Raw genomic sequence first — 72,089 nt, 5'->3', positions numbered from 1 at the left:
AGACATTCACGAGTTTTTTTGGGTTTTTTTCAAGGGCTACATTATTCTAAGGAGACAAGTCCTATTACTCCTCACTCCCTTTTTCTTCAAGCAACAATCATATTTCTTGTATACACAATTCGTTTAAATGCAAAAAAAAAAAAAAAAAAGAATATGAAATTAAATATGTGTTTGGAAGATATTTTAACTCCTGACTTATTCCCATAATTAAGTCCTACTCTTTCGTTTCCCTTACAGGCAAGGAAAATTATTAAATAAATAGTAATGTCTTATTTTTGAACAAACTTGGTGCAAGTTTAATTTATGAAACACTTTTTTTATTTATTTTTTCAGCATATGGTGAATCGCAGGATTTTTTTGGGAGGGGTCTGGTCAAAATTTGTTTGCAAAAATATTCAAATATACATTTTTTTTGTAAAAAACACTCAAAAATTCAATTTCAATCATAAAATTTAAAAAAAATAATTAAATTTTTTGGAACAAAATTTTAATTATTACATTTTTAGGAGAAACATTTCAAAAATATTCAGGTGTTCACAAAAAATTAATTTAAAAAATCGATAGCTATTCTCAAATTAATAAAAAAAAAAATTTGAAAAACATTTCAAATATTAAAATTTTAGTAAACAAATCAAAAAATTCAGAGCAATTCAGAAATACAAATTTGATTTATTTATATAATTTTTTTTCAATTTGATAACTTTATTGTTTGGAATAAGTAAATACTTTTGGTTATCTCAATTGTATATTATTATACTAATTCCCACACTGTTATTTACTGGCGGAGTGAGTTGTCTAAAAAAAATTGCTAATTTTAAAACTGATATTACAGCTAAAGTACCATTAACTATGTTGAAAAATTGGTGCTTAAAGTTGAATCTTGTTTTTATTTTGCAATAGGTCCAAACATCACTTCCAAAAGCCGAGTAAAAAGCCCATATATGTACCAACTCTAACCCAATCCATAACCGCTTGATACCATACAACATAAAATGTGAGTTACTTAAAAATTAATCATACATATAGATATAAAAACCTGTAAGAAAATGTCAATTTAATAGTTGTCCACTACATTGGACGTCATAGGTACATGAAATGTATAGTAGTATAACAATTAACTCTTGCCTTAGAAAAATATTTTTTTTTATGGGGGAAAAAAAGGTACGGAGCAGGACATTTTTATTTCTTTGTTTTTTTTTCAATCCGGAAGTGAGACCTTTCTGACCTACCATCACTATTACATATATCTAAGGACAAAATGAAGGAGTATTGCTGGAGATGTTAATAATATAACATCTGGTTATATTCTAAATATATTTTTAAATTGATTATTCGTGGAAACTTATTTTTTCGTAGACGCACTTTAGTTTTATTTAATAAAGAATTGTTATTAAAAATAAAATTTATCAATGATACATTTCATGACATAATATTGGTCCAGGTAATTATGTACATAAAAACACAAACATATAATTAAAAAACATAAGCTGATTTATAATATTTATGAAAACTAAGCTGGATTATAAATATGTATATGTATATAATTTTTTTTTTTTTGGTAATAAACAATAAAAATTGAACTTTTTGAGGGAGGGGGCTTGGTTTCGAAAATAAATATCTATTTACAAAAAAATTCAAGAAATACATTTTTTCGGGAAAAAAATGAAGAAATTGAATTTCAAATATTAAAATTTTGCCAAAAAAAATTCAAAAATTCGTAGCTACTCAATAAAAATTGAACTTTTTAGGGAAGAAAGGTCAAAATCCACAGCTGTTCACAAAAAATGGAATTTAAAAAAAAAATCTATAGCTGTTAACAAAAAAAAGTTAAAAAATAAAAAAAAAAAAAATACATATATTAAATTTTTTCCCATTTAAAAATCTGAAAAATAATTACATCATCTGCGTACACCCTTGAAAACTATCGCAGACAGCTGTTAAAAAAAATTTTTAAATGGTATTTGAATACATATATTAAATTTTTTCGGAAAATAATATAAAAATCAACAGTTATTAATAAAAATAGTTTTTTTAGAAAACATTTCTGATATTACATATTTTGATCACTGATTAGATAATTTGGTGTGAATTACTTTAAAAAAAAAAAGAAACCCCTATTTTCGGGCTCGTCTCTGTCCAAAAACATTTTGATGTGAGTAATAAACATAAATTTCTTAATTTGAAGAAATTTGTAGCACTTGTTGTAACTGTTTTCAAGCAGTATATCGAAGATCAGTTGATTTTTTTTTGTTGGAGAATAATATAAAACATGATAAGTTTAATGTCACTCTTACACAGTCTGTATCATCCACTTCCTTGTTCTCTTCTTCCTCAGCAACAGCAGCCCGTCTTGAGGCCGTACCTTGTCCTCCAGATAAGTCAGGAGGTTGTGGAGATTCTGGTGTTTCAAACTTCTGTCCTGCTTCTATCTGAGCTTAATGAGATAAATCCTCAATTTTGGCCTATAATAACATCAAGTGTTGCTTCCTTCAATCTAAAATAATGTTCATTGAGTCAATTTGTCTTGAATTGATACAATTTGACTGAATTGAGAGAGTAAATCATTTTTTATTAAAAATATTACAATTTGTCTTGAAAAGTCTACCTATAAAAAGTAATTATGATTTAACTTAAGATACATCTAGAGAGTAAAAAAAGGATGTATGCAAGGTTAATAGAAATACAAGGTTAGACCATCATGTAATTGGGCTTACTAGAATTTCCAATTTGATGTATCGTACCGACTGCTAGGCAATACGCACAGGTTTTGAAGTCATAGAGAATAACAGCGGTACTCTAACAGTAACAGTTAAGGAGGGTTAATATCACTAAAAAAAGTCTGGTGGAAGTCAAAGCAATATGGTATAACTTTGTATTTCTATTAATCTTTGATGTATGTAATCCGTAAAGTCATTTTTACTCATTAAATAAAGAAATGGGAACTACAATTTTAAATAAGAAGTAACGAATGGGACTGAGATTCAGCTTCGCAATGAGCATGTGTAATTAAAGCACAGTCAGTGAGCGCTCAATATACTATAAAACTCACTGCAGCTGTATTTTTTCGCTGCCTTGTTCTTTTTGGAATTGATAATCTGAAGAATGAATTTTCTTTTCCTTAGCAGTTGTCATCATTATTTATTTCCTGAGTAGGGAACGTCCTTTCCTAAATAGATTCAATTATATTCTAAGCCTGATTTTGCTTATGAAAGACGGGACTAACCCCGAGGATTTGTTGCAGAGTTATAATTGTAAGTCCTTGTTGGACTCAGAGTAGAATTGGGGATCGACATTGGAGTAATTCTAGCAAATGTCCTTGTTTATATCCTTTTCTCCTTCCTCCCTTGTCACAGCTGATTGTAGCTAATCTAATGAAACGTCTTGAGGATTATTCTTTTTCTCTTCCAATACATTCTTCAAATTGTTTGGGTTATCATGATTATTTTCGGCTTCTTTTTTTAAACATCCCTATTCTACACCGGATTTTCATCACTCACTCACTTGCTCATAGCATCATGTTAATATTATTATTTCTCTTTTAAGAGAGAATATCTGAGTATTTGTTAGAGAATGATCCTCTATCTTTATTTTAGCAAATCAACGCCTAATTACTCTAGCAATGCCATGTACTACCGGTAATATATTATAAAATATGTATGTAAATTTTATAGTTGTAGATTTGGGGGGTATGGGGGGCCGAGAAAAAGGGGCTGTCGCATCCCTTTCTTGTTGCAACTGTTCCTGTTCTCTCTATCCCATCTATATTCATTCATACTGTGTGTTTTGACCTGTTTTCGTTTCCATTTTATATACATATATGATGATATTATTTTTATCTCCATATAACTATAACAAGTAAATACAAAAGTATAAATACTCAGGAGATAAGACCTAGTCCTACATGAATAAAACCCTTGAAAATTATTTATAGAATATCTATTTTTAACACTCCTACTTTGAGTTTGTGATCATCATAAATCAAATAGATAACATAGCTCTTGTTTTTTTATGTAGATGAATTCATTAATGATTATATAGCTAAGCCCTACATACTTAATGAGTAAGTCATATATGCACAGTGTACAATGTACTTAGACGATTCAAGGTCCCTTGAAGAATGTGAAAGGGAAATAAGCTGTTGATTGTTTGTTCTAATAAAATAAAACTATTAAATGTCTTGATTAAAAGGTTTGTACTATATTAATATAGAGGAGACTGTTGACAGTTGCAACATTTTTTATTGAAGTTCCAATTAACATAACCGGATTTGACACTGAAGGATATTAGTATTTGATCCTTTGCTGACTTTGTGAGTTTGCAAGCTGACAAAGAAAAGAATGGTCTACAAATAACAATCGTAGGTTTACTTTCACAAAAAAGAGGCATTATGTCTTTGAACAAAATAAATTGCGGCAAAGTTGTCCTTTCTCAATAGGAGAGGAAGACACCCAAAAAATAATGTTTCCAACCCGGGTCTTCACAATGGCGATGGTGTTCTTGGGTCTATACTCAGCATTTTTCTTCCCAAGCACGTTGAGTCTAGTTGATGCCAAAGAAACTTGTTTTTGGTCACATATGACCGCATCACCTTTTCCCATGGCTCCTTTGAATAATTTATAACATGTTTCTTATGCGATTTCCTGGATTTTTTTTTTCATATTATGTAACTCACTGTTAAAATAAACCAAAATTAAAATTACTGACTATTATTTTCTTTATCTTTGGGCAAACTTACAAAATTGTCAATGTGTATTTCCTCAACTGTATGTCTGCTGATTATTTAAATTTTTGTATTTAGTAGTTTTTCTACTAATTGCATTTGAACGCAGCCCATCACATGTTGCAACTGTCCTCTACACCCCAGGATGGTCGCAACTGTTTCAAAATGTCAAATATAAAAATAATATTTTTTAAGGTATTGAATTATTCCATTCCAATTTATGTATAGCAGATTAAGATATAATAAGATTTATACTTTATATAGATCAATGATCGGAGCTTATCAATCGGATGAAATTATTCTCATAATCCTGAATATAATCCTTGCTTTGACTTACAAACATTTTTTTTGTTGTTGTGAAGACTGAATATACAAATGAAATAATAATAAAGTAATGCTTATCTGTGTGTATGGATCTTCTATTGAATGATGGCATTTTCGATCTAAGAAATATCTATGAAATCAATATATACATCTTGTAGTCATTTATCATGTAGCATTGAGTGTGTATATATTGCACGCTGTTTATAGTTCTGCCTGACGTATATCATAAACATATTTGGATCTAAGAAATAACAATGTAGTCCTATTAATAAATATCGCAGGTGTGTGCATGTAGCATCGAGCGCGTATACAGGAAGAACTGTATATTTTGCTCCCTGATGTATATTATATAAATATTTTTATCCAGAATAAATAACAATGTAATCGTATTAATATAATATTGGAAGCTTGTCCATGCAGCATGGAGTATTTATACCAGGACCACTGTTTTTGTTTATTTTTGTTATATAACAATAAAAATACTCAATGTGAAATGTAATGAAGTTGAGCAAGGATGTAAAGGACAGCACCCCCCCCTATTCCTGATCACTCATTACATCATATCAACTCTTTTTTTTTCCCAAACTCTTATTATTATTCTTTCATTCTTGACGAAAGAACATATATGAGTTGATATATATTGAGTAGTTTACGTGGAAACGTGCCCATAAAAAACGTAAAGTGACACTGATGATTTGGTGGGGAGTTATAATCTATAATAAGAAAGCAAAGTTTAATTTTTATCCAAAACCTGATTACTCCGGGATATGTCGAGTACTACCGCCATTAAAATAATAAAGAAAAATCGACAATGGGAGGAAAATTCTGTAAATGTCAGAACTGACACCTTTGTATTGAGTATATATTAATTTTGATCAATTATATTAACCGATAGCCAAATTATCAATACCTGAATAGATTTGCCATTAAACGGCAAAAACAATTAAAAACTAACTGTATTATTTCAAAAAGCGTTTTTATCTAATATCACATAGAAAATATGAAAAAATTGTTGATTTTCTCAGAATAACTTCTTAATACGAATATTACAGAACTGTAAAGTAAATGTGGCGCTGTATCTTTTTTTATATACGACACAAAGGATTTGCAGAAACTCTCTCCTGTTTCTCTTACACAACTAATATTAAGAAAATAGTTGATAAAATCAATATATCATTCAAGAGACCTTGTATTACTGTATTTCTAAGATCTTCAGATCATTATGTGAGTGCATTAAAACCAATTTAGTGTAAATTATGACATTCATTAATTTTGTAACAATAGACTATTTATAGTATGTATTCACATAATTATCTACTTGCAATTTCTGACACTTGTCTCTACCTTGCCAGTAATGATTAAAGATTGTTAATTGCAAGAATACATAATGATGAATATAATCTTTGTTCATTTTGGAGTAACTTTTTTTTTTTCTAATTGCATGGAAGTAATATATATTATAATCGATCTTAAACATGTATTATGCATTTTTTTTTTCATTCAAAGATTGTAAGACAATTATAAATAACTTTGTGAGCAAATCGTTTTCTTTCATTAAAAAATATTTATGCAAAAAGTATATTAACGGAAAATTAATGTCAATTTTTTTGATAAAAATGACAACACTCTGAGGTTTATTACTTGTCGTATCATGAACTTTATGAACTCAATTGAAGCTAATAATTTGTTAACTGCTTCAAAATGAATTTCTATTATCAGTTGTAGACAACCCCCCTTGGATATAGTTATTAGTTGAATATTAATTTTGTTTTTTTTCTATGGAGCGTCAAATATTAATACTTCAGAATTTTTTATATGTGGTAAAAATATTATGAATTAGAAATTAGCTTTACTTTATTGAACCTTTCATAATTTAATAATAGACCAGCCCACATTAGTCTCGTAAGCAAACAATCAAGTAAACAACACTAATGGTGAGGAATTAAGGAACTAATTCCAATATTTTGTAATAATTAACGTTTTCTAAGCGACATCAACTTGGTAAGGAATATTTATGTATTTAAGGGAAGCCTTTTTTTGTGCCACATACCTTTTTTTCAAATATATTAACATCTAAAATACATATTTCCAGATGAATAAAGTATATTGATTATTTCTGTATATTTTTCTAAATCGGAGAAAATGTCTTCGAATTAAATATATCCGTCAAGATATAAAAACGACTATGTGAACTTATTACTTTAGTCTTATATTTTTATAAATATTGTAATAAAATAATTTATAATAAATAATGCTCGAAAACTGAGAAAAAACAAATTGAATAGAAGCTAAACGTGAACAAAAAGATTCTAAACAAATGCAGTTAGTGCACATATTGTTATATTATCAGAAAAAGTTTTTGTAAACGGATCTAAGAAAGCTCGCCTTTGCCAGATTTGTCTATGGAAATTTTGCCGTGGGATTACTCGCCCTGGGAAAATTTGCTATAGAAAAAGCTCACCAGGCAGAGGAATCGTTTTGCTTTATTTTAACAATTATACTTCTTAGAAATTTATAGCAAAATAGTATCTTTTAACTATTATTAAAAAAGTTTTAATCGTTCCAACACTAAAAACAAAACAATAAGAAGCGGTAAATATGCCGTGCAGCAAAATCTTTTAGAGGCAAAATTAGCAGAGGTGCAAATTTTCCGGAAGTAAAAATTTTCACATTAAAACTACGGGTTAGAAACGCCGTACTATATGCAGACAACATCGACCCATTATTCAACAGCTGAAAGACAAAAGTTGCAATTCATTTCAACTCAATTGCATTACAAGATTTATTTCATCGATTTGCATGACTTATCAAAAATAACCAACTATCAATAGTACGGAAATTTCCTTTTGATATTTCCTATAGTATGTAGACATACTTTGTTATTTGATTGAATAATTCTTTATTTTTTGTTTGTTCTTTTTATTTCAAAGCCATACAATACTTATGTACATATGTTACTCATATTAAGTACCTAGTTGTCTTAAAAATATTTTTTTCTTAAGGAATAAATTTACTTCCTGATTGGAGAGTAATTGATGTGATTACCCAAAATGATATAAGTGGTAATGTATTACTCTAAACAAAATATAGAATAACGTATTTTTTTATTTTAAAAAATCTATAAAGTTATTATTTCTATGTATATGTATTAATATAAAATCTGTAACCATTACGTTTCCTTTTCAGGATCAAGTGCTCTGATAGCCTTACTACCTAAAAGGTATTCATAAATATCATGCAGTAAGTCCTATAACCGACTCTATCTAACCTTCGTTATTTCAAACAATTATAAGGTAGAATTCGAATTATTGTTATAATTGACCAATTTATGCATAAAACATTTGGTAATAATCAATGTTAAAAAATTCTTCACCGTGGATTGAATTAATTATTTTCATGAATGACTTAAGTATAATATATACATTGTACACCAAAGAAGGAGTCAATTATAGGGATGCTGCTTGTACTATTGAATTTTATAAACATATATAAAAGAATTGTTTGACCTTAAAAAAATATTTTTAAGCTAATAAACTAAAATGTCAAATATTTTGTTTAAAGTGAAATTTAATGTTAGTACTGTTTATTAGTGTTAATTAATGAGTAAATCTAATTAGTAATTTACATATATGTACATAAAATACAGTTAGTGTGTGTCCTTTATAGGTGTCCACGCCCATAGGGAGTTAAAATTGCACTTTCAGTTGTTTTTTGTCAGAAGCAAAAAAATAGATTTGCAAGGAAATATTGGATTCGTATTTCAAATATAGTTATAGTAATTTGTCGGGAGATTCGTATGTATATAAATTTAACAGACAAAAATTAGTGATTAACTGAAATATCCATTTTCTGCATAATTTCTCAAATTTTTCTCTTTTTTTTTTTTTCATCAAACGTCCATTTTCAACTTTTAAGAAGATATGCCGTAATACTAAATGCTTAGTCACTAAAAATCAACAATATCATCACATCTAGATAATAGTATTATTTGCATGAAGGAAAATGTTGTATTTAATCTCTTATTTTAAGTGGATACCAAAAAAAAATTATGTACAATGTAAATAGACAAATATTACTTACCCAGTTCATGACTAAATATTAGAAAGAAAAAAAATCTAAAATGTAAATAGACAAATATTACTTACCTAGTTCATGACTAAATTTTAGAGGAAAAAAATCAAAATAAAGTTTATTTTTAAATTTTCCTTCTGATATGTACTGTCATAATAATCACTAAACAAAGTATCTTAAGTTTTATTAGATGAGTATAATATATTTCCAAATATATAATAATTACTCGATAATGACTGTTTGGTGAATAATTTATTTTTTGTGCGCGTTATAAGGAGTACATCCTTTATTTTTATTATTATTGTATAATTCCATATATGTATAAGGTAAAAATTATCCCCTTTACATACACTTAATAAAACTTTTTTTAGTTGTTACTTTAATTAAATAGTAAATTAGTTGATAAAATAAAAAAGTTAATATGTTTTAATTTTTCGTATAAAAACTTTCTTCTTTGACAACCTTTTCCACTTTTTTTCGTAAGAAAGAGTAACTGAATTTAACGTCAAATTTTTGTTTTTGTTTTTTTCTTGTGAAACTTGGAACCTACATAGTTAAGATCATTTTTTCACACCATTACTCATCATTAAAATTTTATTAAATTTTGTAAAAAAAAATAAAAATACGACAAATCAGGATTCAACCATAATTTTTTCAAAAACTTTTCACAAAAAAAAAAAAAAAATATAGATCACGGAATTTAATATCTAGAATATAATAAGTATGGAACTGTTTTCTAAAGTATTGTTACGAAAAACCTAAGAAAAACCCATGTGTTTGACTACCGTGAGGATATGATGGATGTTTCTCTCATGGGAAATCATTACTAAATTAAAAAAGGGATTCCACATAACTAGTTAGACTTACTAAAATTTTGTTCTTGTAGGAATTTATTTCATATCCAAATAATAAATAACATTTACATTTTTTTAGATAAATAATAATATTACAAATGATGTCAAGTTTTATGTATGAAATACGAAGCGAACAGTAGGAGACAATACCCTCCATTATCATGGGGTGTGCAACAGGGTGGGCCATGGCCAACCTACTTTTTAAGAATATACGATTATCCTATAGCTGGGGTGCCCATATTTTGATATAAAAAAAATGTACATTTACAATAATTAGTGTCAGTCAAAATGTTAGTGTAAACATGTTGCAATTAGTATAATTTACTTTAGATTTTCATTTTATGAAAAAAAAAAAAAAAAAAAAAAATTGATGTATTTTAAAAATAAACTTTTATAATATGTTAAATTCGAAAATTCCATAAAAAACTGGACATTTTATGAATTTACAAAAAAGTATCACAGACACTCTAAACAGAATGTAAAAGAGAACATGTCGAGACAAATGAGGACAGTTGGTCTAACCCATAATATGCGGACCGTCAACTCATAATCAAGTTATAGAGATTGATCTCAAAATTGAGTGTGGATTATATGGTTGGGCAGCAAAATGCCGAGTGTTAATTAATTTAAATTTCTCATTAATAAAGGAAGGTTTAGTTATTATTTTTTGACATTCTGGTTCAGTCATCCTTATGGAGTAACACACTATAATACAAATGAGTGAGCAAAAAGCCAAAATGAAGAACATTTCAGATCACCTAGATACTGAAGTTGAGGTGTCGAGGATTATGGACATTGTGAAATGCTCATGGAGTTTGATTTTGTAGCAAAGATGAATAATGATGGAGAAGATCTATCCAGGAAAGAAGGAAGTGGGAGGCTCAATTTAAAGATGGATCTTGTCCAGTTTGAAAAAGAAGATCAAGGAGGAACCCAACAAATCGATGAATTACCTCACCAAAAACTGCTATAACCATCAGTAAAGGGTTACTTGGGATTATTTTCATACACAATGATCCAACACCACCTTCTGACGGAGGTAATGAAGGCCAAGAGACTCGAGAGATTCTGGTCCAAGAGATGTGGCCTCTTCCTTGCTATATTTGAGCCCGCTGGACTTTGTTGTATGGGTCACTTTGGAGAGGGAAACAAATAGGACCTCACACCCATATGAGGACTGACTGAAGGCTTCCATAGGGGCTGCATTGGGAATACTTTCATAGGAGTTTATCTTAAACTCCTGCAATTCCTTCCAGCGACGTGTAAAGGCAGTGATTAATGCTGAAGGTGGCCATATTGAGTAGACAAGTTTAAAAAAAAATGTTGTTGTCTCGTGTAAATGTTTTACTTGTCAACCCTGTACATTATACTTTTTTTTTCACAAAATATCATTTATTTCTATCAGCGAATTATTTTTATATACCCTGAAGAGACAAGTTGCACTTAAAGTAGTCAAAATTGATGGTCACAATAAAATAATAATAAATTTATTGATTTAATTTCAAAGACCATATTCGGGCCAGTATAATTCTATAAACAAAATAAGGTTTCTAAACTATAAATAAAATTATTGGGTATCTAATCCCTCAAATTTGAATATTATGCCTTTTCTCCACTTTAATATATCTATGAAATATTGTGCTGTATGTATTTTGTATGAAGTAAAAAATTTAATTGGAACTTTTTTCTTTCCTTCATTTTTGTTCAAGATTGTTTTTATGACAACACACCACATATAGCAGTAAAAAAATCTTCTTTTTCTTTAAATCACAGGTGTATAACCTTCAAAAACAGTGCAAGGAGCCTGATTAAGAACAATTTTATATAATTTATTTGTCATATAAAAGTTATATTTTTTATAAAATGAAATGATCCATAATAGCTTTTATAATTCTTGAATTTGGTCATTCCTTGTTTATAATTTGACTTTTACTTTAAATCAAATTAAAATAGAATTAAAACAATTAATTAAACAACTCCCGGACACTCCGGAGTGACCGAGGACAGTTGGGTACATATATATATATAAATAATTTTCATGTTAAATAAACTATTAAACAATGAAATAATTTTCCAAGATTTTATTTTAAAAAAGAGTACAAGACCCCAAAATTTTCCCGAAAATTTTAAAGCAAAAAGAAGTAAAGCAAACCTTGGCTGATGCAGGGAATAATCTTTCTTTCCTTTCCTGTTTTTTGACAAACTATACGCTATTTTTTTTCTAATTTCATTGTAGTAAAATAATTATAAAAATGAAATAGATAATTGAGTTAAAGCAATCGCATAATGAATGTCTTAAAGAATTGAAATAACTTTATTTATTAAGTGCTACTCTGATGGCACAAAATGAATAGATCAAGTAAGATATTGTTTTAATTCCTGCAGACAATTATTATACGATTGTTTCAATTCAATTACTACTTTCATTTTATAAATATTATATTCTAAAAATTAAAAATAGCCCTTAGTTTGACCAACCAAGGGCAAACAAGGTAAAGGAAAAAAGTACTTTCCCCATGAATAAAGTATTTCTTGCATTTAATCAAGTGTCTATTATAGATATAGCTCTAAAAAATATGAAACCGAAAATTAACATGTTCACCCTGTTAATTTGCCAAATAGCAGCTTAGCTGTAATGTAGGTAAACATTTTAGTACCAGGGGGTCCATTGAAATTGGAACACTTAGTTATTCAATAAATGATGAAGGTTGAGTGATTTAAATAAATTCATATTTCGATATATTAAAGTAGTTACACAATTAGTTACAAAAAAACCAAAACATGAGCTCTTTAGCCTACGTACATACCAGTCAAAACAGTGGGGCGTCTCCAGGACCTCCATCTATGCCGTCAGCAAGTCCAAATAATGGAAAGGATGAAAGGTTCTGTCAAAAAGGCCAAAATTGATCCGGAGGAGTTAAAGTAAACAGCCTAGACCAATCCCCTCAAGTTCATGAGGCCCCATGTAATAGATTTCGGGGTTTAACTCCAGACACGGAGAGGCCACTTTTGACACCATTAATGAGAGAAAACAATTTCTTCCGTTAAAGACTCTTTTGAATGAGAATTTTGAACTCTTTTTGACACTTTAACCACTCCCCCCTTCCCCTTACAACCCTGATGACAAGCCACTCGACAACACCTTTTGAGTGCATTTCAAGCCTACAGTGTATGTCATCCCAACACCGAGACCCTCAAAGTCACTGTCAGCCAGCACTAGGACTCCATGACAAAGCACTACAACTGCAGTGGGTACCAGGCTTCCACCGTCACCAAGAACCCATCATTGCCGCTGAGCAAGGCTACATTAAATTAATGATTAACAGAGCTTAAGTTTATAGTATTAATTTTTGTTGAAACTCTATTGTTGATTACTAGTGCCGCTACGGTACCGGGTTGTACAGTAGTTCTGTTCGGTACTACCCTTATTGTCCCGTACATATTTATCCCTTGGTTCGGCATGTATATATCATCCATATTAAATATTTTGATATTATATATATATTTTTTTTAAACAAATAGATTGAAATAGTTAGGTATTATTCTATATTTATAAGGTACAATTTCTGTATTTGCTTATGCATAAAAAACAAACATATTTACTTACAAAATGATAAAATATATCTTAATTGACAAAAACCCAATGGTTTGGTGGAGGGATGATCTACATAAATTTCCCAATGTTTCAGAGTTAGCTTCATGGTACCTCGATACTACAGGTACATCTGAATCAAACAAAGTAATTTTTTGACTGCTGACGATAATGTGACTCCTAATCGGTTTTGTTTAAAAAAATAAAAATATTAATTCTTGAATAATAGTATTTTATAACCCGTAAATATATATATAAGTAAAGTAAAATATTTGTACGAAGAAGAAATTATTAAAGAATAAAATATCGAAAAACCATGAAAAACTACATTAAATCTATTAAAAAAATATTTTACTGTTATACCTTACCAAACTGCGTACCGTGAAGGGTGTACCAGGGTTTTTATCGAACCGTGGGGTTAGTGTACCGTCCCAGGCCTATTAATTACAAAATTATATATTGTTGATGTTTAAAATTGAAAGTGTTTACAGTTTAATGGACCACTTGGTATTATAATTACTCCATCTAGCCCAGAAATTGTCTTTAAAGTCAACATACATATTACTGGTACATTTCTCTTCCGGGAGCAATTGGTAATAGAGCCTTCATAGATTGAGTTATAGTGTATAATTTCACATCGAACGCATTATTCATTGAGCTACATTGCACAATATTTTCATATTTTTAGCAATTATAGTTATACGAAGGGATTTACAGCCTAATTGTGTTCTAGTGTGGAAGTTGTCGTAGCTGCTGGCAACCTGAACCGTGTTTTTGTTTCTTCTAAAGCAGCCACCACTATTATTTAATTCTTTAGGAGGGAACATCTAAACATAAAGTGTACACACTTTATAAAGAGTAGAATATAAGAGCCAACAACAGAGAAGTTCCTCCGTATGTTTTGTCTAGATACGGAGTGAGATTTCTGTTTTTTCCTTGCTTTTATAGCTCCTTGTAACTGTTCTAATCAAACGTCATGACATCTTAGCTTCCCTCCTTCAAAACATTCTTTAAATGGTTAAGGCTATCATGTTAATCTTCGGTTTATTTGTTAAGAGTATACAACTATAATATATATTTGAATTGATTTAATTAAATTTTCTCTACCATTTAATAACAATTATTCTCTAAAAAAATTGCCCTTAGTTGCTCAAGAAAAGGAATGGAAAAAAGAGTGTAATTGAAGTAACTAAAAAAAGAAAAAAAATAGGAATGTCCGCTTCTTGTTCTTCTTCTTTTATGGTTTCCTACATTCACACGCGCCATGTTTAAAAAATGTACATAATTTGTGGTATAAGAGAAAAACTTCCTCATTCTCCTATTCTCTATGTATGACGCTAAATTGCGTATTCCATTTGAGGGTCAATATTTTGTAGTTATATTTCGTCTTCCCTATAATATGTATGAATTATTATTATTATTTAATACACAAAGAACAGACCCGCATTTTCCGTAGGAGAGGGCAACAAGGAGCAACATACTAAGAATACGCACTTTTTGCGTAAAAACTGATACATGTTGCCTATTGATTGTGAGTATATAAATTTATGTTTTTAAGGATACAAGCATCAGTTTTTGAATAAACCATTCTGAGAAAAGAACAAAATGATCAAGGTAAATACAATAATCTTTCAAAAAATTGAAGATAAGCAATTAAATTTTTATATTTGTTTCCAGTTTGGACTTTTATTGTTCGTAGCCACCGCTGTATCCGGAGATATTATTCGTCCAAATTTTTCAAGCAACAGTCAATCATCATTCAATCAGGGCTTCAATAGTCAGCCTTCTAGGCAAGGTCGTCAAGGCAACAGCCTTGTATCAGGAGCTGTTGATTTCAGTGGATGTCAAAATGACCCTGAAACAGGCCTCTGTTGTGTAGAAAAACAAGAAACCATTCAAAGTATTCAAAAGGATCCCATCCTCGAATGTACTCACAAGAACGTGGAAAAGTGTCACTACACTTATGTGACACAATTCACACCTTCTCAAGAAGAGGTTTGCGAAGAAAACTTTGAGAAAATCTGTCAAGTCACATTCAAGCAACAAGCCACTGATGAGACCATCAAGAAGTGTTATAGGCCTTTGGAAAAGGTCTGCAACGGTCAAGGACCCGAAGAATGTCGTACCGTCTATGAGTCTTCCTGTACCACAAAATATATCGAGAAGCAACCCGGTAAATTCGTCGGAGACACTAAGTGCGAAAAGCTTCCAATTGAGATCTGCGGAGCTGGATGTGTCACTGAGGAAGGACCCGAAGAGTGCCATGACAAGACCATCACTTCTCTTGTTGATGTACCCGAGGAGGTCTGTGACTTGAACCCCCAAAAGACCTGTCGCTTCCAAACCAAGCTTGTTCCCAAGCTCAAGCCTGAACACGAATGCACAACCTTCCCTCAAGAAGTCTGTAACTTGAAGTTCTCTCAACCCCAAAAGGTTGATAAGCCCCTCAGAACCAAATGGTGTTTGGACCCTACTCCTGCTGCACCTGGTGAAACTTATGATGAGAACAACGCACTCGGAGCTCCTTTGGGCTAAACTACCCACGCCTCAAATCAAATCAATCCTACAAAAGTATTATTGTTGATCAGAACAAACGTTTTGTATTGTTAGTATTATCACTTGAACAAATACAAGTGATATTGTTGTTGATATTTATTTTAACCCAAAAACTTTCCTATATTTATTTTTTTTACATTTATTTTGCTGTAAAATTTGATTGTTTTGAAATAAAAACTTTTTATCTAAAAAAAAAAAAAATAAAAAAAACTTTTGCTTTTTATTGAGTTTAATATACTTCAATCATTTTTTTGTTTTTATTGATTTGGATATCTTAACATAGTTAATTTTAAACTTTCTTTCTAATGAAATTTTTAGCCATTGTTATAAGCTTTCCCCAACAATATTCTCCACCAGTTCTCTCTGGGCGTCAAATCAATACATTATTATTTTGAATCTTTAGTTTTTTTTAAAGTGTGCATGGTTGCATGGACGATCCAAATAATGGAGTGAGGACTATCAAAGTACATCATATTCTCGTTACAAAAAAACAGGCCGCCATTTATTTTTAGTTCATGTTACTTTATTCCTCCCGAGTCGTATTATCTTAAGAAGATAAAGTAATATTAGGGATATACTTTTTTCCAACATTGCATATATAGATAATTGTTAAGAATTGGACGAAAAAGTGAATGCATACTTTTTTGCAGGTATGTTGCGTTTGATTGTCCAAAAATATCTGCCTTAAATAAAACAATTTCATGAGAAAACGGCCTTAAAATCCTGTATTAAGTAATAATATTAGGGATGTACACATGTCTAATTTTCAGCTGGTTCCGATTCCGATACCATCTTTATGGACAATTCCAATTCTTAAATATGTATAAAGGAATTTAATAAGCAAATAAGAAAATGTTTTACTTTTTTTAATTTTTTATTAATTACAATTAGAAAATTCATAAATATATCAATCATAAATAGTTGTGAATTAATTTAAATTTGAAAAAGTTCCTGCACTTCGTGCTCAGAAGTCAATTAATTTCTGGTTGGGTCATATTAAGACCCCTCTTTTGTTAGATATTTAAAGTCAGACTCTTCATTCTTTGACCTCTGATCTAATTTCAACTGATTCACTGTTGAAAAAAAAAAGAAATACTTGCAAAAATAACGAAAAGGTATTTTCTATTATTTTACTGGTTCGATACTCATGAGATCAAATGGTCTTGAACTTGTTACAGTTCTTAATTGAGTTTCATCTGCTTGTCCTATGAATGGAAAGAGTATAAACCGGTGCTTGAGACTGGATTCGTGTCTTTTTTAATGGACCTGGGACGGATACTGATGACACGAACTTGACTCAGAAAATATGGACTCGACTTCAGTTCTGTTCGAAATAAAATCATTCAATAAACGTACAAAAAAAGAAATATTTAGGGAAAAAGTTACTTGATGATTTCAGAGTAAACTGCTCGACCCAATTCCAACCATGACGAACTTTTGTAATTTTGTCTCCTCAAATTAGCTTAAATAAATTATATTATCCACATTAATAATTATGCATATGTATCGGTGGAATTGGTAATATTGAGTCAATTCCGATAACCGATTCTGATACTTAAGAAAAAAAAAGCTTTAGTACCCTTCTTAATAAAATATATAATAACCGAATTAGGGATGTATACAAAGTAATGCCCCTTGCCTAATATTTATTTACACCATTAAAAACACTATTTTAAGAACAGTCGTTTAAGTATGGATTTTATGATGCCAAAATTCGAGTCTGGGCTTACTTTAATCTGTTTGGTTTTGTTTGTTAGACCAAATATAAATTATATATTCATATAAAAATAACCGAATATTTTTAGTTCAATCGTAATTTTTGCTTTGAGAGAGAAAAATAAATTAATAAATGTATGAAATATTCATTTCTCTATGATTAATGACTTAAAGAAGATAGATCCTGAGTTTTCCCCAGGTTTATAGCTAAGGAAAATTAGCAGGCAATCCCGAATTTGATTATATATAATTCATTAATTGTGTTCTAAATCTACATTAAAGTTTCGTATTTGGAATTTAATAAGATGCGCATGTTCACTTTTAGTCCATGGGTTGAATTGCATATTTCAAAATTAGTCAGCCCCAGCTCAATCAAAAATTAGCTCGTCCATCAGATTCTATTTTTTTTTTTTTTTGTTGTTGATTAGATTGGGTTATGAAATTAAATAAATTTGGATCCGTGTAATCTAAAAATAAACAACCTGCGCACTAATAGTGATGATCATGAAATAACAATTGATCTAAATGTGTAGAACTATATTATAATTTATTATTTCTTCTAAAAATATAAAAACAAAACATTCAAATTTCACCGTCTTTATTATTTATTAACAGGATTGTGTTATTTACTAAGATCCTGATTCAGATCGATTTTCCTACAAATCTTTACCTTATCTTAAACTGGGCGAAAACGTGTAAAAAATGCCTGGAATGAACACATAACTTTAAATGGTTATAACTTATTGATTTTAGAATCAAATAAAAAATATTATGATTGAATTAAAGGTGTTAGTATATTAGGGTGGATCGTTTTTAAGGGGAGGGGGATTAAATTTTGAAAATTGGGCAACAGAAAAAATGGTGTATTGATATGAAAAAAGATATTGTTAAATATGTGCTCTAGGGAATGGATTTCAGAGAGTCCCCAATATACAGTCAATTGATTTGTGGGACCTATAAATAATTTAGGAAACAAAGAGAACTTGAACCATTAGAGGATTATAGTTTAAAAGTATAAACCAAGTTATTCTAGTAATCCAAATTCTGACCATAATTGGTAATAATGTATTAAATATTACGTACATCCACAAACTATATACAAATATAGTTTTAATCTAATTGGGGAATTTAGACAATACGTTTAATTGTCCTGAAATTTGATATGGAGTAGTATTGTATAGTAAGTGTAATTTTCCAAAATTTCACTTCATTGATGTCTTCAATTCCAATTTTTAACCCACTCTAACGTATATAGACAAGCATAAATAATTTTAAATAAGTTTATATAACAAGATTATCATAAAGAACCTTAAGAGAATGTGTAATTACAAATTGGTAAAAATTTTAGAAAACAATCGATTGTAACGATAGATAATAATTAATCTTTAATTGGGAAAAGTTTGACGTTTAACAGATCCTTTTATACTTTTGTATTTTAATTATGCATTTTATTAGAAAAAGTAAAAAAAAATTAAATAAATTTACATTCTATAGGATACATGTCTGAGATAAAACAATTTTCAAATTTTAATGGACCATTTATACAAATTGATTTATCAAGTGAATTCATTGTTAATAAGATTCTTTAACGCTATCACTAATACACCTATAATTAGCAACAAAATATATTAAAGAAAAATAAACATCATCAAATATATAAAGATTATTTTTGTATATTATATAATAAATATATAAAATTGATTATTGATAATAAAGATTCAATTATTGCATAATTAACGGAAATGTTATAAAATTTGTATATTTTAAAATCTTTGGTATAAAAAAACGAGTCTTTCATATTAAATATACAAAAGATTGTGCTCGTCCATTTGAAGGACAAACACGCATTTAAAACAGAGGGCAACAAGGAGCAACGCAGAACGAATACGCATATTTTGCGTAAAAGATGAGACATCTTAACTGATCTGTGTGAGTATATAAATTTATGGAATTTAAGGCTTAATGCATCAGTTTTTAAATCATCCATACAGAGAAAGGAACAAAATGGTCAAAGTAAAAGGCTAAAATCTTTAAAAAATATGAAATAATAAAACATATGTATATATTTATTTCTAGTTGGGACTTTTATGGTTCGTAGCCACTGTTGTGTCTGGAGATATTATTCGCCCAAATTTTTCAAGCAACAGTCAATCATCATTCAATCAGGGCTTCAATAGTCAGCCTTCTAGGCAAGGTCGTCAAGGCAACAGCCTTGTATCAGGAGCTGTTGACTTCAGTGGATGTCAAAATGACCCTGAAACAGGCCTCTGTTGTGTAGAAAAACAAGAAACCATTCAAAGTATTCAAAAGGATCCCATCCTCGAATGTACTCACAAGAACGTGGAAAAGTGTCACTACACTTATGTGACACAATTCACACCTTCTCAAGAAGAGGTTTGCGAAGAAAACTTTGAGAAAATCTGTCAAGTCACATTCAAACAACAAGCCACTGATGAGACCATCAAGAAGTGTTACAGGCCTTTGGAAAAGGTCTGCAACGGTCAAGGACCCGAAGAATGTCGTACCGTCTATGAGTCTTCCTGTACCACAAAATATATCGAGAAGCAACCCGGTAAATTCGTTGGAGACACTAAGTGCGAAAAGCTTCCAATTGAGATCTGCGGAGCTGGATGTGTCACTGAGGAAGGACCCGAAGAGTGCCATGACAAGACCATCACTTCTCTTGTTGATGTACCCGAGGAGGTCTGTGACTTGAACCCCCAAAAGACCTGTCGCTTCCAAACAAAGCTTGTTCCCAAGCTCAAGCCTGAACACGAATGCACAACCTTCCCTCAAGAAGTCTGTAACTTGAAGTTCTCTCAACCACAAAAGGTTGATAAGCCCCTCAGAACCAAATGGTGTTTGGACCCTACTCCTGCTGTACCTGGAGAGACTTATGATGAGAACAACGCACTCGGAGCTCCTTTGGGCTAAACTACCCACGCCTCAAATCAAATCAATCCTACAAAAGTATTATTGTTGATCAGAACCAACTTTTTGTTTTGTTAGTACTATCATTTGAACATATACAAGTGATATTGTTGTTGATATTTATTTTAACCCAAAAAATTTCCTATATTTATTGCTTTTACATTTTTCTATTTGTAAAACTTGATTGTTTTCAAATAAAAAACTTTATAGATTTTTTAATTTTTAGCCATTGATTGAGTTTCATATTGTTAATTTATAATTTGTGAAATTGCTTACGATTGTTACAATCTTTTTAGACAAATATTCCACATTTTTATGGGGATCTAGTCTCGAAAAGTATCCGGCCAACTCTATACTTCTTAGTTCATGTGATTTTACCCTTTTGCAAGTTGTATTATCTTATGAAGAGAATGTTATACCTAGTAAAAACTTTATTTTTCATTGGAAATTAGGATAATTGTGGTGAATTTTACGTACTCTTCTAGAAGCAACAAGTAAATTCAAAAGTTTTGAAAGTCTGTTGCGAGTTTTTCCCCATGACAAGCTTGCTTAAAGAAGGTAATTTCACAACTAAGTCGGTTAAAACTTGGATTAGGGAATATTGGAACTAAAATTAGTTCAAATTCCTCACAAATTTAAATAGATCGATGTAAAAGAAATTTTACTTAATGATAGGTTACTGTCTACTCTAAAAGTTTTTTCACTATAAATTAATATCATTACATATACTTTTTTTAAATCCTAGTAATAGTTTTATTTTTTCTATAGATTCCTACAAAATTCTAACGATTGATATAAGTTGAATATGAAATTAGTCCATCTAAAATATAGATTTTTCAACTATTTAAAAATTTGTTATTAAATCCTATTAAGTATGACCCAATATCCCGCCTTTGTTCGCATCTGGTACTTTTCTTTAACCTCCCTTTCTTATAAAGGCCTCAATTTCAAAACCCTCCCCCACTACCTGTATGTGTACTTTCTATGAACAACTAGGATTATGTTTTGAATTGTACAAAACATTATCTGCAAGTATGTGAAAATAATAGAAACCAAAAGCAACATTTTAACCCCGAATCCCTATTGGGAGCAGATCAGCTTAACTGTCATGAAAAGAAAGGAGAATACACCAAGCCAACACTATATCTAGCAAGTATAAAAAAGACAAAAATTACTCTGATGTTGATCCTCAATTCTATTCTGAATCCAAGAAGGACTTACACAAATATTCCACGGTAGACCATCACGGATGCTCACCGTTTTTTACAGAAAACTCACACGTGGTTACTTGTATTTAGATGGGATCTCTTCAATGATTAAAAATAAAGATAGCAGCTTTTGAAAATAAAAAAAAACACTCTTCAGATTACCGACTAGAGAAAAATATTACCCGCGTTGAAGTGATATTTTATGCAACTGTTGTTAAAAATTTGATTTGATATGAAAAAAATATGATTTTTTAGTGATTGTAGATGGATAACAAAGATTTAGAACACAATGCTTTTGTATATGAATAATATGATAATTTAGAGGTATAAGCTTTCTTTTATAATTAGCTTAAATTATGAGTTCATTTCCTCAATATCAAGGCTTATAGAAATACAAGGTTATGTCCTAATGTAATCGGGCTTGCTATAATTTTTAATTTGATGTACCATACCAACTCCTGGGCAGTTCACACAAGTTTTGACGCCATAGAAAATAACAGCTGTACTCTAACAGTAACAGTCAATAAAAGCGATATATAGCTACTCTTTGACAACACTATTAAAAAGTGATGTGAAAGTCAAAAATTTGTAGGAAAAGCGTTACAGTATAAACTTGTATTTCTATTAACCTTGCTTAAATGACATGTATGCAGGCTTGTAACCGTTCACTCTTTTTTCGTTCAACTGTTCAATTTGTAAAAACTTTCTGTTCGCCGTTCATTAGCTTATTTTTTTACGTTCATTTTTGAATTTTTATTTATTCATTTAATATTTATCCAGTATAAAAAGTCCACTTTAAAAAAATAATCATTGATATATAACCCCCTTTTTGTTTCGTAATACATAAAAATGAGCCTCAAGGGTTTAGCTTACTAAAATCAAAATAGGCAATCCCAGGGTCCCTAAAATGATACTCTCAATTTTTATAATATGGTGCCCAATTTCTTCAAACTGTTTTTATTTTTTATATACTCAAAATAAAGCCATTACTTTTATTTAATGGAACCTCCAAATTTGTTTCAACGTCCTCCCTCCTTTAAAAAATAGCTGAACTGACATATTTTTGCTAAGTTACCTTATTTAATGGAAAGATTGCCTCGTTGCAGAGACATTATAGGTAATTGAGAAGAAAGAAAGAGTAACCCCCAATCTAATTCATGGCATTTACATTGAATGTAGATAGATTCTTAATATTTTACCCACTTTAAAATTTTTTCCAATCCATTACTTTGTTTAATTGCACTATTTGACGGAAAAAAGTCATCTTAAGATAGCCTTCAAAATTACAAATAGTGTGTAATGGATCAAATATAAATTATAATGGATTTAAAAAAATTATTATCTGGTGAAGTTTACATTTAATCTGTTCATGAGACGTACATCAATTTCAACCCAACATTGGCATTAATTTTTATTACTGCACAATATGAAAATACTTTTTCTTAATTTTTAACCTTTTTTTTTTTTTTTAATAATTATCATTTATTGTCTGGAGTATACTCTAATTTCTTACACCAAAATCAGTTATTTAATAAAATATGATATATCAATAAAACAACACAACTTCCTTAAACATTGAGAGAATTGAATTACATTTTCAGGAATAACAAAATACAGTATTGTGTCAAATTTGATATTTTTAAATACCTGCAATTGAATTGTATAATTTGAAATTCGAGTATATGAATATCTTCTGGCACTCTCCAGATAATTAATTATATGTATTATAAAAAAGGAGATGTTTAAAATTAACACAAAGTACTTTCAAATTACCCAGTAATAAAGATTGAAGGTGCTAATATTGGGTAAACATTTCTGCATTTTGCATTAAAAGATTAGACAAAAACTTAAAAACACACTAGATAAATAAATTCATTAACATCCATTGTACCTTTTACTTGATCCATTATAATTTATTTGTAATTTTGAAGGCTATCTTGACATAACATATTTTCCAGTGAATAGTAAAATCAAACGAAGCAACAGATTGAAAAAAATTAGACTAAATAAACAATATTTAAGCCACCATCAAAGATAATAATTATACCCATAATTAAGAAAAAAATATGTGGAATAAATAGTCAACGAGGTACCTCATATAGATAATAAGAAAATGAACGCCGTTCATATTTTTTTCAGTTTATCGTTCATTTTTTTCCCCCATTTGTTGTTCATTTGTTCAAAAAATGAACGGAAAGAGTGAACGCCGTTCGTTTTTCCGTTCATTGTCTAGGCTTGCATTTACGACAACCTACCCACCCTCTCCCTCTAAAAAAGAAAGGGAAAACGTTTTTATATCCAATTTCCTCCTATTATTTTTATCCAACTTATGACGTCATTAGTCAACTTATGATTAAGAAAAGACGAATGATTTCACCCCATTTTAAAATATTACAAAAGTTTTCTTGAACTATAATTCATATTCACTTTCACAATTATTTTTTTTATCACTTCAAAAAAGTTTTAAGTACATTACATATTGAGGTAGATAGAAATGAGAGTTATATACTAAATGTAAAGAATGTGCTCGTCCATTTAAATTCGGCACATTTGAAGGACATACGCGCATTTTAATGAAAGGCAACAAGGAGCAACGCATAACAAATACGCTTATTTTGCGTAAAGAATGAAACATCTTGAATGTTAATTGTGAGTATATATATATTAATGGTATCTTAAGATTAAAGTATCAGTTTTTGAATGATAAATTCCAAGCAAACAACAAAAATGATCAAGGTAAATTGCAAAAGTGTATTTTTACTAAAACAAAGAATCAATCTAATGTAAATATTTTTTTCAGTTTGGACTTTTATTGTTCGTGGCCACTGTTGTATCTGGGGATATTATTCGCCCAAGTTTTTCAAGCAACAGTCAATCATCATTCAATCAGGGCTTCAATAGTCAGCCTTCTAGGCAAGGTCGTCAAGGCAACAGCCTTGTATCAGGAGCTGTTGACTTCAGTGGATGTCAAAATGACCCTGAAACAGGCCTCTGTTGTGTAGAAAAACAAGAAACCATTCAAAGTATTCAAAAGGATCCCATCCTCGAATGTACTCACAAGAACGTGGAAAAGTGTCACTACACTTATGTGACACAATTCACACCTTCTCAAGAAGAGGTTTGTGAAGAAAACTTTGAGAAAATCTGTCAAGTCACATTCAAACAACAAGCCACTGAAGAGACCATCAAGAAGTGTTACAGGCCTTTGGAAAAGGTCTGCAACGGTCAAGGACCCGAAGAATGTCGTACCGTCTATGAGTCTTCCTGTACCACAAAATATATCGAGAAGCAACCCGGTAAATTCGTTGGAGACACTAAGTGCGAAAAGCTTCCAATTGAGATCTGCGGAGCTGGATGTGTCACTGAGGAAGGACCCGAAGAGTGCCATGACAAGACCATCACTTCTCTTGTTGATGTACCCGAGGAGGTCTGTGACTTGAACCCCCAAAAGACCTGTCGCTTCCAAACAAAGCTTGTTCCCAAGCTCAAGCCTGAACACGAATGCACAACCTTCCCTCAAGAAGTCTGTAACTTGAAGTTCTCTCAACCCCAAAAGGTTGATAAGCCCCTCAGAACCAAATGGTGTTTGGACCCTACTCCTGCTGCACCTGGAGAGACTTATGATGAGAACAACGCACTCGGAGCTCCTTTGGGCTAAACTACCCACGCCTCAAATCAAATCAATCCTACAAAAGTATTATTGTTGATCAGAACAAACGTTTTGTATTGTTAGTATTATCACTTGAACAAATACAAGTGATATTGTTGTTGATATTTATTTTAACCCTAAAACTTTCCAATATTTTTTTTTTACATTAATTTATTTACGTATGTGTAAAATCTGATTGTTTTGAAATAAAAAGAAAATAAACATTATCTTTTTATCAAGTATAATATTACACTTCATAATTATATTTTCTTCAAGGGTTCTCAAGACTTAGAGTTGGTAATACTGAATTATTAGTGAATTTTCAATATTTATCTTAAGATCAAATATACATTTCGATTTATGTACAACAACATTTTTCGTTTATTTAGAATTTTGTATTTTGATGTCATTAACACGACTATTAATTATTTTTAATATTTATTTATCTTTAATTTGAAGTTCGAAACAAAGACGATAGTAATACCGTAAGGCAGATAAGCTAAACTACAGCCCAACAAATACATTTATGTTTCCCCAAAAAGTATAGTTTTTGATGAAGTTTTTTATTTATTAATAGTTTTATAGTGTTCAGTCTTTTTGCGAAAAAGAGAAAAGAAAAAGACCTTCGACTTTATCATAGATTAACTTCATTCAATAGTAGGAAGTTATTTGCAACAACAACAACTAGCTTGAATTCAACCAATCAATATTCAGATTATTGATAAGGGATAAAAATAAGAAAATGGAGTTACTTCCAAGGTTAATATTCCCAGGGTGAGTAATCATACCACAAATTTTGTAAAGACTAGCTTTCCTAAATCCCTTTACAAAACTTATTCCCCTTAAATAACAATATCTGCTCTGACCGCATGTGTTTGGAACACTTTTTTTCAGAGTTGGTTTGTTTTGTCTTAGTTTTCGAGCATTTTTATCATAAATGACTTTATTAGAATATTTATAAGATTATCAGACTCAAGTAAACAATTCAGATGGTCGTTTTTTTGTATCTTGACGGATATATTTTTTTTCAAAACTTAAAAAAGTAATAAATTGATAAATACGAGTAATGATAACAATACATACGAATCGGAATCGCAAATTAAAATTTATTTGCCCGTTATAGATTCCAGAAAAGACACCCGACTCTGATTAATTGTCCCATTACTACAATATACATTAGGGTGGGCCGTGTTTCTTTTTAAAGGGGGGTAACACCACTTTCTGGGAAATTGATAAAAAGTTCATACGTTGTACTGTTGAAAAACAGTATGCAAAATTTCAGCTCAGAAAATTATTTTTTTTAGCTGGCAACCCTCGATTGAAATTTCCTATGTTTTAATTTAGCTAAAATGCAAACTTTTATTATTGCAAAAGATATTCAAAACAAATAAAATAGTTATTTTTAAGGGTTATTGATAATTTAATTCATAAGTAGATTCTTATTAAATATTATTTATTTGAATGACATGTAAAGTTGAGAACAATAAAGTTCTAAGCCCAAATTAATCCCTAAACGAATATTTGTCTGGACTTTATTTGTAATAAACGTATTTGTTTTGACAAGTAGCATTTTTCTACTTTTTAACAACAATTGCAACATCCAATGCTGGTTTTAAAGGGGCATTAACTCTATGCCTCGCTTTTTACGTAAAATATAGGTTCTCACATTTTATCCTTATTGACATTCAATATACATCCATCCCTGACAAGAGCCATATTCATGAAAATCAATCAAAATAAAATATATTATTCATACCTTTTTGCAAAAATGACGAATGATAATACTAATTATTACAAGTGAGACTAATATTTTGAAGTTTTTTGAACTCCAATGACACATAAATATATTCGATTAATGTATAATACATAAACTCTATTTAAGTAAACGATTATTCTTTGTTCAAACATTTACAAAAAAAAAAATATAAATACGACAAACATAATTTATTGAAAAACATAGTCTTTTTTGGACTCATACGAAGATATACACTCCCTTAATGCAAGTTTTGCAAATATTTAACCATCTTTTGTCATATTTTGATGATGCTTCTTTCATATTTTTAACATCTCCTTCGAAAGCTTGAGAATTTAATGGATATATATATTTTTTTTTTTTGGAATGAGGAGCTCTTCATTATTGATATTGTTATCAATTTGCTGATCGGATAAATATTTCGTAAAAAAGGGTTCATTCACCTCTTCTTTTGGTCGCTTCAATAATTTTATAAGATAGTCAACAATGAAATTTAACTTAGGTATTTTAAACACTCTAGTGAACAATTTTGAAGAACAAGCTCGTGAAGATCGAATTTTCTTCCATCATCTTTTATATATGAATTCTTTATTATGGCGAAACACATGGTAGTATAGAAAAGGATCACAAAATTTATCAAAAGAATTTTCTTCAGTGACTTACAGACATAGAAACCTATTGTTTGTAGTAAGCCATCTTGCACAATTTATAAAAGCAGTATCATCCAAAACATGCCCTTCCGAAACTTCTTGGTAAAAGATTTAATAAAATTTCTATATTTTTCCTGATACAATACTTTCTGATTTGCCATTCTTTTTGCACAGACAGTAGGGATTGAAGCTGTTTGGTAGATATTTATGACTTTAATAGCTACAATTTTACTTATTTCTTTTACAAAAATATATTTTTTGGTTAAGGATTTAGATTCCACCTTATGCCATAAAACGCAATGGATCACATCGTCATATCTTGGCGGTTGAGTTTTACATAAGTCACAAACCTTTTCGAAAAGAGGAAACTTGTAATTTGCACGAGTTGTTGAATCCATTTTGTGATAATATTAATCTTAAATTAAATTATCCCTTCATGTTCCGTTTTTTAATAGTACTGAGTTTTAAAATGTGTTGCATCACGTATTTAGAAAATATAATGTATCAACTTGTTAATTAATAGTATATTAATTGTTCAAATCAAAATCTTTTGTTAACAAAGGATACTATCCAGTTTTATAAGGATTTGTTGAATATGTGATGGCATTAAAATAATATAAAATATTATTAAATCATTATTTATTTATTTTTACTTTCTTTTGAAACTTTAAAGATATCTTCACACAACTTTGTTTTAACCTTGGTATACTTGGAGATATATTTAAATAGACGATAATACTAAATAAAATATTTTTAAAAACAACATGACAATGAATGAATAAGTTAAGTCAGAATTTTCTCATTTCCACTATAACTTTCTATTCTTAATTTATTGTTGGGGTTATACAAATATGCGAAATCCATTTTAGTTGTCAATAGTCCAATGATTCTCAAATGGAGGTACGCGGAGAATCTCCAGGAGGTAGGTGATATTTACAAAACAAACATATTTATTTACTATAAAAAACATGCATAGGGTGGGGAAATACGAGGGTGAAAACATATTTTGAAGGAGGTAAGTCAATAAATAAAAAGTTTGAAAACCACTGGTGTGAACTTCTAAAATTTTTCTAAGCAAATTTTTTCGAATAGTTCTACAATGTATGCTAAAAAGTGAGGTATAATAAAATAGTATGAAACATTGATATGTCAATCCCTTATTGCAAGCCAAAACGTATTCGGATCCATCTGAAATTTGGCATGTATTATTATTTTTATGCAAAAAAATTGAAATATAAATAGCCATATTCGATTTTCTAACACTTCGATTTTTCGTTCTTCCCTATTATACTATATGTATACATGTATATGAGTTACATATATTTAAAGATATACTTTTTTGAACTTTGATATATTTTTGATTTCAGATGTGTGAAGCTCAACAATATTTTCTTGGGGAACTAATTATGTCATAATTGCATCTAAATATTTTCTTTACAGTAATTTTTCATTATTTTGTTTAGTTTTTAGACAACAAATATGAATTAAACTAGTTATTGAATTTCAAAAATGACATTAAACTAAAATATGATTATTTAAAAAAAAATACTTTTTATATCCTTTATTACCTAAGTCTCAAAATTGCCCAGTACAATGAAGGCAAATAGAAAAATCTCGTTGAGTGGATGGCAGTATTAAAAATCTATATTTCAATTTCTTTTTCCTATAAATCTAGGCATTTTTTGGGAAAAAAGTAACTATTTTTTCAAAAGAATAGATGCATGCCTTAATTTCTTATTATTTAATAACTTTTGAAATACAAAGTTCTAATCTGAAAGTTGAGTTTTTTCTTTTAGAGCCGTCTTGTTTTGTAGACAAATATAATTTCAGGGCTATGTTCTTTTTTTGATCATCTTATAAAATATTGCTGAATAATGCAAACGGAACCAACGCCTTTATCAAATACCAAATGTAATTCTTAATTATGACCTCCGCTAATTTATTTAATTTTTTTTCTAAACAACAACATATCTGTGTAAAATTTCAAGTCATTGACATAAGTTTTCACAGCAAATACTGAAGTTGTCCAGATTTCCGTATAAAATCAAGAGAGGAATGTGTACATTTTATCAAGCTTTTCCATCCTTATCACATTTGAATTCCTCTCTTAATAAATAAATCCTTTGGAAGTATATAATACATTTTGCTTGATGAATCGCTTCTAGTTTTTTTCAAGTGAATAACTCGAGGAGGAGTGCCCCAGTAAAATGGTTGGCATTTTTTATCAATCCGCTCTTTGAGATGTGCCTGGTTTCATAATTTTATCCATCATTTTTAAACAATTTGCCATTCTTCCTTTGTAGCATAAACCTTTAATAGGGATCCTATTTGGATGTTCTTTATTCAAGTTAGCCATTTGTTCTTGTAGTATTAGAACCAGGGAATTTCTGTACACTGAAATGTACTACATGCTAGTTAAAATAACTTTTTATTCAATTTGTATTCTATAAGCTTCCACAATCAATAATCATGTCGAAGACATTTCCAGGTCTCTATTAGATCTATTGACGCATTGGCATGACATTCTCCTGCTAAGCTGCTAATCACTGACACTTCCAACAGTTTCCCTTCAGGACATCTAGGTTTGCCAGACACATGAACTGCAAAAAAATTAGTATAAGATCCATGAAAATCTATCAAAAATTTTCTATCCCAGTGAAGAATAGAGTATGAAATATCAAAATTTGCCTATCCGCCAATTATTGATTAGATGTAGGTTTAATTAATTTTATTTCTGGAGATCATCCTGTTTTGAAGAATAGGTGATGTTGATACAAATATTACCTACGGACAACGGCTGTTAATGTGCATTCAGATGCATATCTATTTATAGAAATCTAAAATAATATAACAAATATATCATTTTGATTTTCACATTGGTACTTAAAAAATTACTTAATAATAAAAAAGAGAGGAAAATATATAATCTTTCGAAAAAACTTTTCCCGAAAAATGTATAGATATAAGCAAAAAGAAACACTTATATATACTTAACATGTATAAGTGTTTTTTTTTTTTTGCTTATATCTATAAGAAAAAATAAACAATGGCGTGGACTAGTACTACCATCCACGCAGCTTTCTTTTTATCTTTACGTTGATTGTACCTGGAAATTTTGATGCTTAGATAATCTGTATATATGTATAATAAAGTTTCTGTCCGTTATGGGTGCCCACCCAGTTGAACATAGGAGGCTGAAATTTTGCATGAATGCATTTTTTGAACCTGGTTAGACTAAAACAGAGGTGCTGTTTTTTTTTGTTTTTTTGGCAGGGTTCATATACAAGGGTTATTCTATACCCAAAACACGAAAACTCTTTTTTGTAGCTCAAAGATGACTAAATAAGGACTTGAGTTTTAAATAAAAAAATGACTGTCGTCTCAAAAAACAGGTAAACGAATAAGAACGTTTTTCAAAATCAAAATAGTTATTGGCAAAATAAAAGAAATCGGTGAAAATTGTAATTTAATTTTTTTTTTAGGTGTAATTAAATGTACTTCAAACGAATATTGGATTCGTAGATCAAGTTTGTCAAAAAAAAATTCATCTTTTTATCAAACGTCACTTTTCAATTTTTAAAAAAGAAATGCCACAAATCGATGCATTTTCTATATATAATTTTAAATTCGAATATATCAATTAATAGTATTTTCTTTTTCTGTGATATTTTATTAACTAATTTTTCAATATTTGAAAAAATGAAATAATTATCGAGAAATTGTTATTCGACGACATTGTTCTCCATAACTTTTTATTTTTTGTATGTACGAAAAAAATATTGGTAGGTTTGTGCTTCTCTTTACAATCCTTATAATTTCTATTTTTTAACTTATTTCTGTAAAATTAGTATAATTTTTTTTTTTTCTAATTTTATTCACGAATTTCAATTTGGTAATTTTTGACAAAAATAGAAAATGGATTTATCTTCTAGATTTTTTTTTCGTACTTTTAATATGCTGGTATGTTATATGAAGTTTATAGAACTTTTTTTTTTTATTAAATTCATTAATAAACATATTTACTAAAATGCTCACCCCTACTGAAGGGTTCTAAATGTTAAAAAGAAATATCATTCACCATTCACATTATCAATATGATTTTCTGCTCCCTCCTTGGCTCGAGCAGTACCGAGTAACATTTGCTAGTAAAATATATAAAAACTACTATTCTAAAATCCTCATATTTTAATTAATTATCTTTTTTGACATTCAATTTTGTGTTTCATTCATATTTTTTGTCCAAAAACAACCTAAAATCATTAAAACAGATTTTGGTAAATGTATAGGACGGTAAAACATAGTAAAAGACATATTTATATCACTAAAAATATAATTTTTCAACTTCTAACAGCATGGGGGAAAATGTAGAAGTTCAAAAATGCCTAATGTTCCATTAGAATAGGTCTAATGTACATTTATATATATGTGTCCGGCAACACAAAAGTATACTATAATATCTATAAACAAAATATTCTTATAACCCCCTGAGAGGGACCTCTAATTGGACTGAAATTATACTAAATTGATCGTAAAATAAAAAAATGAGAAATTGACAGATTTTATTTGAAAGAGCCGTATGGGCCACTATCAATTTCTTAAAACAAATAAAGTTTTTTAAAATATAGCCAAAACTATTGGGTATCTTAGCTCATCCCACAAATTCGAATACAGAGCCTATAATTGAGTCAAATTTGTCTTTGAAATATTGAACTGTATGTACTTATGTTGAAACCACCATATATATGAGTTGTTAAAATATATTAGGGGGGTTGATTTTTTATTATTAATCCATAAGGGAAAATTTCAACAAAATCTGTATATAATTGATTAGAAATTAATAAAATAAACGAATATATAAAATTTAGTCATTAGAAATAATGATTAGCATGATTTTATCATTATCAGTATATATATATTTTAAATTAGTGAACAACTCACTTACATCGTGTAACTCTTTCCTCTATAAAAGTTTTTGTCAACATTTGGTTAGGAACCCGTATATTTGACTTTAAAACAACCGTCTTAGAAATTGTTGTCTTGGAAACTGTTGTCCATATGTATTCTCTTTCTTCTAATGGACAATATTAGATCCCCTTTCATTGTCCATGGACTTCCCTTTGAGATTGACCAACCCTCTTGAATGGCTGACATCATAATCATGTGTTTTTATTTCTTCTTCTTATGGTAATAGACAAAAGTGTATAAAATGTGTTTTAGAAAGTGGGAGCATATTTTTTTAGTTAGCAGTCTAAAAAGGCTTTTTTATTTTACAAATCTGTTATCATCATTATTTTATTATTAAAAAGGTACGATAAAGTAATAATTAGTGATGATAATCCCATGTATTTTTACACTCGACATTTTTTGGGAATTTGTAGTCAGAAGAATAAATTGTCTTTTCCTCGGCTGCTGTCTTTATTATTTAATTGCTGGGAATTGAAAATCATTTTCTTCTTTATTCAATTATATTTAAAACCTTAAACATTGGTGTGTGGTCATAAAGAAAGAGAGTAGCCTTGAGGATTTGTTATTGAGTTATAACTATAATTCTTTATTAGTCTTAGAGTGGAATTAAGTATTGACACCGGAGTCATTCTTCCAAATGTCTTTTTTATTTCCGTTTCCCCCTCCTTCCTCGTCACAGCTGATCTAATGAAACATCATAACAGCTAAGCTGCTCTCCGGCAACAAAGTCCTCAATTTTTTTTTTTAACATTCCAAAAATCACGATTTTCAACACAAGTAATGACTATATAGTCTCTGTTCTCGTGAAGTCGGTGATCAGTAATGAGGGTTTGCTCAAGATTCATAAGTGTAAGTACGTATGGACTTGGAGTAGAATTGAGGATCGACATTTTAGTAATCCTAGCCTATGTATCCTTGGTATATTAAGAGTCGGATTTGTGTTTGATTCCTTCCTCTTGCAGCTACTCGTAGCTAATCTAATGAAACGTCATAGCGGATAAGCTACTTTCTTCCCAAACATTCTCCAAATTGTCAGGATAACCACGTTAATTTTTGATTACTTTTATTTTGCTACAACAGGAGAACATATTTTTATGCATCAAAGTCGTTATATATACAATAAAGTTCGTGCATTATTCATCTATGGTGTTTTATTTGAATACAATTATATCAACAGAAAGTTTTTGCTATGCCATAATCTAAAATTGTTAAATATTTTGTTAAAGTAAAATTGTTTAAGCTATACTTTAAATCATATTTGAAAAAATAATATACTTTTTCCCAGTTTTAAAGTATATCATCAAGTATTTTTACATTTAGTTTGTTCCTAATGAACTTCATCTATATAAAATAGAGCATTTATTTCATGTATGATTTTTACAAAGTTAATTAAGATAAATTTTATCTATTAACTTTTGTTTAATAATAAGAACCTTTATAACAAAAAAGGCAAATTATTTAAAAGTGCTTTACATTCTATAGAACACATGTATCAAGATGAAACTATTTTTACATCATTATGTATTCTGTATTCAAATTGACAAACGAAGTTATTTATAATGTGAATATTTTACCTCATCACCAATTCATCTATACCATGTAACAATGATTATTCACGACAGAACATTTTTGTATATTATATTATATATAATTAATTATAGATAATATATATTAAACTACAGCATAATTAAAGGTAATGTCTTAAATTTTGTATATTGTATCCTATTTAGAGGTATATAAACATGAGTATTTGACATTAAGTATTAAAAAAATCGTGCTCGTCCATTTGAAGGACAAATACGCTTTTCAATCAAGGGGCAACAAGGAGCAAAGCAAACTAATACGCATGTTTTGCGTAGAAAATAAAAAAATGTTGACTGTTAAGTGTGAGTATATAAATTTATGGTATCTTATGATTTATGCATCAGTTTTTGAATCATCCACACAGAGAAAAGAGCAGAATGATCAAGGTAAATAAAAAATTTATTTCAAAATCAATGGCTTAATTGTATGTTTATATTTGTTTCTAGTTGGGACTTTTTTTGTTCATGGCCACCTTTGTATCTGGAGATATTATTCGCCCAAATTTTTCAACAAACAGTCAGTCATCATTCAATCAGGGCTTCAATGGCCAATCCTCTAGACAAGGTCGTCAAGACAACAGCCTTGTATCAGGAGCTGTTGACTTCAGTGGATGTCAAAATGACCCTGAAACAGGCCTCTGTTGTGTAGAAAAACAAGAAACCGTTCAAAGCATTCAAAAGGATCCAATCCTTGAATGTACTCACAAGAACGTGGAAAAGTGTCACTACACTTATGTGACACAATTCACACCCTCTCAAGAAGAGGTTTGTGAAGAAAACTTTGAGAAAATCTGTCAAGTCACATTCAAGCAACAAGCCACTGAAGAGACTATCAAGAAGTGCTACAGACCTTTGGAAAAGGTCTGCAACGGTCAAGGCCCCGAAGAATGTCGTACCGTCTATGAGTCTTCATGTACCACGAAATATATCGAGAAGCAACCCGGTAAATTCGTTGGAGACACTAAGTGCGAAAAGCTTCCAATTGAGATCTGCGGAGCTGGATGTGTCACTGAGGAAGGACCTGAAGAGTGCCATGACAAGACCATCACTTCTCTTGTTGATGTACCTGAGGAGGTCTGTGACTTGAACCCCCAAAAGACCTGCCGCTTCCAAACCAAGCTTGTTCCCAAGCTCAAGCCTGAACACGAATGCACAACCTTCCCTCAAGAAGTCTGTAACTTGAAGTTCTCTCAACCAAAAAAGGTTGATAAGCCCCTCAGAACCAAGTGGTGTTTGGACCCTACTCCTGCTGCACCTGGCGAAACTTATGATGAGAGTAATGCCCTAGGAGCTCCTTTGGGCTAAGGCATTCACACTTCAAATCAAATTGATCCTACAAAAGTATTATTGTTGATTAAAACAAAACTTTTTATTTTGTAAAATTTATTATCGCTTGAGCTAAGGCAAGTGATATTGTTGTTGATATTTATTTTTACCCAAAAACCTTCCTATATTTATTGATTTTACATTTATTTATTTATATACCTATATGTCAAATCTGATTGTTTTGAAATAAAACTATAATTAAATTTGTGCTTTTATCAAGTTTAATATACTTCATTAGTATTTTTTAAAATTTTTAATGATGGATGCATGTTTTGCTATATCATACAAAAATAATCCACACTCAATTTAATTATGACAAAAATTATATTTATACTGACGGTTCTTATATACAAATGCATTTTGTTAATATATATTTATTTTAATTACCAGTAGTTTAAATTTAGTCATAAGTTGGCATTTGATATTACGCATTTATCAATATTTTTGGCACATCAATTAAAAATAAAAAGAGCGTACATAATAATTTTTACCACTCAGTTAGTACTCTTTTATCATAAAATTATAATGTGAACTTTGGTTACATTATGGTACCATCTGGCCGATACGAGTACATCTTTATGTTTAATCACTAAGTATTTATTGAAGTTTCATTATTTTTTTGACCAATACAAAGTGTAACTAAAGATCAAATGTTAATTTAGTATAAAGATATTATCATTTATTACAAATCATACGATATATATATTCCAGTTTGGACCTGAGTTTTTTAAAACTGGACCTAACTCCAATAAACATCCCCTTTCAACGCCCAAGTAGTTTAAAGGTGAAAGATCCGATCTGTGAGGAGGACAGCAAATCTTTTCAAAAAAGTAATTAAGTATAATGTTAGACCTATCTTTCTGTTTCTTTAGATCTGACCGCTTTAAATTATGTCTATCGGTCCGTTTGTAATTTTGAGGCCAATTTATTTTCTGATGATCCGATCCTTGGTCGTCCTTTTGAGATTCAACTCTCTTGCAATATATTTTACCTTCACTTCATCCCTACTCTCATCAATAGACTTTTTAAAAGCCCCCACCACCACTTTTGTACTCGCTGGCTTCACTTTTAACATAATGGGTTCTTTGGATGACCCACAAAAATTTTAATTCATACTTTAGAACTACTATTTTTGCTGTTCATTTATTGATAACAAGGAATTATCCAAATAACTCAAATTTTGAATATATCTTGGATTTATTTATTTTCAAAAAGATAAGTTTTTTGTTAGAAAAAAAATAAATTGAATGAATTTATTTTTTCAAATGTTTTTTTCGGAAATTTTAGAGAAAAATATATGAAAATAATTGAATTATGAAGAATGTCAGAAAATGAATTTTATATGGATCAAACATTCAAATTTACAGATACACAAGTCAAGAAAAAAAATCTTTTAAATATCAATTTAAATTATATCAGTACTTAAAAATATGATAGGGAATCTCCAATTACTTTTTGAGTGTTAAATTTAGGTTTTCAGTTACTTTTTACAACTTTTGAAATAAAAATAAATAAATAATTGAAATGAAAATATATAATTTTTTTTTGCAAAATTGTTATTTATTTTTAAATATGTGTTTTCGGGACTAATAGGGACAAACTACACACCCTACTATAACTTCCTGTGCTTTTTGTAGTGTTTAAATAATCTAGTTTCGGTTTATAGGTTAATTAAACTCGTATGTTGAAGACTTTCTAATATATACTATTTTCTTCCTTTTTCATGTGCATTGCCATTCAAAAATTAATTCGGCAAGTTCAAGGCAAGAGTAGTAAATAATCCCTAATCCTTCTCTCCAAACGCCTCCCTTCTTTTCATACCTGATCCAAATATTATAGATTAGTACAGTCCACTCTGGAATCGTTTGCTAGGTTAATAATAACTAATTATTGAAGCCACTAATTGCTTTGATGTTTACTTCACGTTAAACAAGCAGTCTAACTGTGCACTTTTCATTTCCATCATCAAAGTGGTAACTGATGTAATACCTATTATACCCATTTGTACTCAAATTATTTGGGTCATGGTTATATATTATTTGCCTGTAACTGTAGAGATGTCAACTGTTTTATATCAAAGGCTACACTCTCTGTACTCTCATCAGATAATCACATTTTTTTATGTGGGTAGAGAGTCTATTAGAATTATTGCCCGTTCAAATCTCCGTCTCTCCAAGTTCTTCAGATTGGGAGAAATAAGAGATTCCTTACACATTTTGACAGACTTTTACACCATACAATTGGATACACATTCATCCAACCCGACATGGAAGATGTCTGGCAACGTAAAACAGACAATTACCATCGTTATTTAGTTGTTTCTGTTCATAATACTCAAGGTTGTGGCCGGTTCAGCGGTTCTATCGGCCCCAGTCTCAGTTATTTCGTATCAACGGTTTTTGTATTGGTATAAGTTCAGCTTTATTGGTCTCAGTTCCGGTCTACAGTCTCGATTCTTTTTTATGCAGAATCACATTGGTAACAGGCACTTAAAACTAGGGACGTCGCAAAAAAATTAAGTCATAGGAAATTATATTCGATACAAACATGACTGTGCCTACCTTATACGCAAGGTGCGTAGTATCCCAAGTTCTAGCAGGGTCCCTGAAAACTTATATAAATGGGGCCTCAGTTTAAAATGTATTAATGTATTCACTTTCCATAGTGAAATTTGGGAAACCCTAGCTTAAGTAATATTATAGGGGCCCGACAAGCTTAGTAGCGGACATATGTCCATAACCTACTCCACCTTTTATTTCTTGTATTTACACTATCTGGTCCCTAAAAACCCTTTTCTAGATCTATAAAAAGCCCTTAGCTATTTGGAACTCATAAATAACTGTTTCACCTCGCAACGTATAAAAATCATTGGAAAACACTGCGATTGTACAAAAAAAAACTTAGAAAATTTACTAATTGATTCAAGCTAATTTATTTTTTATTTTATTTATATATTCTATATAGGAACAAAAGAACAAGAACCGAGACCGAAAAGCAATATATTGCCGCCTCGGTTCTTTCGGGTTTGAACCGTAATACAGCTTAGGGCACAACCTTGATAATTACTAAATTTTATTTGGGGATATTCTCATATTGTGTTTTCGGTGTCTTCTGGTCAATTTGTATTGTACTAATGGTTCTCTCTCATCACGGAGTTCCAGAATACTTCTTTCTTTGAACTGGTTGAGGGAAGGAATCTATTTTCTGTTTTTGTTGTCTGCATGTCCTCTCCAATGTCATATTTGGTGTTGCTTAACAGACCCTTAGTTACTTATTTTGCCATTTTTGTCTAAATAGATGCTTTTTAAGAGCTTTATGGAGATGTGATACTTAAAGACCTTATTATTCTTTGTCATGTAATCATGCCCATTTTCACAAGCAAATTTCTTATGGGTTAGTGTTTTTTCAGGGTATGATGGCTAATATATGCGTACCCCCCTCCTCCTTTTGAGCAAGTAGTTAGGTCAAACTGTTGTTGATCTTCCATAACTTGTTGTACCTTCTTCGCAGATTCTCTCAATTTGGACCTTCTTCACTTATCAAGTATTATTGAATATCGTATACTAACGTATACTAATAAAAATTAAATTGTTTTTTTCTTGTTTTATTTTATTCTGTGAAAATTTGTGTTTTTCGATCATTTCTGCGTGATTTGTCTGCCCAGTAATGTTTGCTGGGCCTCCCAGCATTTAAACTTTATAGCCTAATTTATAAAAATAGGTTAGGTCTAAAATCTATTTTTGTTTGCTCACTTCTAAGTTGCCTCTTTTCTTATATAGTAATTATTTATTTATGTATATATGTCTTGAGTTGCACTGCTGTGTGCGGAATAGATTTGTAGTCGGTTAGGTTGAGGGGACGCAGGGAATGCCAGCCGTGGTGGGACAATAAAGACCAATAGTCATGAATGGCATAAATGCCCGAATAAGTATGGGTTTGTCACCCTAGTCATTTTTCTACGTCTATGGTTGCCGACTAGTACTGAGTTGGTACTAGAGAGATATTTTTATAACCCCCTCGTTTTCTTCATGGTCGGATTATTACTAGTATCCTCTCTTGAATTATAAACTACAATGTTTGTCAAAAACATACTTCTTTTGGAATTGAAGGTGCTTTATTGGTAGCCATTTTACCAAGTATTGATTAATTTTAGACTCATCTCTCCATTAAACATTTTTCTCATTCTAATTAATTTATTTATCAGGTGGTTGTCATGATTTTTATTACAACAGTCAAATAGCTGTTAGACCCAAGTGTTGAAGGATCTTCATAATTAAATGATTATATACTATTACAGCAGGAACCATCACCAATTACATTCATTATTATTTTCGGCAGTGTCCTAGAAACGTTTATACCATTTTCTCAGGATATTAAGTATAACTACAAAATTGTATGTTGTCACTAGACGTTCACAATGAGTCAGTGTACAATGCCATGAGGTGTAATAAAATATTATAAAGGTAATGTGTCTTTTGTAATAAAAAGTATCACAATAACTAATTTACTTCTTATGGAATATATAAAGATGAAAATATAAAAATTTACGGACATTAAAATAAATATGGTCATATTTTGTTAGGTAGTATCGTGTGGTACGAGGCTATACTTAATTGATGAAGACTAGTCTTGCTAAAATAACTTCATAGTCTGTTACCATATGTCCATAAGGTACAACAATATTTGTATCAATTTAAAATATTCACTTTTTATTCTCCGAATGAATTGGAAACATTTTTTATCCGTCTGTAATTTACACAAAAATTTATGGGAATGTATTTCTAACTTAATTTTTATGTATTCTATTCAGACAGATGTATTTTTTTTCTTCATTTAAGTATAATTACTAGTATTGTAGCTATGACCACCTTACCCAAGTCCAAAAGAGGAGTGATTCGAGTTCACCCCCAATCAACATCAAAACCTGACTCTAAACAATATATAATGGTTTTTGATGCTCTGGGCATATCAGTAGAGTTGTATAAAATATGACATGCTGGTATGTTAAAAAATGAAACGAAAATTGATTTGGTAATTCTAGTAATTTACAATATACATTAGCTGTGGGTGGCTTTGAGTTAAAGGTAATAAACAATTGTACTAGAAGTCCAAGAAGGACTGACACTTATAACTCATCAACAAATCCATAGGGTTAATCTCCTCAATTCATCAGCACAGACACTATACGAGTTTAATTTGGATAATTTAGAAAATTGTCCAGGGTTAAACTATAAAATTTTCTACAATTTTAATTTAATTATTCTTAGTTTATCAATCTTTTACATCTACTTAAATATTAATCTGTTAAGCTAACTAAATAGTAGTAAAATTATTGATAAAGTAAGGAGAGCTAACATAAATAAATTTTTACACAGTAAGGTTTTACCTATAATAAGTTGTTTATTTATGTTTTATAGATTTCAAGAATTATTTTGAAAATAATCATTGGAGTTTGCTTCAAAGCTATTTGTCTAATATTCTTTCCACTCGTATACCGGGTGAAAACTTGATACTTACACACTTGGAAAGAAAATAACATGGCATTCATTAAATATTTATGTAATAAAAATATTTATTTATCTTTTTCTGATACAAAGTTAATGTCAAATAGATTTATTCTATTCCGCCGGCCGCAGTAGGCCTCACAAGTGGCAACAAGCCTCTTGTGAAAAGAGTTACAAGTATTGTAAATGAAATTCGGGTTCATGGAAGCCATAAAGGGCTCTATCGGCGAGGAGTAAGCTTGAACATTGTCTTGTTCCAGAAAGCGATGTTGCTAGCTAAGATTGTCTGAGTAATTTTCACACTATGAGCGGGGGCCCCATCTTGATGAAAGATTAAATGTTACCGTCGGAGAAATTTGCCTGGACCCAGGAAAGCAGGTTGGACTTGAAAGCGTCGATGTACATGGTTGTCGTGAGCCTTGAAGCCTCCAGGAACTAGTTCAGGGGCGTTCTTGAGGGCATCTGTATTTATGATAGGCTTCTTTCCGGAGTCCTCCTTCCTCTCTATTGTCTTGTTGTGGTCTAGCCTCTTCTTAACATGGTAAATGGTCTTACGAGGCATACCCACCAGCTTGGCCACCTCTGTTGGAGTGTGACCCACACGAAGAAGAGTTGATGCCCTAAGCCTTGAATCTTGCTACGATGACATTTCTCGTCCGATTAAAAAAATAAAAATCAGCAGGTGTTTGCAATAGATGGCTACTTTTACAATTATAGACAATTCTAATATCCTCTCACTTAACCTATCAAATCAATATATAGCAAGTGTGTAAGTTACAAGTTTCCACACGGTACTTGGATGTGCTCTCCCAATAATTCAATAACAATGATAAGAGCTTTAGAGAATAAAGTACCCTTTAGATTTCCATAAGCAAACTCAAAGCAGTTGGGAGTCTCAAAGATAGAGGTCTACACCTGCAGTGGGTGCCAGACCTTCTGCCGCTGCCTGTAAGCCATCATTTCCGCTAATGGCGGCTAAATTAATGATTGAGAGAGCTCAGACACACATCTATTTATAGTATTAATTTTGTTGAAATTCTATTGTTAATTAATAAATTATATCCCGTTGAAGTTTAGAATTAAAAATGTTAAGATAATAATGGACTACCCGGTAGAAGCCAATATTATAAATGAAACCCTAATTATTCATCCTTTCAATTTATTTTTTTGAGTCAAAACTACAGAAAACCCAAGGTGTTATTCTTTTTTAAACAAAACTCTTAAAATATATTGGTTTTTTAACATTTATATTACATTTTCCCAGTATTAGATGATCAAATATTAGCTTACAATTTTGAAAAAAAAAATATATATATTTTATTTATCAATTATTGATTTTTTTTTCATTCTCAAAAGTTGTAAAAATACTGAAAATCCAAATTTAATACTAATTTGAGATTCGCTATTTGCTTATTAAGTACTGATTAAATTGAAATTGATACTTAAAAGGTGTTTTTTTTGTTGTTGACTGTTGTAATCTGTATATTTAAATGCTTGAACCAGTAAAATTCATATTCAAACATTCCGCATGAAGAAATTCTGTTGAAATATTTTTTTTCCAAAAATCTCTAAGTCAAACAGTTCATGAAATCAATTTATTCTTTTATTTTAGTTTTGAACATAAATATATACAAAATGAGTTCATCATTTGAGTTATTTGAATGTTTCATTTTTACAAATAATTGAACACCCAAAATAGATGTTTTGAACTATGAATTAAAATTTTTGTGGACAACGATATTCAAATATTAAATGTAATTTACATATTCAACTAAAGAAACACATAGTTAAATAATAGTTTTTGCCAAAAAAAAAAAAAACAACACTCTGTTCTTTTTTACCTTAAATCATATTATTGTCTACGTAAATTGTTATTTCTCTCTTTGCAAAATGAACATTTTACTACTTTGTATTCGTACAAAAAAAAAAAAACTTCCAGTAATTATTTAATTACATTTAATAATTTATTAGGCGACTCCATAAATTGTATGGAAATAAGCATAAAATATTTACAAATTAACAAATTTTAATTGGATTACACTTTGTGTATTAGAGGAAATAGGGATCTGTTGTGACAACAATTATATTTTTAATGATTAGGACTATCATCATTAGACCAGAAATCTCACTTAATGATAGCTAGTATAATGTCTAGTCTAAAAATGATATAATTAAAAGTACTCAATGCCAATAATTAAGATTTTTTTTAAATCCTAGCAATAGTGTGGTTCATTTCCAGCAAATTTCTTCCGATTAATGAAGGTCAATTTTTGAAATTAATTCATCAGATCCAACAGACAGAGATAACGTTTTAATGCTCTAGAATGATTGTCAGTCAGGGCGAAATATCGTCAAACAATCTTTGCTGTCATAAGCAACCATACGAACAATTTTTTTTCAAATGCAACATATTTGTAATTGTGGAAAACCTTTCAAAGTTTAGGAGGAAAGCGAAAAAGTTCACTCATGTTGGAAATAAACATATTATGTAGAAAGGTCACCATCAATCCAAGGGTAACAAGGTTGGACATAATTGACAATCTAGGAAAATAAGATAGTTATGTTTCAAAGACAACAGTCGAGTCTTGTATTGTTCTGGTCTACATGGTAGAATTTCTAGAAAGAAGCCTATAAACAAAAAAAAAAAAAAGTCTCTAAAATTCATATTTTTCGTCCAAATGACTATTGTTCCGACCGTGAAACATGGTGGACAAAATCCAGATCTTAATCCGATTGAAAATCTCTGTTGTGAGTTGATGTCCAAGTATATTGCAGAAAAAGAAATGGAAAAATATTCAAGTTAAGATTGGTTAAGAATTGATAGGAGGATATAAATGACATGTTTTGGCAGCTATGAATAATATTAAATGCAATAAAAATAAAGAGAGATCAAGATACTTTTTAGTGCAGGAGAAATTATCATACAGCTCTAAAACATAAACTACTAGAGCCACCCAATAATTCTTAGAAACTTCTAGTAACCCGTGATATACTTTAGATAAACTAGTCCAACTTAAATGCAGATTTGGATTACTCGTATGAGGTATTGGATTTTTATTAGTTCTTGCAGCGTGCATAATTGTCTGTATTTTGACTGTCAAGGCCTCTACTTCGAAGTTATCTTTGAGAGTTTACAATTCAATTATTGATGTACCGTCTTTTCTACACTGTTAGTATCACTCTAAAAAAATAAGATTTAATATAAATTACTGCAAATTTAAATTAAAAGTTTAAAAGTTTGTGTAACGTATAATAGTATTAATGTTTCTCTTTACAAAAACTAGTGAAGAAATTTCTATTCTATATTCACAGTCATTTTTAAGAATTGTGCTCCTCCATTTGACCTGTGCACATTCGAAGGACTTACGCGCATTTAAAATAAGAGGGAAACAAGGACCAACGCATAAAAATACGCATATTTTGCGTAAAAAGTTGCAACATCTTGACTGTTGACTGTGAGTATATAAATTTATAGAATCTTAGGATTAAAGCATCAGTTCTTAAATAATACATTCTAAGAAAACATCAAAATGGTCAAGGTATATTCCAAATGTGGTTATTTATTTAAAATAGAAAAAATCAATTGTATGCTTATATTTATTTCCAGTTGGGACTTTTATTGTTCGTAGCAACCGTTGTGTCCGGAGATATTATTCGCCCCAATTTTTCGACAAACAGTCAGTCATCATTCAATCAAGGCTTCAATGGTCAATCCTCTAGACAAGGTCGTCAAGATAACAGCCTTGTATCAGGAGCTGTTGACTTCAGTGGATGTCAAAATGACCCTGAAACAGGACTCTGCTGTGTAGAAAAACAAGAAACCATTCAAAGTATTCAAAAGGATCCCATCCTCGAATGTACTCACAAGAACGTGGAAAAGTGTCACTACACTTATGTGACACAATTCACACCCTCTCAAGAAGAGGTTTGCGAAGAAAACTTTGAGAAAATCTGTCAAGTCACATTCAAGCAACAAGCCACTGAAGAGACCATCAAGAAGTGTTACAAGCCCTTGGAAAAGGTCTGCAACGGTCAAGGACCCGAAGAATGTCGTACCGTCTATGAGTCTTCCTGTACCACAAAATATATCGAGAAGCAACCCGGTAAATTCGTCGGAGACACTAAGTGCGAAAAACTTCCCATTGAGATCTGCGGAGCTGGATGTGTCACTGAGGAAGGACCCGAAGAGTGCCATGACAAGACCATCACTTCTCTTGTTGATGTACCCGAGGAGGTCTGTGACTTGAACCCCCAAAAGACCTGTCGCTTCCAAACAAAGCTTGTTCCCAACCTCAAGCCTGAACACGAATGTACAAACTTTCCTCAAGAGGTCTGTAACTTGAAGTTCTCTCAACCAAAAAAGGTTGATAAGCCCCTCAAGACCAAATGGTGTTTGGACCCAACTCCTGCTGCATCTGGCGAGACTTACGATGAGAGCAATGCTCTTGGAGCTCCTTTGGGCTAAACTACCCACGCCTCAAATCAAATCAATCCTACAAAAGTATTCTTGTTGATCAAAATAACGTTGTTTTTTGTTTTACTATAATCACTTGAACAGACACAAGTGATATTGTTGTTGACATCTATTTTCACCCAAAAACTATTTTATATTTACCAATTTTTACATGAGACAATATAAATATATATTTTAACATATTATCTCCATTTATTATAATATCAAATAAATTTATTCACAGAAATAAATGAATCATAATATATTTGGTATTTAACTATTTTGCACACTTTGAAATTATTAATAGTATGATTTGTGTAACCATGTATGATTATAAAATATACATTTTGAATCAGTCTCTAATTTATCTTAATATTGTCAAATTTAGTCTAATTATGCTGATAAAAATTTTATAATAAAAGGTTGATGTGTCTTCAAATTTTTTATATATTTGTAAATCCTAAGCATTTATAAAAATAAGAAATAAAAAACCCAAAAATTAACATAGTAACTCATAATTTGAAAAATGTTCAAGACAAGAACAGCATGGCTGTCAATATATTTTATTAGATTAGATCATCTATAAGAAGAAGGAAATAAATACGAATCCCACCCCAGTAAAGACATGCAAAAATTATTCCTATGACGATTCTCATTACTTCGCCGAGTCCAACAACAACTTTCACTTATCACACTCCCCAATAAAGTAACAGTGTTATTTTCCGTTTTTTATGAGCATAATCATTGGATAATTACATTGTTTAACCTCATGAATGAAATAATATTAAAAAACAATGCTATGGGAGAAAAAAAATCCAGATTGCCTACAGACTAAGAAATTTGCCGTCTAAAAAATGTGTAAAATTTACAATTATAAAAATTGGAATAAACTGGAATTGTGTTACATTATTTTTTTTGAACAGTAAAATTGCAGAGTTGTTGAATATTACTATTCCATAAAAATTAGCTCATACCTGTATTAGAATACGAGTTAAAAAGCGCGAATAAAATGGGATATTTATCCATGGAATACATATTAAAAATGCCCTCCTTTGACACATACAACAGTCTTAAATGTATTGCACTATTTTAGTACAGCTGACACGCACATCTTCTTTGGAATATCATCCTAAAAATCTCCAAAGCTTCTATAAACAGATACTTGCTTGCTCTTGGAACAACCTTGGTTTTCCTCTATACCATACTCTACAAGGCTAAGGTCCAGGGACCTGTAATTAGAAGGTGAAGGGGTCAAAAACCTTTTATAATTGGAGGCATCCTCTATTTTCACAATTTTTGATTGAAGGTAAGTGTTTCATCCCCATGAAAGTAGATTATAGTACCTGAAATTACCTCCTAGAACAATGGCAGTATCTCAGTTCTTAGAAAGTCCAAACTTAGGTCTCTTTGTTAATCTTAAACTCATTAGGACTATTAAAAAGAGAAGATTTTTTGTAATATTATTTATTATGATGGTGACTGGTTTTCAAAGTGAGTTTATTTATACTAACTTGTACAATTGGACTAATTTGAACTTCCTGACGAAACCTCAAAAAAGTCGAAAAATTGATTGAAAAATAACACTTTGTATATACAGCGTAGTCCAGAATTAGTTATTGTGGGTAAATAATTTGTTATCCAAGTCGTACTGAAACGACAGCAGGATGGTGCCTCGCTTACAATACAAATGAAGTAATCAAATGATGAAAAGTCTCCCCTGCCTGCGGAAGCCCCTGTCATACTAAATATTGGACTGAATGTGTGTAAGTTTGATTCATGGTCCCTCCTGGACAAGAAAATATACATTATATAAATGAACTTCAAATACAATTCCTAGGTTAGATGAAGTATTTTAAAACTATAGTATTTACTTTCCTTAATCAGTGTATCCCAAAAAGTGAATTAAAGGTCAAATCTAGGCACCAAGGAACCCTCCTAATATTCTATAGTACACCCCATCCCATGGTTGGAGTAGGAGAACTACTGGGTCCGAGGCAAGTGAAATTTGTCCGCCACCCCTTCCCTGAGCATCAAGGAACCTCTTAAAATCCCAAAGTATGCACCGGCTCTCAGGTTGTACATGTGAAGTACTGGCCTCAAGGCAGTTTAAACTCCACTGCCGCTTCATTTCCAAGCATCCAGAACCTCTTTTAATATACTAGAATACACACCCAACTTTGGATAGTGTATATAAACTCCTGGTTCGTGAGGCAGGTTAAATTATATTACTAGAAAGATCTACACTTTGGTCTTAATGCGTTAATATTTTTATACAAACTGTGAGTAATTAAATTATTTTAATGGGACATTTATTCCAGATCACCTTGTAAATATGGTAGTCGTTTAATTTGATTCAGAAATTATATTTTTTTTACCATTGACATTTTTTTGATCATTCTAACTAATAATATATTCTTTTTGACTATGCATTGGATATTTATTTTTGGGTCATAATATGTCCTTTGCTGCAGGATAATTACAAATTACATTTAACTTTTATTGTCAAATCAGTATTTATCTTAATCATAAATAATTATGATAAAACTATTTCTTATTTTCATTTTTTATTTATTATCTTATGATATAATATTAATACATTTATTTAATAAAGCTAGAAACTTCGATTTAGGGCATTATATGTATTACCTTACCTTTTAATATTTTAAGAATTAAAACAATATGGGGCAACTCATCATGAATCCTTCTTTTTAGATAAAAATAGTGAATGGTGATATATCATATCTTAATTTGATCACATATAAACATTAGAATCATAAATAAAAAGTATTTTATCATCATATGAAGGTAATTTAAATCTAATCAGCTCATACAAAAACTTGTTACATAAATTTGCAGCTGTTTGATAATATCGAAAGTATTCTTGCCTACAAGTATCAAAGTAGCAATTTATAATAGTTTTATCCCCTTCTTTTTTAGTAAAAGAGCGAAAAAGGTCGTGTTTGAAAACTAAATACACGGATTCTGTTTTTTAAAACTAACACTGTCATAAAAAAATTCTAAACACTTTAAAAATATAATTGAATTGATGTTAAAATACTTTTTTAATACCCAGTATCATATTATGAATATTTTCAAAAATAAATAGTTTAAAAAATGAAAAGCAAATATTACAAATTAAATATTAAGGATAGAGATGAGGGCCGATCTTAATTGTAAAATATAGATAAAGGATCAGAAAAAAAATGAAATGATTTTAAGGCAACAAAATTAAAATAATGATTAATTGTTAATAGTTGAAGTTGATTTATTTTAAATCTAATAGAAGGGGGGATTGATTGAGTCAACTTGAGATTTCTTAAATTTAAAAATTCATTCACAATTTGGATCGAGTAAGAAATGAAAAGTTCAAGTTGTGTCGATAATTTATCGAGTCAAAACAACACAATTTCTCAGGAAAATTCCGCAAAGTTGTATAATCATTGAAAAAATTCCATTTTAATGCAACACTTTAAACTGCACCTCGATCCATGGTATAGGCATACAAGGACATTGAACATGTAGAATTAAACCCCTACAATAAATGTAAGAAAGTCATATGTGCCTTCATGATATCCTTGAGAAATACTTGAGTCTTTACTGAAACGTATATACAACAGGTATTGTCTTATGCTAAGGATGATCCTGAACGCTGTTATTTGGTGTGGTAGCGTAATTGTATACGCAAAATATTATTTCATTATCAATAAATTATTTTATTTAATCCCCCATTCTATAATTAAAAAGTGATCTTAAACTCCAACTTTTGATCCTTTAAAGCAGTGGTGCTCAACCTTTTTCTAACTGACTGCGTACCGGTCAATGCTTCACAATTTACTGTAGATCGAAGGGGGGACAATAAAATAATAATAACAATAAACGTGAATCCACTCATATAAACCTTTACTAGCAACATTGCTCCAACAATATTACACTATTATAATGTCAAAAACGCTAAATCAATGGGAGCCATGAGTACTTTTCTTTGCAACCTGTTGGTTATTCATTTTGCTAGTTGGGTTAGTTTCTAAAAAAATTAATTTTTCAAATTATTTTCAATAAAATTTAATTTTCTGTTAACAGCAATGGATTTTTGAAATTTTTCTTTCAAAAATTGAAATTGAAATTTTGAATATTTTTTAGACAAGTGTGGATTTATTAATATTCTTTCCAAAAAAATTAATATTTGAAATTGTATTTTTAATAGTTTAAACTAAAAAAGTTATTATTGTTTTAAATAAGAGAGCACATTTAAAAAAAATTCCTAAACATTTAACTTTCTGTAATATCTATGGAGTTTGAATTTTTTTTTGAAAAAAAATCTGTGAATTTCAGAACCACTAATTTTCAAAAAATTAATATGTTAATTTTTTTTTCCAAAAAATTTAAGTTTTCAAATTGTTTCCAAGAAATATTAATTTTTTTAAACTTAAAAAAAAGATTTACCCCCCTCCCCTAAAAAAATAAATAATAATAGTACATTTTTTTCCCTGCGGATGTCCTTTTTTCACTCTATAAATACTTGATGGCTTCATGAGTGAATACAGGTTGCGAAGGCATAACTTATTTTCTTATAATGCATCATAATCAGGCTGTAGTTGTAGGAGGTGGACGTGGTTTCATTATAGAGGCAAGATTCTAAAGTTTTTATGCAAATACAGTTATTTGCAATCATATGTTGGAGTAGTAAGGAATACGAGGTTTTTTGTGAAGATGAATATTACCAAAAAATGATTCGACAGAATATTTTATAAAATTAAACTAATAACAAATTTAAGTCATGTGTTTTTAATGTTGTAATTTATGAAAATCAGTCAATAGTTTAATTTCTAATATGCTATTAAATATTTTTTTTAAATGTTTATATTATTTAAATTTTTTGATGCAAATAACTACATAAATGTTAATGCTATCAGTCATCATCATATTTGGCGTTATAAAAAAACTTTAGTTTGTTCAAAACAGGTAATTGCAAGCGGATTTATCTTAGAAAAATCAACGTTTTAAAGACATTTGCAGAAATAGCCAATTACTAATTATCTAATCAATTCATCATCTACCATTAAAAAATAAAATATGTTGATGCCTAAAATATTAACTTTCTGTATAACAAAAATATCCTTCTAAGACCTTTTAATGAAAATTTAACAGAAGAAAAGATTAGAATAACAAATTTCGGGTTATGGAGAACATCAACTATTATTGAAAACTGTGTAAAACAAAATTTTTAATATCTATTGTCAATATATAACCAAAATAAAACTTATTTTTTCCCTTTTAGAATAAAGAAGTTTTGTTGCCAGACACTGTATAATAACGAGAAAAATAAACTAGCAACTTATATTTTCATATTGATTACTTAAATTTTATTATAATCAGACAGGAATGAATTATGAGGGCCATATGACAACGTTTTATAAGGAAAATAAAACATGTTTTTCAATTTTGGGCTTGCATACATTCAAGGCTGGTGATTCACCGCACCTAAAACAGTATTGTTTTTGAAAACAGTTTCTAGATACGGGATCAATTCATTAACATAAAAATTTAGAATGTATTTTATTGTCATTTGTCAATTTTTCGACTTCCTTTCCCCCACATCAGTGTTTTGAACGTTAATTATGAAAAATAACTCACTTCTTTGTGAAACAGGCATGCCAAAAAGTTGTAATTTTGATAACATATTTAACTAAAATTTATAATTGACCCTTTATTCAAAAATTACTTTAAATAACATAATAGATAGTAAGGTAATTTAAGAACAATAAATACTATATATCGGGAAGAACTGTATGAAATTCACTTTTTTAAATATTGCTCAACTTCTTTTTTTTTTTCTTCAAAAATTCAAGACAATATGTAACTAATGGAATTAGTTTAAGAACATAGTAAATGGTGTTTTAGTTGTAATATCAAATATTGGTTATTTTTGGAGGACAGATGTGATTATATATATATATATATATATTGTATGTTAAAAGGAATGTAGAAAATCTTGGATTTTGCAAAATGCCCGGGCAACCTATAAAATTTCCAATAAAGTTGTCATTTTACGTTTATTTAAAATGTCAGGTAAAATGATTGTGAGTAATTTGATTATCAAACAAGTATTTTCATGTAATTTCATAATTTAGAGTAGGGATTTTGGGAAAGTTTTGAAATTTTACAATATTTTTCAAAAGGATTTTTTTAGCCCAAATATCATCAAACACTTCGTGTTACAACAAACCTTATAATACAAGAAATTTATCAAAATAAATTTACTATCGAAAGTAGGCTATCGTTTTCTCACAAATCTTTTGTGCTAATTGTTCAAAAAAAGCAAATACTACCATAACTTGCATTTTTTGCTGTGTCTCCATCTGACGCTCGTTACAAGAAATTTTATTTATGTTTACAATTAATGTGTTCCAAATTTTTAGTAATTGATAATTTATCGCTCGAAATAGAAAAATCAGGTTAAGTTAGGATAAATTTGACCTTTTTTTGAACAAAAAGATTTTTTTAACTGAATCCATTTAACAATTAGTTATTAATTATTAAGAAATAACCATTAAAAAGATGTTGACCTATATAAGCACAATTCCAAAAAAAGATGGTCTGTAGTTTCACTTTCCCTCTTGCAGAAGATACACTGACTTCTTTGGTCTCAAAATTTCTTTGCTCCTCCTTCCAAACTTCCAGAAAGAAGGCGATACTAAAACCACTTTTCAGCAGACGACGTATATTTATTTTTAATAGCTTTGATGCTATTGTATGGACTTTTACTATGCCTCTTCTCACTAAATAGTCTATAAACGGGTTCATACATTTTTTTGTAGCACACATTCAAATTTCTTAAGTTACTAAGCACTTGAGGTTCTCATCCTGAAAGGTATAAAAGGTCTTTGAACAACTCTATAAGGGTCAAAAATAGTTATGCATCTTGTCTATGAGGAAGATTCGAAGTCTGTGGCAATCTTAGCTGAGAGAGTTCTTACTTTTGGGAAGCTAAGTCGCTCACGAATTAGCATTTTCCATCCGAGTGGACATTCAGCATGCATTGATGCCTGCTTGCTCTACATAAATTTTCCATTCGATTGGAGATGCATTCCAGAGTTTGCAATACCTTTTGGTAACCTGTGCAAGAATTATCCATGAAGTGGCCTTGCCTTTCTTTCAGAAAATTATCAAGGACAGAGACCAGGGCTCCTAGCCTTTCCACATTTTTCTGACCCAATAAATGAATGTTCCAATACCCATCAAAAGCTTAATACTGCCTAAAATTTTTGATGTTTCGATCACAATTCAAATTGACAGACACAAAGGAGCGATGATTGTATAAAATTTGTGTGTTTATTGTGAAAGGATATCTCATAACCTTGATGTCTGCTCCTCTAACCATATGTGCACTTAATAATGACCTGAATTTAATAAGATCCCGCCTTAACTATACCTCCATTAATTCAGACATATGGAATCTCAACATGAAAAAAATTCTTTAATCACTTAAGGCACTTGTCCGAAGAACTTGTTGGATTAGCTCTATTTGGCAGTGCATTAAGTTCAAAATCAAAATGACGTATAATTACGTCCGTACAAAATTTGAGAAATGAAACTCAAGAAATACCGTTCTTTACTATCAAATTAATACAATAATACAAAAACTTGGAAGATTTTGCTACAGAAAAGTCCAAGAAACATTAATAGACAGTAATTCCAAGATAAATTTCTTGAGACGATCCTGACTTATGGATTGATCAAGATGACTACTGATAAGCTTAATGATACTGATGAATGTGGAGTCGGTCTCATTAAAAAATATAGTGGTCGAATAAAATCTGAGGAATCTCAGCTCCAATTCCTCTTGCAAGTGGTCGAAGATCATTGAAGCTTATATGCCCTTGATTCAACAAAAAATACTCTTTTAAAATTTCAATTTAAAACATATGTGCAATAAAATTAATAATAGAACTGTATTATGTTATACTTCAAATTTAGATGGATCATAAATTAGGAAAATATTTGAAAGTTATATCATTGTAAAAAAAAATAATAATAATTATATTTTCTTTACGTTGTGATTACTTTATAATAATCTTGCTTCAAAATGATAATTTTGATCTAAAACTACCCCATAATAGTTTTTAATTACGACTACTACTAAGTTTTTGGATAAATTAGATGAATTAAGGTAATAAAGGTTTTTTCACAAAAATGTCAGTAAAACGTCAGAAAAAGGTCAAATTTATGATAATTTATTTGTTTCTTTCAAGTAATATATTGATCATTGCTAATGGTTTTAGAAAACATAAATTGAAAATTTGGATAATATATATTATACAATTAGACAGATAGACATATAGCAAAAAATAAAAAAGTAATTATAATTTGTGCTCTTTTTGAAAAATTAGAAACAAACTTTAGGGGAAATATTTTTAGAAAATTTATATTGTTAATTTATTTAACTTTTTTATAAAGCTTGTTTTAACACTAAGAGTTTAGTTGATATTCAAGTCAAAATACTTTGTGTAGTGTATTGCCAACACTACCCACAGACGGAAGTAACGGACCGGAGCCAAAGCTAATAAGAAGACCTTTAGATTGGGTGTACAATCATACACTAATATATTTATTCTTTAAGGGATTAATACTAAAAAGGAAGTACATATCTAAAACTACTAAAATGTATCAACATGTAAAATCTACTTAATAAAAAGGTACTATCTATTTAAAACAAATCGCTACGTCATTAAATAAAAGTAAATATAAGACAATACATAACACATTGTTTTTGAAAAAAATCGTAAAATTTCAAAACTTTCGACCTGTTGGGCTAGAAATCAATATTTTTCCAAACCGTTCAAAATTATTATATGACGTCTTTTGACTAAAAGGAAAAATTTGCAACTCTCGCGACTTAATATTTCTGAAATTTGAACCTTACCCCCTACTCATTCTCGCTTGAAGTAGCATTTTTTAGCGTTATTGCTGCAATATCATCAAAACGTGAAAAACACCCATAATACGTACAAACATAGCAAAATATTTGACTGTATATTGTATTTTGAGGCTCTAACAGGGTTGCAGATTAGCTTTTTTAAGCAGTTTTACTTTGAAGAATTAGAATTGGCATTCTTATATATTTGTTTTAAAATTGAAATAAACATGTATTTAATAGTTTTGTTTTATATAATCCTTTTTCTAGAAATTGAAATTGATAGGTTCTGCGGCTCGTTAAAATATTTAAAGTGGCAATGCAGTCCATTAAGCCCAAAAGTTAGGTATCCTTAATTTTGTTTATTTTTATGGAAATTTATATTTTATTCAGAGAATCAAACTATAGTGTGATAAGAAATTGTCAGAATAGTCTCCATTTTACTTTGCAAAATATACCTCGGCCAAAAGGATGTGCATGTGGTCGGCTGATCCCTAAGGTGGATCAAAATCTATCGCTACCGCTATCCTGAGTATCAAAGACCCCTTCGAATATATTATAATACACCCCAGCCCACTGGTTACGCTAGTGAACTGTATGTCTACAAGAGGGATACAAATTAATTACCGCCATTATCCTGAGTTTCAGGACCCCCCTCTATTATTCTATGATACACCCCATCCCACGGGTTTTGCAAGTGAAATCCTTGTCCAAAAAAAGTGGATTATTACCCACCCCAACTTCCCTGAGCATCAAAAATCCCTTTTAATATCCAATAATACACAACACCCACGGGGAGTGCAAAAGAACTGCAAGTTCAAGAGGTGAATCATTATCCGCCGTCACCGCTTCCTTGAGGATCAAAACCCCCTTCCAATATCCTATAATACAGCTTATCCCATGGAGAAAAATGAAGATGATTGGATATATCTACGAGGGTCATGTGAAAAGTCCGTGCAAAGTCTGAGAGGTGGCACTATTGGTGAGTTTCGAGGTTATGTATAGTTAAGTTCGGTCTATTTCTTTCTGTTTGCCATTTGTTTGAATTGAGGAAGTGGAGTGTTATTTTCAAAAATTCGGCGAAAAAGAATTTCGTGTTTTGATATAATATTACTTCATGAAAGACTAAACGCCTCAGGAGACTAAAAAGAAGCTTGATAAACATTAGGGGGGACTACCCACCTTCGATTAGAACAGTTGATAAGTGGTTTCACAATTTTTGAAGTAGCCATTTGGGCACAAGCTCTTGAGTTGTGATAATAACCAAGTTTCTTGATGCTCCAGGAAGCGGTGGCATTGGCTAATGACCAAACTTTTAGAACATAGGTGCACTTGCACAACCTATGGGCTGGGTTGTACAATTGGATATTACAAAGGGCCCTTTATGGTCAGAGAAGCGGTGGTGGTGGGTAATAAACCCCCTTAGGGACCAGCTGTCTACTTGCAGAACATGTTGACTGTTGGAAACATCTATCCGAATATCTTTGCAGAAGTGTATTTTGCAATTTTTAGTCAAGGTTTTAATTATGTTTTTCACTTTTAAGCTGTTCTTTTGTTTTCTTTTTTCCTTTTTTTTTACATATGGTATATGGTTGTTTTTAAAGTTAATGAGTACATTATACGTACCAAAATTTCGTTAAAAAAGATTAATACTTCATATAAGTTTTTATCAAAAATGAAATAGTAATATTTCAACTATTATAATCAAAAATTATATCTTGTTGATTCCAAAATCTACTAGAATTGAATAATTTAATAGTCATTTTTGTGTTCTATAGCTTAAACAAAAAAAGTGGTTTTATGCTAGCGGGAGAAAATCCTGTTGCATAGTGTAATGGAGAATACTTTATTTATAATATTGACACAAAATTTATTACATTCATCATCATTTTTAAATTTCGCACTCTTTCAACATTTAGAATAAAGAATTTTTTCCTTTTTTATATTTGTCCCAAGTTGCCCCACTAACGTGACCCACTCGCCCTGCACTTACTCAACGAATTCAATCACTAATATCTAACAAGTATTTAATATAAGTTTAATTCCGTTTAACTCATAATTATCACAAGTAATAAGATTTTATAGAATAAGAATGGTTTTTTAAACACTTACAAAATTATATTAAGACTATTAGCTGAGTTAAAAAAAATGTTTCAACAAGAGTGTACCATTCTCAAAATACGTCACAATTTTACGATAACTCTTTTTTAATGTAACTTAATGGTTCGTATAATATCAATAGAATTGATATGAATCAATACATATCTAGAATATCATGATAGATTTTTTAAAAAAACTTTGCAACAGAGAGTCACTTATTTTAGATTCAAGACATAGCGGTGGGGCTTCTGTCGACAAGTATTTTTCTTCCAAAAACTATCACTGCATAAATAATTCCCTGGACTTTTGCAATTAGGAACTCAATTTTAAAAGTTCCGTGATGCTAGAGGATGTTGCAATACACCAGTCAAAGGAGATCAGTACCACGTTATAAGATCCGAGAATCATACCTTCCACCATTCGAATGAAGGGAATTATTTTTGGGCAGTAAAAGAGAAGATGGAAAGACGTATCTAGCTACAAGTTACACCAATGACAAAAGCGCTATTCTACAGTAATATTTGATTTATTTGTATAAAGAGAGGATGTGGCAATTTCTATAACGCAACCATTTTTGGTGTGAGTTAGTGAACAGATTCCTCATAATTATTAATGGGTCCAGCTGTGCAAATTTCATATTTAGTCCTAATAAAATAAATAATCTTAATCTCAACTCCTCTTAAAATTACATATTTTATTTGTTTCGAGTTAAAAAAATTGAAGTGTTATTGAGAATTAATACATTCCATATTTTATTAAGCATTTTTGGATTTTCATTGGATCACCAAAAATATATGAACTTTCTTTATATGATACTAGTGAACCCATCATGTTATAATGATAAATATATAACTACCCAATTTTCAAAATAACTCGGAAGTGATTATTTGTATTTATAAATGTATATACATTTCAGTCCAAACATAATATGTATTATAGGTATGTTTTTAACGAAAAACTGAAGATGTAACTGAAAAAAACAAACACGAATGGGTTTTCTATTTTATGTATGTACATTTAAAAAAGGTTGTGCATGTCCATTCGGAAGATCCGAAGGACATACACGCGTTATCAAAATAAGAGGGCAACAGAGAGCTACGCACAACACATACGCATAACTTGCGTAGAAGCTGAAACATGTTGACTATTGATTGTGAGTATATAAATTTATGGTCTTTTAAAATACAAGCATCAGTTATTAAAACATCCATTAAAAGGAAAGAACAAAATGGTCAAGGTAAAGTCTTTAAAAAACTACAAAGAATAATTCCCATGTTTATATTTCTTTCCAGTTGGGACTTTTATTGTTCGTAGCCACCGTTGTGTCCGGAGATATTATTCAGCCCAATCCTTTTTCAAGCAACAGTCAATCATCATTCAATCAGGGCTTCAATGGCCAACCATTTAGACAAGGTCGTCAAGACAACAGCCTTGTATCAGGAGCTGTTGACTTCAGTGGATGTCAAAATGACCCTGAAACAGGCCTCTGCTGTGTAGAAAAACAAGAAACCATTCAAAGTATTCAAAAGGATCCCATCCTCGAATGTACTCACAAGAACGTGGAAAAATGTCATTACACTTATGTGACACAATTCACACCCTCTCAAGAGGAGGTTTGCGAAGAAAACTTTGAGAAAATCTGTCAAGTCACATTCAAGCAACAAGCCACTGAAGAGACCATCAAGAAGTGTTACAAGCCCTTGGAAAAGGTCTGCAACGGTCAAGGACCCGAGGAATGTCGTACCGTCTATGAGTCTTCCTGTACCACAAAATACGTAGAGAAGCAACCCGGTAAATTCGTTGGAGACACCAAGTGCGAAAAACTTCCCATTGAGATCTGCGGAGCTGGATGCGTCACAGAAGAGGGACCCGAAGAGTGCCATGACAAGACCATCACTTCTCTTGTTGATGTACCCGAGGAGGTCTGTGACTTGAACCCCCAAAAGACCTGTCGCTTCCAAACAAAGCTTGTTCCCAAGCTCAAGCCTGAACACGAATGCACAACCTTCCCTCAAGAAGTCTGTAACTTGAAGTTCTCTCAACCAAAAAAGGTTGATAAGCCCCTCAGAACCAAGTGGTGTTTGGACCCTACTCCTGCTGCACCTGGCGAGACTTATGATGAGGACAACGCTCTTGGAGCTCCTTTGGGCTAAATTGCCCACGCCTCAAATCAAATCACTCCTACAAAAGTACTATTGTTTATCAAAAACAAATTCATGTTTTGTTAGGTTATCACTTGAACATCAAGTGATATTGTTGTGGATATTCATTTTAATCCAAAAACGTTCCTATATTTATTTATTTATGTATATATGTAAAATCTTATTGTTTTGAAATAAAAAACTTTATAAATTGGAAACCTTTAGATTTTTATTGAGTATAATATACTTCATTAATATTTTGTTTTAAATTTTGTATTGGTTTGCTTATGTATGTAGAAATTTTTTATTAAAATATGAGATGTCCCGTTCTTCCCAACACTCAAATCATGATTAAAATTGAAGCTTAAATCGGCAGTTGTTGTCTTTGTTCTAGAGATAGAATCCCATATTTTTATGATCAAAGTCCAAAATTCCTTTTTACGCTAATGTTACACCCATGAGTAAGCAGAAATTTGGAGGACATTTCTACAAAATAAAACTTTTACGCACGACAATGGAAAATTATACATTTTTAGGGGCATAAAGTTAAAGGTATTCATATTAAAGTAGGAGGCACACACGCCGTTTTGGGGCACTTATATTCCTTGAATGCCTTCCTGTAGTTAAGGCACAGACAAGGACACTTTTTGAATAATTTTATTACAATTAATTGACCTGAATTACAACGATAATTGTAATACATGTTGTAATGCAACAGTTAATAATTTCTTTTTAAAAATAAGTGATACTAAAAAATTTTTGCCCAAAAATAAGGACAGTTTTAATAGAAATCACACTTTATTTACTATTTTTTGGTAAATGTGCATGAATTGGGGAATTGGCCCCACTTTTTGGTTTAACAAATAACTTTTCTATTGCTTGATTAATATAATATTAACATTAACCCGTCTAACCAGCTTTTCAAAAGAATTTTATATTCAACTTATTGTAATGAAATTTAAATCTATATTATGAAGAACTAACTGACTAACCCTTTTGACCCAGCCGACTAAATTATTTCTTCTTTTTCAAATGGCTCCTTCGAAAAAATAATTACCCACCCTTGGTTCAGAATAAAAATGAAAAGATAATATCATAATTTCAAGATCATGAATGACCTTGAAAATATGAATTGATATTTACTGTATCTCCGTTAAAGTCGAGCAAGGATACAACCGTCACTCATTTAATCAAATTAGAATAGTTATAAGATATGAAAAGCTTAGTTTGAACTAGTGTTCTTACTAATATGAGTTAAATCTTTTGATTTAATTTCCTCCTTCATTTAAAGTAAGATAAATAGTCCAGAAATAATAATAGAATAATGAATTAAAATAATTGTGTAAATATTTTTTTTTTAATTTCTTTGATATTATTAGAATAATAACTAATTAATAAATAAAGTTCTTTGAATTCCTTGATACATTAATTAGATAATTGTTCTACTAATAGTAAGACAGAAAAAATTTAAACTGAGTTGGTAAAAAAAAATGGAATTTTTTTAATTTTTAATTTTAAGTATACGATATTATTCCTTGTAATTTTTTAATAAATGAGCCGATTATATGCAGTTGATGAATAATTGGTAATACACCCAAATGTAATAATATTTTCTCAAAAAATTATCAACATTTTTAGTTACTTTATAAGAAAAATCAAGATCAAAGGTTTTGATGTTTCTTGACACTTACAAACCCCGGAAATAACGGGAGCAGCCATAATTTCAAAGTTTATTTTATTGAAAATTATAACTAAAATGAAGTTATAGGGAAAAGGAGAAAAATTTTTGAAAAACATTTAAAAGAAGGATTGACCTTTTTATTTTTCGAAAAAAAAGATCTTTTTAAAAAATAAAAAAATCATATTACAAATAGAAAGAAATATTTTTTTTCTAAAATTTAAACATAATTAGATAGAAAAATTTCAAAAATGTATTTTAAAAAGTTCAGTTAAAAATAAAATAAAACAAGTATTTTCTAAAAAAAAAAATAAGCACACATAATTATTTACATTTCAGTTCATAAATTATTTCCGGAAAAAAAGAAGATACTACATAACAATAGATATTCCGTACAAATCGTTTAATTGTTTTCAAATCGCGGATTATTAGTTGTTGTTTTTTTTGGACACAATCTAGTACTTCATATTACGTCATTGTAGGTCGATGTTTACAATTTTGAAACACATATGACGCCATGAGCAATTTATAGAATCGATCTACACCAAATTTAAATGATGAAAATTAAGACCAAATTTACATAATTTAGACCAAATTTAAATGAGGACAATTATGACGTAATTTTTCTGTTAGATAAGTTTAGACCAAATTTTTCTAAAACAGTGGTCGGGGAACAGGGGTACATTACAATTTTGAAAAGTAATGAGAGTACTACTTCCTTGTTTTAAATGAAATAAAGAACATGACACAACAGGGTAAGGATAAAAAAAATTCACGCAAAATTAGAGGTAAAAATTTAATATTTTGTGAATAGCTGAGGTTTTTTAAATTTTTTTAGAAAAAAAATTAGTTTTTCCATTTTTTTTCAAAATATTTATTAAATATATTTTGTGATTAAGTATGGATTCCAAAATCGATTTTTTTTCATAAAAGTTAATACATGAAATTTAACTTTTGTGAATTACTATAGATTTTTTCAATTTAAAAAAAAAAAAATCTAAAATCCAAGGCCTCCCCCAAAATATAATACTGTGGACGCCCCTGTAATAGTTTGGGCTAAATTAATTTAACTACAAATTCTTTTGGAGTAACGCTAAAAAAAGTTATCTGACTTCTTCTCTAAAGGACCAAATTAGCTCAGCCCACTAAAAAACGTGACGGTATCAGACCGGTCTAGCACTTTCAGAACAAACCCAAACACTAATATTTATGTACACTATACTATATATTAGCTGATAATTTTATAAAAAACACATCATGATTATGACGCGTACAAGTTGGATTTTTCTATAATTAATAAATCAAAATATTTGTGTTATATTAATATTGTAACCCAAGTCTTGTAACATATTAATATACTTGTTGAATAAGACAGATATATAATCCAGCTTTGAAATTGTTGAATTGTGATTATATGCTTTAAAAAGTTTTCTAAAATAACTGCACTAATATTTGACATAAAAAACTAAACTTCAATATAAATAATAAATATCGAGTATTTAGGCTCAACGGGACACTTTCAAAATCTCTGTTTAAGGGTAAGTGGCATCGATGTAATATATTTATATATCAATAAAAAGGTCAACTTGTTTAGTTCATTTTTAAAATAAATTAGGATTAAATGCATATATTTTTTTTTCTGATTTCTCAGTAGTGTTCTGTCGATTTGAGTTGATAAATTGCAAGTGGAAAATAGAAGAGATTAAGTAGCACTGCGTGCATTGCCAATTTAATAGTTTAAAAATAATATAAATGCTTAGTGTCTGCTCGTTTAAAAGAAAAAGGGTGTTTATTTTCAATGAAAAAATGTGGACAAGGTTCTTGCAGTAATTTTCCCCCCCAATTTTTCACCTGCTATCTAATTATTTCTGACTCTATTATTAAATAATTTTTTGAGGAAATCAATATTTTCGGCCTTTCTAAAAAAAAGAAATAATAATCAAATAATTACATGAATAATCTAAATTTTCTTATTGACATAAAATTTTTCCCAACTTTAATAACTGTTATGGTCTCTCTGCTATCAATTGAGATTTTTTCAAACATTTTTCATATATTCTTCTTGAAGCTATGAGCCTCTGAATAAAAAGCATGCATTTCCAACTTTAAATAAAGATTACTCGAGTTATATAATTATGATACTGACGATTTTCAAATAGTTTTAAAATATTTAATATTAGGCTTTGAAATATTTTTGCTGTTGAACAGTGTAATCCATGGTGACGACGTCCTTGATTGTAGATAACTTTGAAATATTTTCGTCCATTTCTTTACTTAATTATTATGACATAGTTAGAAATGTAAAAAATATGACCTACCGGTACCCCCAAAAAAAAGCAAAATATACAGTTAGTAAATATTAAATTCGTATACAATATGAATAATTAAACTTAACAAATCGAAAGGGACTCCTAAGTTTTAGAAGTAAATATTATTAACCCCCTCTTTTTCTATTCACCAGATGTCCTTTGTCGATTATTTGAAATAATTACAACAACAGTGCCCCCCATTAGTATATGTTTGAAGTTGTCTTTTATGTAATCAGTCACCAGGAACATATGCTATGTTTTTCTTTAATATAAATACCCAAAAGTGTACGTACATAAGTTCATACAGACAAACCTTGCTTAATATAGATAGAGGAGAATAGAACTTGATAGTTTATATGATTTTTCTATGCTGTTGGCTTTCCGAAATCACTTCAGGATTTTTTTGACAGAATTTTTTAACTCTATTTTTATATTTAAAACAAGTTTTATATCTGACCTTTTCTTTTAGAAAATTAATATTTTCTAAAACTAATTTGCTGTGAGTTTAGAAAAGCCCCTGAACCCAAATGTTGAAATGGTTGAAAATTAAAAGAAAATGACAAATCAACTATTATATACCATTGGTTAAATATAATGTTGTCTCAATTATTTCAATAAACTCTATTATATTAAAAAAGCTAAAACTAATCAGTAACAGGATCTCATTTTACAAGAAATAGCATTTAAAAATTTCCTGGGACGTAATAAAGAAAGTAAAAAAAACAAGGGAGTTCCAGTTCCAAATTCTGTCATTCAGTTGCCTTTTATTATTGTCAACACCTCAAAGAATACAGTGATTGATTGTAGCATTTTAAACGATAAGATGAAATATTTATTTAACTTTGATGATACTTTTGAAATCTATGACGGCGTTGAAGTGCTCAAAAGAATGGGTCTTAATTTCGGCCTTGAAAATCGGAATGTTGGCGATAAAGACATAGCTAAGGCTAGAACAATGGTCCCTCAAGCTCTGGAGCAATACGTATTACAATTAGCAGAAAATGGGCCCGGGTCCTGCATAAGGATGTCCTCTGTTACAGACCCTTTGGACCTCAATTCAATGCCTCCTTCCGTGGGAGGTAGATCTCAAGACTCTGACGTTGAAAATCAATCAGAACATGAAACAGACTCTGATGTTGATGTGAACTAGACTAAAAAAATTCAACTCTCCGACATTATCATTTTTTCTACAAAAATTTCCCGTCGGCTTTTATAAAAAGGATTAATTGTTAGTTATAAATTTTATCCAGTATAGATATAATATTATATATCAAAAAGAAAAAAAGAAGAGGAACAAAACTTGTGGGTTCCTCCAATTTAACATTTAGCCGAAAAATGCAAATAACGAGCATTCATACAGTAAATTTTTTTAGCTTAGGTTAGGTAAATTTTGTCGGGTTTCTTAGTGCAAAGTTTGTTGCTCTAATTACGTGGAGGGACTTAATTTTTTAAAAGAAACAAAAGGCTTACTTATTAGTTGTATTGATTCAGTATGCCACACCACTTCTAAAGACTTCACGGTAGTTATTTTTTTATTTCTGAGTTTATATATGTATTGTGGTACTTCATTGTTCTCAGTCTCTTTTTGAAGCACCTGAGTGTGATATTTCCACCTGTCTACTAATAATATTATACCAAATAATGCTTTCACTTATTCCTTACTTATAAGTAAAAGCTCATTACTCAACATTGTTCATGACAATGCTGCTTGCTTGAAACCACCTCTAATCTTAATAACTGAATTTAATGTTTTAATGAAGAAATACAGTTGAAAATAATGAACACATCTATTTTTTGTTTTATATTTCCTTAACACTTGTTATATTTTGAGCAAAGTTACATCTTATTTATAAGTTAGGATTTATATATTACGAACCTATTTTTATTTGAATTTTTCGTAAAAATCTATTATTTTTTTAAAGCTACCAAACTGTATGTATATCATCATAATTAATATGTAAAAAAGTAAAAAAACAAAAGAACCTATTTTAATTATATATGATCATGAATTTCTAAAATAAATAAAAATAAACACTATTATTATCCATTGATTATAATCTAAACTACTGCACCATTGATGGGGACTAGTTGAAAAAAAAAACAAAAAAAAACTAGTCAACATTAACATTATAACTTAAGTACCATGAACCGTGTTGTAAACATAGTACCAAGAGCTACATATTGTTTTGGCCTTTTCAAAAAAGAAATTAGAAAACATAAAATAATTTACATTCATTTTTTGACAAGGAACATTGTCTTTTTACCAAATTTGACAACAAGATTTTAGTCAAGGGAATAGTACACCCTTACTTACCCCCTTTCCCACCCGTTGTTCCATTACTGGAGGAGAGCTGGACTAATTGGCACAAAATTCACTTTTGGGCATATAACTACTCTGCATGTAGAGGGGATATATTTAGATACTTTTTTATTTTGTAAAAATACAAAACTGAAAAAAAAACACATGGAGTACATATAAAAATAATAAAGGGAGCTTTAAATAAGGTTCAACTACGAGCATATCTACCTAAAGCTCAACCAGGGAGAGCTCTAGAGATATAATAATGGCTAACTTTTCACGTCATATTAAAAAATAAAAGAAATAGGGAGGGTATATGTCTGTAAATTATAGGCATTTTTTAGCGTGCAAGTTTTTGTAGTCGTTGGCGAGCGATTTGGGATTTATATCATATAATAAGAATGTAAATTGAAATTATTTAAGCAGTGTTTGTATGCTTGTCGGTGCTTAATAACTCTGAGCAATGCCAAGTACGACTTTTACTGAAAAATAAATATCTTTTTTTTTTAATTAATTTGTAAGGAACATCAATTTTCCATGTATTGTATAAATGTTTCATAAATATACTCTTTTACGTAACCTCTTTAAAAAAATATTTAAGTAAGAGAGAATATGAATTGCCACAACATCTTTTACATTTAAATTACATTAAAAGGTAAAGATAATAAATAAAATGATTTAGGATAGTTCGCTTGGCAAAATTTAGTTCAAAACAGTAGTATATTGTACATAAAATGATATATGGATCTACATATACCCACCTATAGTTGTATTGAATGCATAGTTTTTCTTGGCATTTGGATAGCCTTTAAATGAGATTATCAAGCTTCACTCGATGAACCGCATTTCTATTAATGGAGGTAAAATACAGTTAATTTTCTTCCTTTTGGTTTTAGTATTCATTGCTCTTGGAAATTGTTTATTTCATTTGCTTTGACAAAAAGAATTTAATTGTAATTAAAAAAATTATTGAGGTTGAACACATTCCATAATTGACTAAGTACTTTAAGATTTTAATTGGATCACTAATATGTATGTAGTTGATATTTTTTGAAATGAATCTAGGAATCCTTCTTTAAAAAAAAAATACATTTATATATTACTTTCTTACAATTTGACTAAAATTTGGAATATGAAATAACTTCTTATTGTTAAGTACAAAAATGAAATTCAAGATCTGGAACTTAATTCAGCTCGTAGTTACGAGCTCCTTTTTATGGTTAATTTGAACTCAAGTCCTTTTGAAGACCCTTACATTTTGAATTGTAGTTCGTAAACCACTTGTCTGATGGATGTATAACATGCATCATTTGATCGCTATTGGTAATCATATCCTCATATTTGCAATAAAAAATTATCAGAACATGATAAAATCACTCAATCACTTTCATTGGTCTATGGGCTCTGGAGATATCAGAGGAGTAATTTGTTCAATCCCACATTTAATAGTTTTTAGAAGTTTAATGCCTATAAATTTAAGAAAATTATGTGATTTTAAACCAATTCACGTGTAATAGTCATTCTTTTAAATGGTTATTATTATAATGTATTTCTCAACCAGCACAAATGATTTAGTCCTGTATTAATATTACAAACAATAAATAATGAAACGACGCTACCACTCTAATAAATAAACAATTCAGGTATTAGGTATAATTTGAATATTAACGATATTATTTAAACAGTACTCTTCTAACAATAATTACATGTTTAAAAAAAATGTGAACAAATTAAACGTATCATTTCGGGGGTTATTAATATACAATCAATGAAATTATGGAACCAATTTACGCTAAACAATTGGAAAATTTGCATAAATCTATCTATATAATAAATAGGAATTTCTGTGGGTATGTGTATGTTTGTACTTTAATCACAGCCAAACCATAATCTGGATTTTACTGGAATTTTTTATGTTGGTTTGTATGGCTCCAGAAACGGTTCTGGTAAAATTTGTTGAGGTCTTCGGAGCCTTTAATTTGCATTTTTTACCACCTCACCTGTACAACCTGAGGGACAGGGTGCATTTTAGATATTAGAAGGGTTCTTTGATGCTCAAGGAAGCGGTGGTGGAAAAATTTAACCTGAATCAGGAGCCAGCAGCCACAGCCCGTGGGTGGGGGTTATTCTAGCCTATTTGAAGGGTTCTTGGCGCTTAGAAACACGGCAGTGATAGAGTTTAAACTAGTAATAGTACTTCAACTGTACAACATGAAGAACAAGGTGTATTTTGGATATTAGGAGGGTTTTTTGATGTTCAGGGACGCGGCAGGGGAGATATTTAACTTGACTCGAGCCCAGTAGTTTGCCAGTAGAACCTGTGGGACTGAATATATTGTAGCATATTGGAAGGGGTTCCTTGTGCTAAAATTGTTGCTCTTGCAGTTTATCTTGCCTTGAGGCCAGATACTTCACCTGTGCAACCTGAGGGCCTGGTGTATTTTGAGATATTAACAAAGGTTCTTGATGCTCATAGAAGTGGAGGCGCATAAATTTAACTTGAATCGGTCCGAGCAGTTTGCCTGCACAACCTGTGGGCCTGGTTGTATTCTAGCATATTGGAAGGGATTCCTGGTGGTTAGAAATTGGGTGGCAGTGCAGTTTAAACTCCCATGAGGCCCGGTACTTCACCTGTACAATTGGAGGTCAGAGGTGCATTTTTGATATTAGGAAGGTTCCTTGGTGCTCAAGGAAGGGGTGGCGGATAAATTTAGCTTGCGCCGGGCCCGACGATTACCTGCACAACTCGTGGGATCGAGTGTATTATAGCATGTTAGAAGGGTTCCTGGGTGCCTAGAAACACAGCAGCGGTAGAGTTTAAACTGTATTTTGGGCCAGTACTTCACCTGTACAACCAGAGAGTCGGGGTGTATTTTGGGATATTAGGAGGTTTGTTTGATGCTCTAGGAAGGGGCTGCGATACTGCAATTCGGCATCTGACCAGAATAAAGCAATAATTTCTAAAAAAAAAATTCATTCTTGATTATTTTAGAAGTGTTCTTAAATAATTTCAACTTTTTAATGTCCTAGGCAACGCCGAGCAAACTTACTCTAGTTCATATGAATATACGAATAGAAATTAAACTTCCCATATATTCCAAGACCATAAATCTACCCCTCTAATTTTTACCACTCCTTTTCTTTTAATAAGATATTGATTTGATCTTGTTCTGATAAACTTATTATCAAAATCAGAGAATATGATTATTAATATAAATAATATTTAAAGTCAAACAACATGGGAAGGTCGACGGAATTAAAACATAGGGTACGAGGTGTGTTCAAAAAGTAAGGTGACTTTATATTTTTATGAAAGTTACAAATTTATTCACCAATATTTATGTTGTCCTCTTCAAAGTAATCCCCTCGATATACAATACACTTGTACCAACGCTCTTTCCAATCCTCTAAATACTTCTCATAATCACTTTTCGGTATAGCCTTGAGCTCTTCCAGTGATGCAGTCTTTATATCCTCAATCGTTGTAAACCTCCGTCTTTTAATACGCTTCTTCAACTTTGGGAAGAAGAAAAAGTAACATGGGGCCAAATCAGGTGAATATGGGCATGATTGTGGTGTTGTTTTTGCCCAAAAAATCTCATAAAATTAAAGATCGAAATTAACAATTTCGGAACAAACTTCGCTTACACACGTCTCATACATCAAACATTCAAAAAAACTTTATGGCATGAGCCAACAGATATGTCTATCTCTTCAGCAACTTTTCTAACAGTTTTTTAAAACAATATTTGTCACTGCTTCAACGTTTTCATCTGTTGTTTACGTGCTTGTACGTCCAAAGCGAGGATCGTCATTGGAGAAGTTTGTACCACTAGTAAACATTTTTTTTTACTCAGAACAGTTTCACTGTATGGCATTGTCAACATTTCGTGTGTATTGGAGCCCTAAATTTCATTTTTATATAAAATTTGATGCAAATTCTGGGATCAATATAAGGAGATTCCATTGAAGGGAACAATATAAATATTGATGAATAAATCAATATTTTTTCCTGAAAATACAAAAGTCCCTTTACTTTTTGAATACACATCCTCCAGTATTTTGTGGCATAACTCAATCCTCATCCTATGATGTATTATTTGCATCCATCATATGAGTGGTTTACAAACTATAATCCAAAGGACAAGGGGTTTCAAGATAACTTTTGATGAATTTTATAATGAAAAAGAAATCATAGGTAACTAACTCACTGCTGGATTGAGTTCCAGATCTTAAATTTCATTTTTGCGTTCCGTAATAATAGGTTATTCGGTTTATCAAATTTTATTCTAATCGGATGAATAAAAAGAAAAAAGATGTAAAGGTTCTTTGAATTGTCCCTTTTTCATATATTAATAATAAATGAAAACAAACCAAATATTAAAGATAACTTGGAAGGGATTATTCATATATATAAAGGTATATACATTTCAGTCTATATATAATGAGCATAGCTAATAAGTAATATAGGTATGTACTTGTATCAAAATATAAATAAAAAATGAAGATGTACCCAAAACAGCAAAAACAAATGGGTTTCCTATTTATTGTACATACATTTAAAAAAAGGTTGTACTCGTCTATTCGGTACATTTGAAGGACATACACGCCTATATCAAAATGAGAGGGCAACAGAGAGCTACGCACAACGAATACGCATATCTTGCGTAGAAGTTGAAACATGTTGACTATTGATTGTGAGTATATAAATTTAAGGGATTTTAAAATACGAGCATCAGTTTTTGAAACCTCCACTGAAAGAAAAGAACTAAAATGGTCAAGGTAAAGTACAAAAGTCTTTAAAAAACTACAAAAAATAATTCCCATGTTTATATTTCTTTCCAGTTGGGACTTTTATTGTTCGTAGCCACCGTTGTGTCCGGAGATATTATTCGGCCAAATCCTTTTTCAAGCAACTCTCGATCATCATTCAATCAGGGTTTCAATGGCCAATCATCTAGACAAGGTCGTCAAGACAACAGTCTTGTATCAGGAGCTGTTGACTTCAGTGGATGTCAAAATGACCCTGAAACAGGACTCTGCTGTGTAGAAAAACAAGAAACCATTCAAAGTATTCAAAAGGATCCCATCCTCGAATGTACTCACAAGAACGTGGAAAAGTGTCACTACACTTATGTGACACAATTCACACCCTCTCAAGAAGAGGTTTGCGAAGAAAACTTTGAGAAAATCTGTCAAGTCACATTCAAGCAACAAGCCACTGAAGAGACCATCAAGAAGTGTTACAAGCCCTTGGAAAAGGTCTGCAACGGTCAAGGACCCGAGGAATGTCGTACCGTGTATGAGTCTTCCTGTACCACAAAATACGTAGAGAAGCAACCCGGTAAATTCGTTGGAGACACCAAGTGCGAAAAGCTTCCAATTGAGATCTGTGGAGCTGGATGCGTCACAGAAGAGGGACCACAAGAGTGCCATGACAAGACCATCACTTCTCTAATTGATGTACCTGAAGAGGTCTGTGACTTGAACCCCCAAAAGACCTGCCGCTTCCAAACCAAGCTTGTTCCCAAGCTCAAGCCTGAACACGAATGCACAACCTTCCCCCAAGAAGTCTGTAACTTGAAGTTCTCTCAACCACAAAAGGTTGATAAGCCCCTCAGGACCAAATGGTGTTTGGACCCTACTCCTGCTGCACCTGGCGAGACTTATGATGAGGACAACGCTCTTGGAGCTCCTTTAGGCTAAACCATTCACACCTCAAATCAAATCAATCCTACAAAAGTATTCTTGTTGATCAAAATAACGTTCTTTATTTATTTTGTTAATATTTATTATCACCTAAACGGCGGTATTGTTGTTGATATTTATTGTAACCCAAAATCTTTCCTATATTTATTTATAAAATTACATTGTTTTGTAATAAAGAAATATATACTAAATATATTTTTAAATTACTTTGTTTTTTGTTAATTTGTCATCTTTTTTATTTTCTGATAAATTAAATTATTCAAGGTTTTTGTAATTTTAATGTCTTTAACATAAATAAAAATGTTGCTAATAATCTATTCAAACCCAATCGAACAAACAATTTATTTCATGTGAAGGCCTTATTTTATAGATGATAAATAATATTAATTGGTCACGATTGAAAAAGAAATGACTTGATTCATTTTTTGACAGGTGTGATTCTTGGAAAAGATAATTTTAAATGACCTTGCCTTTGACAGCCTTTACGAAATTTACTTAATTTTGATTGATTGTTTAGCCCTAATTTTAATAATATGGCTTAATTTTTTTTAAATAAAAATTAAATTAATTATAAAAAACTAAAATCAATGGACAATTTTAATAGCTTGATTATATTTATTAAATCGATGTAAAAGGCATAATAAAATGACAATCTCTGTTTTTATGTAATAGATGGTGAGTTAAAACAAAAAAAAAATCTTAAATAAAATTCAAGTAAAGGAAAAATTCCTACTAGTTTTTTTTATTTCACATACATTCTAATATTTCATAGAAATATTTTGTAAAATTATAGGGTTTGTATTCAATTTTCTTTTATGACTTCTTAATTATAAATAAATCTTCTTACAATACAATATTTATTTTTAAAAATCATGGAATTGTAAACTTAACTCAAGCCACAAATATTATATACAAAATCACCTGATAAGGAAGTCTTCATACTTTTCAATTTATAAAGACTGCATACTATGAATGTAATGATAAAATTAATTATTTATTGATGGGTACCAAATTTGATAAACGAAAAAAGGTTTGCCTGGAATTTAACTCTGTATATCTCATCTAATATCTCTGACACTTGACT

The 72,089-nt window shown here is 30.3% G+C and overlaps 7 protein-coding genes across 7 annotated transcripts; all 7 read left to right on the top strand.

The window, feature by feature from the left end:
- The first annotated feature begins 14,935 nt into the window (after positions 1-14,935).
- On the top strand, positions 14,936-16,340 carry LOC121115747 (uncharacterized). The gene is made up of 2 exons (XM_040709875.2): positions 14,936-15,175; positions 15,239-16,340. Exons 1-2 carry the CDS (start codon positions 15,167-15,169, stop codon positions 16,094-16,096), a joined length of 867 nt encoding a protein of 288 aa, XP_040565809.1. The 5' UTR covers positions 14,936-15,166; the 3' UTR covers positions 16,097-16,340.
- A 3,403-nt stretch (positions 16,341-19,743) lies between these two features.
- On the top strand, positions 19,744-20,983 carry LOC121115739 (uncharacterized). The gene is made up of 2 exons (XM_040709863.2): positions 19,744-19,846; positions 19,910-20,983. Exons 1-2 carry the CDS (start codon positions 19,796-19,798, stop codon positions 20,765-20,767), a joined length of 909 nt encoding a protein of 302 aa, XP_040565797.1. The 5' UTR covers positions 19,744-19,795; the 3' UTR covers positions 20,768-20,983.
- Positions 20,984-24,640: 3,657 nt separating this feature from the next.
- On the top strand, positions 24,641-25,848 carry LOC121115731 (uncharacterized). Its single transcript, XM_040709851.2, has 2 exons — positions 24,641-24,708; positions 24,773-25,848. Exons 1-2 carry the CDS (start codon positions 24,673-24,675, stop codon positions 25,628-25,630), a joined length of 894 nt encoding a protein of 297 aa, XP_040565785.1. The 5' UTR covers positions 24,641-24,672; the 3' UTR covers positions 25,631-25,848.
- Positions 25,849-34,892: 9,044 nt separating this feature from the next.
- On the top strand, positions 34,893-36,101 carry LOC121115721 (uncharacterized). Its single transcript, XM_040709841.2, has 2 exons — positions 34,893-34,959; positions 35,020-36,101. Exons 1-2 carry the CDS (start codon positions 34,909-34,911, stop codon positions 35,875-35,877), a joined length of 909 nt encoding a protein of 302 aa, XP_040565775.1. The 5' UTR covers positions 34,893-34,908; the 3' UTR covers positions 35,878-36,101.
- An 8,723-nt stretch (positions 36,102-44,824) lies between these two features.
- On the top strand, positions 44,825-46,058 carry LOC121115712 (uncharacterized). Its single transcript, XM_040709831.2, has 2 exons — positions 44,825-44,941; positions 45,010-46,058. The coding sequence occupies exons 1-2, from the start codon at positions 44,933-44,935 to the stop codon at positions 45,865-45,867; spliced, it is 867 nt and encodes a 288-aa protein (XP_040565765.1). The 5' UTR covers positions 44,825-44,932; the 3' UTR covers positions 45,868-46,058.
- An 11,977-nt stretch (positions 46,059-58,035) lies between these two features.
- On the top strand, positions 58,036-59,228 carry LOC121115703 (uncharacterized). Its single transcript, XM_040709819.2, has 2 exons — positions 58,036-58,106; positions 58,162-59,228. Exons 1-2 carry the CDS (start codon positions 58,098-58,100, stop codon positions 59,020-59,022), a joined length of 870 nt encoding a protein of 289 aa, XP_040565753.1. The 5' UTR covers positions 58,036-58,097; the 3' UTR covers positions 59,023-59,228.
- A 10,772-nt stretch (positions 59,229-70,000) lies between these two features.
- LOC121115694 (uncharacterized) lies at positions 70,001-71,211 on the top strand. Its single transcript, XM_040709810.2, has 2 exons — positions 70,001-70,078; positions 70,142-71,211. The coding sequence occupies exons 1-2, from the start codon at positions 70,070-70,072 to the stop codon at positions 71,000-71,002; spliced, it is 870 nt and encodes a 289-aa protein (XP_040565744.1). The 5' UTR covers positions 70,001-70,069; the 3' UTR covers positions 71,003-71,211.
- The last annotated feature ends 878 nt before the right edge of the window (positions 71,212-72,089 follow it).

Source organism: Lepeophtheirus salmonis, chromosome 1 (assembly GCF_016086655.4).
Source record: "Lepeophtheirus salmonis chromosome 1, UVic_Lsal_1.4, whole genome shotgun sequence".
Classification (NCBI taxonomy): Eukaryota; Metazoa; Arthropoda; class Copepoda; order Siphonostomatoida; family Caligidae; genus Lepeophtheirus; species Lepeophtheirus salmonis.
The sequence above is the reverse complement of the archived record's forward strand: the minus strand, read 5'-3'. Positions and strand labels throughout refer to the sequence as shown.

Coding starts and splice junctions, on each gene's coding strand:
- LOC121115739 (XM_040709863.2), top strand. CDS start 19,796: ATGCATCAGTTTTTAAATCATCCATACAGAGAAAGGAACAAAATGGTC. Junction 19,847..19,909: donor AAAGGAACAAAATGGTCAAA/GTAAAAGGCTAA, acceptor ATTTATTTCTAG/TTGGGACTTTTATGGTTCGT.
- LOC121115731 (XM_040709851.2), top strand. CDS start 24,673: ATGATAAATTCCAAGCAAACAACAAAAATGATCAAG. Junction 24,709..24,772: donor AAACAACAAAAATGATCAAG/GTAAATTGCAAA, acceptor TATTTTTTTCAG/TTTGGACTTTTATTGTTCGT.
- LOC121115721 (XM_040709841.2), top strand. CDS start 34,909: ATGCATCAGTTTTTGAATCATCCACACAGAGAAAAGAGCAGAATGATC. Junction 34,960..35,019: donor AAAAGAGCAGAATGATCAAG/GTAAATAAAAAA, acceptor ATTTGTTTCTAG/TTGGGACTTTTTTTGTTCAT.